General features: G+C 43.9%; 1 protein-coding gene across 1 annotated transcript; it reads right to left on the bottom strand.

Annotated features, from left to right (window-relative positions):
• Window positions 1-13,043: 13,043 nt before the first annotated feature.
• LOC311238109 (polypyrimidine tract-binding protein 2-like) lies at window positions 13,044-48,173 on the bottom strand. The gene is given in 15 exon segments (XM_084326097.1): window positions 13,044-14,825; window positions 19,469-19,498; window positions 19,500-19,544; window positions 19,780-19,996; window positions 25,830-25,922; window positions 26,534-26,567; window positions 33,398-33,513; window positions 37,597-37,813; window positions 37,997-38,107; window positions 38,206-38,361; window positions 39,395-39,535; window positions 40,507-40,679; window positions 42,850-42,919; window positions 47,072-47,096; window positions 48,072-48,173. Coding segments are annotated over 15 exon segments (1,566 nt in total). The 5' UTR covers window positions 48,080-48,173; the 3' UTR covers window positions 13,044-14,695.
• Between the last annotated feature and the right edge of the window lie 23,727 nt (window positions 48,174-71,900).

Below are 71,900 nucleotides of genomic sequence, written 5' to 3'. Positions count from 1 at the left end.
CCTTTCACTACCACACTACCAAAGGGTTAACCCTTTCACTGCGACAATACAGAAGTTTAACGCGTTCACTGCCACACGACAAATGGTTAACCCTTTCACAACCACACTACAGAATGTTAACCCTTTCACTACCACACTACAGATGACCATCTGTAGTGTGGTAGCAGTCGCGGACTGGGACCATAATTCCTACCGGGAATTTGACTCAGGCAGGCCAGGCCCATCCCCCCCCCCCCGTATCTTTTTTTATTTAACCTTTATTTAACCAGGCAGTCCCATTGAGATACAAGACCTAGCCAAGATGACAGCAATAACATTTGCAATATATCAGTATAAATGGCTTCAGCACCATGGACAGCGACGCTGTCACAAAACGGACCATACAAGTTGTATACACTACACCAAAGTGTAGAATAACTACTTTCCAAATAATGGATTGTCCAAATGTCGGGTTATAATACGAAAGTGTCCTTTATAGAAGTTTACCGGTGCACGTTCATTACATTTCTCAACTTCACTGGCGCTCTCTGTGATCTAGTACTCACCCTTGCGCTGCTGCCGTCAGTTCAACATAATGACGCGCTCCTTACATCTCGCGGCTTCAATATCAGCATCCAAATCATCCATCAGACTTATAGCTGTTCTATTTCACGGTCAGGTCTTCTTTAACTCCAAGCAGTACATCCAATAAAGTGATCAAGTGATATCCGGAGTTTCCATGTCAATTTCAATGTCCATCTGATTCAAAACTCGCGTAATAACACCTCTGATTGCGCCCTGCTTTCGTCTCATTCTTTCAATTTTAGTCCGACGTTCGTCTTCACCCATTCTAGAGATATCCAAAACGTTCATATCTCCGGGTTTCGGCAGTTGATCTCATCATGATTTAAATTAATAGGCTTGTTTGAGATTGGCGACTGTTGAGGCCTGCGCAGGCACACTGCATCGCACTGGGTTGTGAATAACAAGTTAACTCACTCCTGCCTGAACTTATATATGCGCAAATAGAAACATATATACTAACCTGGCCTGCTTCAGAGTTCAGTGGCCTGACTGCGGGCAACAAAATAATATAATATACAAATAAATAAAATAAAAAAACATTGCCAGTCTGCCAGGCCACCGGGAATACTCCCGGTGCGCCCGTTGGCCAGTCCGCTGGTGTGTGGTAGTGAAAAGGGTTAACCTTCTGCAGTGTGGTAGTAAAATGGTTTAAAGCAATCATAGCAGGCATATGTATAGCAGGCATATGAATTGGCAGACGTAGGTGAAGTTAGTCATGGAGATGGAAGCGCGTTTGATAGATAGCCTACATGCTTTTTATTTTACTATTTCTTTCACTATTTGGGCACTTTTACACAATTCCTGTGAGTCTATGGAACACCTTTGTAAGTTTTTTTTTTTATTTATTCATTGTTTTGTATTTCTATACTCAAAAACAGCATTTTTCTACCTCAAGATCTTAAGCCGTTTTGAGGCTGGGCTCCAACTAGTGCACTGCAACCCTTGCCCAGTGCCCGACGGGGCCCGGCCCGGCGGGTTCGGGCTGGGTAGGGGCTTTGTTTTTAATAAATAATTCGGGCTCGCGGCCGGGCTCCGGGCACCGCCGTTTTTTTTTTTTTTTTTCTTTTTTTTTTGCGTTTTTTTTTTTTTTTTTTTTTTTTTTTTTCATATAACTAGGGTTATATGATAACCTTCGTTTTAAGATTCGCTTTCTCTTTTGCGCCAGAGAAACATTTGGATGTAATTACTGCAGCGCGCAGGGAGAACTCAGGGGACAAGTTCAACTCTATTGGTTGTGTTGGAAATTGGAATATAGCCAGTTGGCGAACGTTTTAATTTGTTCTTGGGATGTATGTAGCCGGTTTTGTTAACGGTGTTCAACGCGTTGCTGACGTAGTGGTGAGTGATGTTTACTATTTGCTGTGTCGCGACTCGCTACTTGTTTTGTTGTGATTTTCATTACGTTGCTCTGCTCGAAATCTGATTTCTGTTTTCTGTTTGTTTGTTTGACTGAGTAGGCTATTGTGTGTCGTGTGTGTGTGTGTGTGTGTCAAAGAAGATTCTATAGCCTTCAATACGTTTTACGAGGCTGATGTGTGAGTCAGTCTATATAAGCGAGCACTGGGAGAGACGGCATTGCGAAACAGGCTATGTAAATGCTTCTTAGTTTTGTTTATTTATTACGTTCATATAAAACCGTGTTTCGAATATTTAAAACAAATACAAAAAAAAATATTTTAATAATAATAATAATAATAATAATAATAATTTTTTTCTGGTTTTCACGCGGGCTAGGGCTTAAAATATTATTTACAGTCGGGCTTATTTTCGGGCAGGGCCTGAAGTTCACGGGCTCGGGCAGGGCTCGGGCTTTATTTCAAGGCCCTTGCAGACCACTAGCTCCAACCACTGTGTGGCCTGGTGGCAACTGCCACACCAACTGCCACATTATTATGCAGCTGAGAAATCTCTGACATCACAGATATGCACATTTTCAGATGACTCAGTTCAGTGAGGGTGAATATTGTGAGAGGAGAATTTGAAGAATGCGCCAATATGAGAATTAGAGACATAGATCCTATTAATATAAGTCCACATAGCCAGGAAACAATGCTAAACACTGAAAAAGGCCATTTATAAGATAGTTCCCCTTTAAGGACTGTGTGAGTTAATTCCATGAGCTAGGGGAATCACAGTGAAATTCAGATTTACCCTGCTCCGAGAAAACTCAGGGGACCTTAAGGACCAGCCAGTCACTAAAACGGGTTCCATAGGTTCCAAAATTCCAAAATTGGATGGTTCTGATTTTTGGACCCCTAACCATATTTTTTACTTTGACCAATGTCAATGTTGATTGGCCGAGATAAGCAGAGAGTGAATGCCCATGGCCTCTACTGTCCACACCGCAGTGGCCTAAAACATCTCTATGCACTCAAGACAGTAGCACCCAAGTTTCAACACTGTTTGATGAACATTGTTACTCAGCTGAAAGAGTTGTACCCTTCCTGCTGTCTTGTTGTACAAAACTTGTCGCTTTGGATAAAAGCATCAGCTAAATTACAAAATGTAATGTAAAATGTAAAAATGTAATGGTCCTCACACTAGCTCCAGATAGCTAGCCATAAACCAATGCAAAGTCAATGGGGTCGAGCTCCGGTCTGTACAAGATGGCCAAGGCTCACTGAAATCTACTTGGGTGAGCACTGTGGAGTAAATGTCAGTGAGCCTCTTATACAGACAGGAGCTCGACCCCATTGACGTTGCATTGGTTTGTGGTTAACTAGCCGGAGGGAGTATGAGGAACAGCTTGGATTGTGCTGAGAAAGGATTGCACCATTCAACATCATCATTGTAAGAAATCATTGTTACAATGGGTTAAAAAAAATCTGAACTATCCCTTTAACACTTTGAGTGCCACGGACGTGTTTTGTTGTTAGTTCATGCCGCCAGTTGAGTGCCACCAATGCTATATAGCGTTTGTTTGTCGTATTTTTTTTTATTAGCGTTTTGAATTCATATTTCATTAATCGAGCCTCACGCTAGTGTTGCAGACTCTCTGAGCTCAATTGGGAAAATACCGCCCCCTATCGTCTCTCCCTGTGTAACTGCAACCCATTGGTTTAGACTGATGGGGGGGGGGGGGGGGGGGGGGGGTGTCCAGCCTCCTCATGTTACTTCTCCGGCGAGGCATCTGAAGAGACCCAAGTTGATCGCCGGCCCGGAAAACACGTGGAATACATATTTACAGTACCCAACGCTGAATCAATAAACGCGATCGATATTTGGAATGGCAATCAGGAATTGGAATAATCTTTTTGGATAACGTCTGATCTGAGGTAAGCAATTTATTTTACCAGTCTTGGGGTAATCGGATCTGTTTTGACCTATATATCAGTGTGTGCCCCATGTGTGTGTGTGTGTGTGTGTGTGTGTGTGTGTGTGTGTGTGTGTGTGTGTATGTGTGTGTGTGTGTGTGTGTGTGTGTGTGTGTGTGTGTGTGTGTGTGCTCGCTGATCAGGAAATGAGAGAATATATTTTTCCGATCGCTTATATAGCGTGCATAAGTACACATATACTATCGATAATCTAGCGTTTATTTGAAAACGATTCATTAATAGGCCGAAAAATTACAACGTTTTTTGTGTATGCCAGAATATTCCAGTAAAGGGCGTTTATCACGGAATCTATATATTTTCCTGAAAAACGAGGGCTTTTCAAAATGCTATAAAACGGAAATTAACCGATTAAAAAACAATCCGTCTCGACAATGTTGACTGCAAACAAGTCATTGATAAACGACGGGCAGATTAGACACATAGCCATAATTTAAGACAGAGATTATGCGTTCACAACGCTATCATTGAAGTGGGTGGTGGCATTCAACCATGCTTTACCATGTTAACAAGTGGCACTGATAGTGTTAATATGGAATTTGAGGAGTAAAATGTAAATTTTTACTTTAAAAGTCAATTGTAATAATAATTGCATTGCAATTGGTCTTGTAAATATTATGAATAGCAAAAGACTTGCATGTGCTTCCAGACAGACCTTGAGGTATTAGCTCAACGGTATTTAAGTGACTGGTTGAATTCTTCGTTGTAAATATTCTTAAGACTTTCAGTATCTTCGTTAGGGTGATGAATGCATGATATGCACGCCTTTAAATAAGACCTTAATGGAGTTAAGGTCAATACGATAAGTGACTGGTTGAAATCCTTGCTCTTGCAATCCTGACGAGGGGGGATAATGTCTTGTTGAAGCGGTTGTAATTTAATGCGACGGGTAAATGCTTTATATAGCTTTAAATAGACAAAGAGGTTTAAATAGAGGGAGAGGGCAATTAGCAGGAAAGATGAATGCGAGACGATATCCTCACTGAAAACTCAACACCACGTCATTGATGAAACAGCCATATGCAGCATCTACAATTGGCTGTGGAATAGCAATCAACTACTGCGATCCTTTCATATCAATTTCAAACCTTTATTTATACTCAAAGGGCAACTGAGGTTTCCCTCATTTACAGTTATGTCGGGTTTACATACAGTGATACGTCATCATAAATACAACATAGAAATCACAGCGTATAAAATCACAAGAAAAAGACAAGACGAGGGTAGACAAAAGCAAGGATAACAAATCAATTAAAACACGTATAACTTGATCGAAAGATTAGTGATCAAGGTCATAAACTCTGCAACAGAGGGGAGAATCTAGATTTCTAGGGATTGAGCTATGGGATTCCTAATATTCATAATAAAATGCAGAGTTACCCTTTTCCTAGCAAGATGGATTGTGCGGGCATGTTCTGAGAGGATCCAGCGGGGAGATGTTCAAGAAGGTGGTGATGGGGAAGGTGGATGGAAAGAGAGGAAGTGGAAGACCAAGAAGAGGCTGGGTAGACGACGTCTGTGATTGGAGCGGAGTGAGAGGCGGAGTCACAGAGTTGGAAAGAAGAAGTGGGGACAGAATGGGTTGGAGAGTGATAGGCAACCTTCGGAACGAAGAAGCCACCTAATGATGATGATGATTTCAATATTGTTCATTTATATTTTTATTATATATATTATAATTTTTTTATTAACATTTTCTCATTTTGACACTAGCTCACCCTTGTTGTCTGTGCATACCTTTTAAAAACCATACTTGAATGACATCCTGAGTTTAAAATGTCAAAAGACCCTGTCAACATTTAAAATGTAAAGAAAAACATTGGAAAGTGGTACCTCAAATCAAATAACCCTCCTCTACTTTCATTCACTTCCCACTCTGTTAATTTCCGAGCTCTTAGGTCTGCGTAATCTTCCACAGCTGATGACGGAAGTAACCATGGAGACCGCCATCTGGCCTCCTAGGTGTCTCAGGCTAACATACAGTACTGTAGCTTGGTGGCATAATTGACTGTAAAAGCACTTGGCCTTGCAACATTTGTCATGTGTTCAAATCCTGGCAGAGTAACACTATTCTTGCTTAAGCATTTTGTGTCATCAGGATTAAACAGTAGAACTTCTGTACACCCGAGTGTAGGTTGACGGGTGCGTAGGCGCAGCCGCGTGAACCCGACTCAGGGGTTGGGAAGAGGTTCACTCATAAAACGGTAGCAACCGTAGGAGGCACTTTATCTATTACAATCCCCCAAAAAAAACACCACGGACAGTCCAAAGCCTCCTTTTCCCAAACATAGTTGCGTTTTTAGTACACAATGGATTGTTTGTTCACCAGCTCTGTGTTTTTGTAACCACATGCTTCAAATTGTATAATAACTGAACTTGGCACACTATGATCAGGGTTGTTTCGCTGATTTTGCCAGGTGTAGGGCATTATATCGTCGTAGTGCATGCGTCAAGTTGATCAGAAACACACAAAAACACAGAGCTGGTTAACAAACAATTCATTATGGACTAAAAACTCAACTATGTTGGGGAAAAGGAGACGTTGGACTGTCCGTGGTGAGTCTTTGGAGAAGATTGGAATAGATGAAATGCCTCCAGGCAGGCTTATCAAATCAAATCAAATCAAATCAAATCAAATCCAATTTATTTGTAAAGCCTGCAATCACAAGTTAATGTCCCCATGGGCCGGACAAGTGTTCTTTACAAGTCAAGAAGAAACATCACAATAAATCAAGAACAAAAAAAACCACCATGAAATCCTAAATAAATGTCAAATAAATAAATGCAACACTCCCAGACATACCCCAGCAAAGGTAAGGAAAAACTCACTAAAAACCTTGCAATAGGAAAAAAGCACCACAGGCAATGTGGAGGAGAGAAACCTTAGAAGGGCCGTTCAAGGGGTAGTAGTGTTGCTATGGATGATCAATGGGTGGAGATTTTCTTTAGTGCTACTGCTACCGTTTTTTGAGTGAACTGCTTCCCAACTCTGTATAGTTTCTGTAGCAGTCGGGTTCACTCCTATGCACCTGTCGACCTAAACTCAGGTGTACAAAAGTTCTGTTTAATCCTTTTCCGACAAACAAAGGAACAAAGAACTCCTGCACAATGTCCTCTTCACTTGTAATTAAAACATATTTATTCAAAACTATGTTTCAGTACTTAAAAGACAAAGGAGAGACCATCTTAAATAGGTTGGATCCACATGGACCAATCAGACCAAATCAAGTATCACATGTCATCTAAATATGGCACCATATATGGCTTACAATATCATTACACAGAAAGTAATTTCATTAACACATTCTGCGCCATAAACGAGTTAACTTGTTATTGGCCGCCATGCGTTGAGCGCCAGAAACAAGTTAACTCGTTTTTTGGATCGTTATTTCGTTTATTCGCTATATCTATTCATAATTCATAGCTGCAGCTCTGGTATCCCCTTCAGAGCCTGTCTGAGCTGGCAGACGGTCAACACCGCCCTCTACTGCCAGGCGGAGCTATTGCATCTCATTGAAAATGGGCTGGTTTGTTTTAGGAGGCGATCTGAGCCGGGCAGGCAGGGTTTAAATACGCAGGCAAGCCAGTTCTATACAACGATGGCATCGAACAGTAACTCCATCTGCCCGTCATTGTGAAACGGTCGGTAGTGTGGTGCGGACCTCCACAAGCATTATTTGGAATTGCGATCAGATATTTGGATTATCTCTTTTGCATTACATCAGATACAAGGTAAGAATATTATATATAAATTTGATCGTTGATCTGACATTTATTTCTACCCCGATCACAGCTATCTGTGTGGACCGTGTATGGCTGTTTACCGTTGGGTAGGAGGAGGGGGGGGGGGGACGAGCGCCCCGCTACAACGGTAATTTCATGTATGGACGAGGAGACATACTAATGATAATCTATTTTTCTCGCCTTTTTCCTGGAATTACTGAAAAACACCCAAACCATACTCATATTCAAAATGGTATAAAACGGAAATGTACGGATGAAAAAACAATCTGTCTCGGGCATGTTGACTAGAAGCAATTCACTGAGACTCGACGGCGTTATTAGACCCATAGATATAATATAAGATATATTTTAAGCACTCGCAAATGTCAGTCTAAAACTATATCCATTGAATAAAGACCTGGCGATGAATGGGGTATCAGCGCCCCCTGCTGCTGGCGGTCAATGTGTTAAAGGTATAATCTGTAATTGTAACGCTCACCAACTCAGAAAAGGGTAAGAACCCTGTTGTGGAATATTCAAATGAGCCAAGACAGTAAGCTGTAGGAATTTAGATGAGTCAATTTGTATATAAAAATATATAGAACATAGTTTATTAATCTGTTTCCACAGAGCTCAGTTTACAATCAGACATGCTAACGTCTAGAAAGAGCTCTTGGTCCGACATACATTAAATACATAATCGAAATGACGTACATAAGATACCAGATATGACAGAAATGAAAACAAAGAATGTCTCTGTTGGCTTTGTTATGGCTTCACACTAGAACTGGAGAGGAAAAGACCTTGGACCTCTCATATCTCCTGGCCCTTTGGCTGAGTTTTAAGAGACACTGTTAAGACTGTCACCTAGTAGTGTCTTCTATACTAGTTGATCATATTAACTAGTCAAGGCTATCAGAGATAGAATATGTATTTTAACACAGATCTATATGACATGATAGTATTTCTATTACAACCCACAAGCACAACACAGAAACGATCAGGTACAAAGTAAACTTTCACAAGGTTTATTCCTAGTAACAGGCAGTGGGTCCGAACCAGGAGATCAACCAGAGCAGGTTAAACTTCCCCGACAGGGATCAGGCAGAGAATCAGAGTACAGGGAACGAGGCTGAAGTTCAAACGGGAAGGTTCAGGAATTGGGAATAAAGGGTTTGAAAGATTATCGTAATGCAAAAGACAATCTGACAGGGGGCAAGGGGAAATAGACTGGTCTAAATGCAGGGGAGGGGCAGAATCAGATGATGGGAAGGGCTGGGGTTACTGCAGGACAGGTGGGAGTGGCCGGGTGTAATTCTTACTAGCTATTAAATTCTAACATGAGGTCAGGATTTGCCATCAAAGGCTTTTCAAGCGGCCCGTGTGGTACATGAACTGAAGAGCAGATAACTGGTCCAACCCAGAGACTCAGAGTTGTGAGCACGCCCAGACTACAGGCACTAAAGAGTAGATGACCGGGTGCGGTATGCCCAAAGAGTTCTGAGCAGACCACACACACACACCTGAGAGTACAAGCCACTTGCAGAAACGGCACATTCTTGCCACATGGTGATTGATTGATTGATTGAAAACTTTATTAACAGATTGCAGAATGGGTACAATACATTACAGATGCATGATGGGTCAAATTAACTACTCAGTCTGGCCCACTTCACTTGATAAGAACTGGGCCTACATATTATTCATGCAACTTTCCCCTTATTTGTTATCATGTCAGGCTATTAGGATCCGAACGTAAACGGTAAAGTAATTAATCACAGTGAAAGTCAGTGGGCACCTTTTAATGGTGCAAAGAACAGAGATGCACCGGGGGGGGGGGGGGGGGGGGACGACATAAAAAATAACCTCTACACCCATCCTACCTTGAGCAGGGTGACGGAGGGTGGGATACAGATGTCCTGCCCCGTTGATGCATTGGCCAGACCGGCTATTGATCCGGCCGCCGCCCCCACCCACCTCCTCTGCCGCGATGCATCATGTCATCTTTGTTTATTGAGCCGGGGCCGACGCAACACAAACCGCTTTCCATTTAAGGGTTTTGCGAAAATAAAAAGCCCTTCGCGTTTCGGAGGAACGCGGCGCCGGGGTCCACTACTCCGTGATGGATCGGGCCCATCTGTTGTGGTCCCAGGGCCCCTGATGCCGGAGTCGTTGCGGGAGCGTCGTCTTCATCAGACTGAGCTAGACTGGGCGTCCATCATCGTACAGTCGTGCCGATGGGCCGAGTCCCTGATGGGGCAACTACTGGGTTACTACAACAATGCATAGGGAAACAACTTTGTCATTTGAGGTCATTTACAGCTGGTCACATATCGCTGCCGCTGCTCTATTTAAGCCTCCAAAGTACAAGACTTGAACCCATGGGCCGCTACACCATTACGGTAAATTGCAGCTTTGCTAGCTGCCTCATGTGGGTGCCATGACAACATTAAATTTAAATAAAGTCATTGTTGTAGGCAATCAATACCACAATAGGACCATCAATACATTTCAAATCAATGAAATTGGATATGCATAAGACCAAACCCAAGACTTTTGACAGGGTCAGCTAGTAGTATCGCTAAATTGACCAATTAATTCGCTAGAGGGTGCACTGCGGACCAATACAAATTAGATTAAAGGGGAACTATTTCTTTCACTATTTGGGCAATTTTACACAATTCCTGTGAGTCTATGGAACACATCTGTACTTTTTTTTTTAATATATACAAAATTCATTGTTTTGTATTTTTTATCAAGTACTTTGGTGCACCACTTTCTCCCCTTACAAAATCCCAGCTGTTTTTGGCTGGGCTCCGCCCATACTCGCAATGCGCTTTGAGTGACAGTCAACCCACCTGCACTGGCAGACAAGAGCGTCATTTTGTTTTCAATGGTGGAGGGGACACATTTGGGGGCGTGGTCAGTGGCGTTGTTTCAGTAAAAGCCAAGGTATTGCACGGCGGGAGGGTGGCTGTTACTTCCGGTGCTATGTATAGTTGTAAGGTCGCGGGGGGAGAAGGAAAACATGCAGGGGACATGTCCCCCCCATAATTACACCCCTGCTGGCAGATACCTTTGGGGGAGAGAGAGAGATAGAGGGAGAGAGAGGTAGAGACAGATGGAGAGATAGAGGGAGACAGAGAGCACAGAGCGTGTGTGTGCATGTCTGCTCGAGTCACGAGTGTGTGTAAAAACTAAAGCAGGGGGAGAGAGCTGAGGAGAGATCGCTCCGAGACTCGCAGCGTATGAGCCTCTCTCTCTCTCTCTATGTCTCTCCCTCTCTCTTTTGGGGAAGTGCAAGTGTCCGACAGGAAAACCGCTTCCGCATTATTTCCACTCGTTCCGTTTTGGTCATAACTTCAATGTTACACTAACTTCCTCGAATTGTTGATTGTGGGCGGTGGCTACAACCACAGAAGGAGCTGAGGTTACGCACATCACCATTCTTACACGTCACAGATTGACGTAAATTCAGAATGGCTTGGTTTAGTGGGGGAGGATCTTGTCTCAGCTGAACTGGAGGAATGCGGCTGAATGAGAATTTCACACCTAGTGTTGGTACAACCCCACATTGCTAGAAAATGCAAACCACCGGAAAAGGCCATTTATAAGATAGGGGACCTTTAAAATGAAAGGAACACGCCAACATAATGAGAAATGTGCCGTCTCCTCCAGTCAGATCAGATACGATGGCTAGCTTACCAATTTCCTGAGTTCAGTAGTAAGCGATCTGGCTACAAGCTAGCTTAGCACAAAATGAATGTAAGCGGATACGGACCACTAACTGTAGACCAAAAACTCCTCTCCCAGACCAAGACAGGCACTTAAAAGCTGCATTAACTGCTTTTGAAATGAGGACCATGTAGATTCAACCACGTCCCTAAACCTGGTCCGGTAAAGAGGGTCTCTCATTTAAGCTTTAGAAAATATATTCTAGAAGTCATGACTTTTAAGGTACAAACTAGAGCCACGTATTAGTCACTTTAGCTCTAGAAAGTTAATGAGTGAATCACTTCATAGCTTACAACAAAGGCGATATCCCTATCAAATCAGTATCCAATAAAGAACCCCCATGACGAATACACACATTTCTTGAAAATCAACCAGTCATAGTAACTCTTATACAATGTTATCACAGCAATGTGAGTTTACGTTGTTTTAACCCATTTACAGTGGAATTGAACTCTTACCCCATCGACTTGAACCTTGGAATAGGGAGGTGTAGTGGTTACGTCATTGCCGTTTTTCGTGTTCCACCCTGTCCAACCTAATGTATTTCCCCATTGCCAATTTCTAAATTGTCTCGTTTAAAAGAAATAAAGCATTAACATTTGCATGGTGTACCTTTCTGTGCTTATTCATCCACAATCTATAGCTCAACATGAAAATATTCGCAATTAATCATAAAAAAAAATCACTGAATTTTATTTCAACCAAAAATGCTTAAACAATAATGTTAGTGATAGAAGGGAACTCATTTTGTGCAAAAATACAAAGCTTTTCAATTTCCATGCGGCAGAATTGTTACAATAGCCGATAATCCATTTTCCCAATGATGAATCCCTATATGGGTGGAACAACCAGTGACGTCAAACTACACCTCCCTAGTCTTCCAGAGATGAAGGCAAAAATAGAAAATATACAAAACTAAAAGATATGACAACTGAAGCCATTTAAAGTAATTGATAGAGGAGCTTGAGAGAGCAAAGCAAGAGATCAGAGGGAGATTGTCAAGAGGGCGCAAGGAACACCCCCAAGAGACTGATTAGAAAAATAGGGAACTGCTTGAGAAGAGGAGTTAAGACATCAGAGATGATAGATTCCGTCAGCTGGCAGGGTGGGAAATGTGTCGAGACATTTTACTACTGTTCTGTGAATTTGTATTATCACAGAGGCCTCAGTTAGGCTCATTATACTTTTAATAAAGTATAGTCCAAAAATATTTGAGATTCTTTCCCACCCTGGGACTGAAAACAGGGTTCCTGCAGGTTTCCACAAGTTCAATTTTAGACCAGTTTGAATAGAATTTTAATACCCATTTCACGGCCATACTAACAAAGACAAAGGAAATGTTTTAATTTGTATTATTTGTAGCCTGGATATTTCCCCCAAACACAATACGGAGAACATAGAAGTAACTAATCAAATAAATTTTAAGATCCATCAAAATAATATTTAAGACTTAAATTCTGATTAAATTCAAGACTTTTCAGACCCTGCAGGAACCCTGTGAAAATGGCTTTTAGAAGTGAGCTGGAGAAGAGAACAGAGACAGAAAGAGAGACAGAAGAGATGAGCATAGAGCTACAGAAGTTTTATTGAGCATGCTACAGAGGTAATGTAGAGTACACATAGGAGAGAGAAAGAGAGACCGTTAGAAGGGAAAAACAAAAAAGCAGAAAACCACATCGAACCTCCACATGTTTAGAAAAAAATCATCTTTTAATTGTGCCGATTCCAAACTATACCGAATACCGAACATTTGAAGTTGTAAAAATGGAAATATAAAATATACATTAGGTTTTTTTCTATTTCAGAAGAATCTAGGTCTCTTGATGCATCGGTCAAGATATATTTTTTTACGTATCCCCACAGATGTCTTACTGAAGTATGAAAATTCACGCTGAAATTAACATACTACAGTGCTTGTCAAAAAAGATTTTAGAGTTTTAGGTAATTTTCTCTTTTTAAACAATGCAAGTTAAAAGGAACACTAAAGGCACATCAACTTTGGTCCAACCAATAGCCCCCTTGTCAGTAAACTGTCACATGACAATGACATCACAGTGGACTCAATCCTGCTAGCTGATTCCAAAGCATGCGCAACTTTTAATTTCCCCCCAGATTCTAAAGGAACTAGACATGCTTAGAAAAACCACTGTCACTTCCAAATCCAAGTACGACACCAAATGGCTATAGCAACAAGCAAGGTAAAAAAAAAAAAAAGAGAAAAAAAAACAGCTACAAAGAAATATTCAGCCACAAGCCACATTATAGTTAAGCTCAATGAGGTGGGCGGGGTCAGGGTTTGGGTGGAGGGGACTTATAATGAAGTTACTTGTGGAACAATGCAATCACAACTGCAGCGTCTTGTTTTTCTTCCCAAGAAGCTTTCTACAACATCACGGTCTTGCCAGACTATTAGCTAAAGATTGAATTGAAAGCAGCCGTTGCTTGTTCCTAAAAACAGGACTGGTGGAAATAATCTAAAACACTGCAACAGAAAGGCTACACATAGTCGGCGACGGAGATTCACAAACTGAAATTATGGTCATATAAAATGATAAAACTACTTGCATTCTAACAAATTCCCCAAAACTAAGGGAATACCAATGTGCCTTAAAAGCATAGTATGGGTACTTACTCATGTAAATGTCTACTTGTAGAAACAGCTGATATCGTCAGGTAAGGCACATAAGTATGCTGTCAACTAAAAATGCAATAAAACTGACTCCCGGTGTCCCATTAAACTCTCCTTCGTATGGGCGACAATGGTCGGGTACATACAAGTCTGCGGTAATAAGGTAAGTATGTTACAGTTACAGTGGGGCCAGGTGATGAGGGTTGGACAGGTACAGTTAGTGGGGCCAGGTGATGAGGGTTGGACAGGTACAGTTACAGTGGGGCCAGGTGATGAGGGTTGGACAGGTACAGTTACAGTGGGGCCAGGTGATGAGGGTTGGACAGGTACAGTTACAGTGGGGCCAGGTGATGAGGGTTGGACAGGTACAGTTAGTGGGGCCAGGTGATGAGGGTTGGACAGGTACAGTTACAGTGGGGGCCAGGTGATGAGGACATCTACAACGTACATTGGTACAACAAGGTTTCTTCAAAATAAAACTTGGGGTTGCAAGTCAAAAAGGTTTCAGTCTCTCTCCAGGAATGACAGGATCAACGACAACAAAAAAAAAACAATACACCAAAAAAGAAAAAAGTACTAAAAGGGATCAATCTATCAACCAATCAACGTGGTCCCCCTAGTGTTCAGAAACAGTCCATTATGGTTGTCGTCGGCCAGCGTCTCTGGAGGCGACGTCAGGGTGTTTTCGGGGGGGAATGGGGGGGGCAGGTTTCTAGATGGTGGACTTGGAGAAGGAGACCCTCAGGTGTTGATTGGCCCCCATGTTGTAGTTGTGGAGATCCATCAGGGCCTGGATGGCCTCCTCCACCGTCGACATCTGGAGGAGAGCCATCTTGTGATCCCTGGCGAATGGGGAAAAGAACGTTTTTTTAACCTTTTCACTGCCGCACTACCAACACGGTTAACCCTTTCACTGCGGCAACACACAGAAGGTTAACTTTTTCGCTGCCACACGACAGCCGGTTAAACCCTTTCACTGCCACACGACAGAAGGTTGTGTGATAGTCAAGGGTTAACCTTCTGTCGTGTGGCAGTGAAAGGGTTAAGACCGGGGCGAGATTTATTTTACGTTGCACAAATAGATCAATACAGTCCATATTAAGTGATGTTTCTTTTTCAAATGTAGCCAAGAGTAAAGAAGACCCTAATCCTATAAAAACAGCAGTCAAAAGTGTATATTTTCAGCGCTACGTTTGTTTAGCGTTGTGATACCCATGGTAACAGGGGAGGAAATTAGGCCACTTTACTCGCCAATTGCGAGTATTTTTTACGTTTGGCGAGTAATTCATGAAGAGCACTCGCCAGTCTGGCGAGTACTAGTAATTACAAAACAAAACAAAAAAATCATTCTGCAATCTGCTGATTCGCTCACTGGCACAAACCGAACTCTGACTCCCCCCTTGATTCCTCCCATTTGCGCCACATAATAATCAGACCATAACCAATGAACATCATCGTTGTACAGATGCGCTCTAAGCTCCTCCAATGAACACTCGTTTTCTAGAAGATGCCGCCCATCTAGGGGAAGTGGACAGACCACTGCGTGCGGCCCTACAGACTCCTGTCACCGGCTTGACAACGTAGACAAACTTACAAAAACACATGAGTGGATGAAAATAATTGCATGTAGAGTCGTCGCTTTCGGATATCGGTGCGGTCTGACATGGGGGCGAACAACAGCACGCGACGCGTCTCCTTCGAGTCGGATGAGAATGACAGCATTAGCCGGCTAGCTACCTAGCATGTAACAAGCTACCATAACGCGCATTCAACATAGTGGACGACTATACTGAGCGGCTTTGCTTAAATGCAGCCGAGTGACATTTTATTATTACCGGGTTTCCCAGCATATCACCACTCGCCCATATGCCGTTCACAACGGTGATGTTGTCATATTTGGCATTCAGAACACACCTGCTGAACCCCTAGCGTTGTCGATTCGGTTCCAATGTATTGTCATCTTACAGCACAAGTACAGTACAACCAGAATACATTTGGCATACAACCAGAGTGCAAATGTAACAAGTCAAGTTCAAGTTGTTTTATTTAGCTATTACATTACAGTGAAATGCTTGGTTCTTTCACTGCCCAACCCAGTATTGATTGATTGATTGAAAACTTTATTAACAGATTGCAGAATGGGTACAATACAGTACAGCTCAATACACACAATTGTTAAGGGGATGCAGATCAGAGAAGGACTTTAGTCTTGTTTACATCAGGGTCCCCCATTTCAGTCCTGTTTGCTTAATGCCTTGTCCACTTCTGATAGTTTTAATTCATTGATCTGTTGTCAATATCTGTACACTGACGTCAGATGTCTCTGTGTAGACACAGGCCGCCCCAAGAAACGGTCTCTGTGTAAACAGATGGGCCCCCTTTGAAACAGTCTAGACACAGGTGCATGATGATATCAGGAGCATGCACAAGCCTACACACACACCAGCACACACACTTTAACACACTCTGCGGACACATCACGCAGACACTAATGAGCACACATAGAGAGAGATACACACCCCCCCCCTTTTTTTGTTCAAGAGTGACACCTAGACATGCAAACTCATGTCTCTCAATTTAACACACACACAGGCACACATCACGCAGACACTAATGCACACACATAGAAAGAGATACACACCCCCCCCCCTTTTTTTGTTCGAGAGCGTAGAAAGTGCCAGCTAAACATGCAAACTCATGTCTCTCACTTTAACACACACACAAGCGCACATCACATAGACATCAATGCATAACACACCAAGAGACATACACAATACCATTCTGATAAGATCTTGTGTCCTCAAACTGTGACATGACGGCTATCAATCACCAAGGTAGAAAAGAGGTTGGCCTATGTACCATACTGTATAAAATATGTGGCTGTCTGTGGTCAAGTATCATTCTGCGGGTGTATTCGAGCAGATGGTCCGGATTGAAGAGCTGTCCTTCCTGTGTTCTCTGTGTACTTGAGATAAAAACCTTGGCGGCACCAGACTTCAGACTCAACTTGTCTCACTGCTTCATTCAATAAAAGAACTATAAGGGTATTTCCTAACACTTCCTCCACACTCCAATATGTTATGATGAATTGAAATGGGGGACCCTGATTTGAAACAAGACGAAAGTCTTTCTCTGGTCTGCATCCCCTTAACAATTGTATGTATTGAACTGTACTGTATTGTACCCATTCTGCAATCTGTAATAAACTTTTCAATCAATCAATCCCCTTCAACCCTGCTCCTGTCAAACCTGCTCTTTCCATTCCCTCCATCATGTCCCCCCTTTCTGATGAATATTTCCTGCAACTTAAGAGTCAGACACACATTCCTAGTAGTTGAGCTGTGATGAATGAAAACTTTATTTAACAGATTGCAGAATGGGTACAGTACAGTACGGCTCAATACATGCAATTGTTAAGGGGATGCAGACCAGAGAAAGACTTTCGTCTTGTTTACATCAGGGTCCCCCATTTTCAATTCATTTTCAATCATCATTCAGTATAACCTAGACCAGCCCAACCCAGCATCTTTCACTGCCCAGTTCAGCCCAACCCAGTCCAGAATAGTTCCCTCTTTCATGTTAATATGTGATTTAATGATGTAATATTTTGAAGAGTAGAGACAGTGTGATTAATTTACTATGATTGAAAATCAATTAGACGAAGACGTACAAAGAAGTAATTATCACAATTAGCGATTTTTTTTGTCTGGTAAAAAAATCTATTTGGCTGGTAAAAAAAATCAGATACCCGCCAGTTGGCTGGTAAGCCAAAAAGTTAGTTTCCTCCCCTGCATGGTAACCATGTTGCGATTTTAAGTGTTATATTATAAGCGAAATATAAAATGTCTGCATTGCACCGGAAAACGGATGATTAGACACGAGAACAACAACTCATAGAGCTGTGAATCACATCCAGATTTAACACTGATATTCAAATAGAGGAGATCTTGGCCTTTCAAATGATGTATCACCTTCCATATAAAGCCATTTATAGGCCTGGCATTTTATATTCTATATTCATATTGCATGTGTCCGGATGTCAAAATGCAGTACTGCATCTACAAAAAAAACTGTAAATGATCTGCCCTTTTTTCATTTGCTTAGCTTTTTCACTACACTTGATCTCAATAAGTAGCTGAATGAGCTCAGTGGCATATTTTAGCTTTTGGTCATTGTCAGCATGGTGTTATTCACCGTCTCAAATTAAATACAAATACAAATTATTTTATACTTTGGTACGTTACAATTTACAGCATAAAAAAAAATATAACGATTTCCTGATTCTGAATCAATCTTCATTTGAATGAGCGATTCATAATCCCTAAATCGATATAATAATAAAAAATAAATAAAAATAAAATAAAAAAAGTTTTTGTCCCCAAATTTAGTCGTTATGTCACTTACCTTGCTGGTCGCCTCGCGTCCAGATCTTGCGCAACTGGTTTGAATCTAAAAACATGGAACAAGTGAAAGCATCACTAAAGTTACTGCCAGGTGCAAAGGCAGATGTCTGGTTGCACTTTGGATTTAAAAAACACGACGACAGAAGAGCTGGACAAAAGCAAAGCAAATATCGCTGCTGGCGGAACAAAACCTTGCAACTCCAAAAACCCAACTTTTCAGCAGATGAAAAAAAAGAACACAGATTTGAGGGCAAATAGAGTTACGAGGTTTAGACAGATGATTGGTTTAATGCTTTCCCATTGTGTAGACTTTGTAAACCACACACATGGGAGGATGATCTACTGAGTTGATAAAAATAAAATAGAGTTACGAGGTTTTGTTCCGCCAGCAGCGATATGTAAGCTGTGCAAAGTAGAGGTGAAATATTGTGGAAATACAACAAATCTATGAAACAACTTACTGAGGACGTGACATAAGCAAAAGCCAATGTTCCAATAAAAAGTACATTCATGTAACTGCTTGAGTCAATTCAGCGCCAATCACGTAAAAAGTCGGGTTATCTCGCAACGGTTGAGCACCAAAACACGAGAAAAGTTTTTTTTTATTCTATACAGTCTCACGGACCTCTGTGTATCATTGGGACTCATTCTGAGCCCTCGAGATTGCAATGCTGGCCGAATCCTGCTAGGTGGCAGTATCGCCTACCCTTTGAAACCTTATTTCACACTTTATATGGTCCGGGCGGAGAAATGGGAAAATCAGTTTTGGGAAATCAGTGGCGATACCCAGCTTTAATTTCCCTGAGGTCAATAGATGTCCCTAGATACCAAGAACATGCAAATGGGCCTTGTAGTTGTGGAGCAATCTTCCATTTACTTAGGTATGTGTAGGCGAATTTTCTGAAATATGGCTATGGTAAAAGAAATCAAATTAAATATTTCCAAATGAGCATGATTTACTTTAGCAGTTGTTCAAAATGCTCATCTAAAATGTTTCCAAGACCAAAACCCTTCAAAATCTGTACAACTCTCTTTTATTAGACATTTTCAATCAGACACGAGCAGACGGACGATGAACTTACTGGAAAAACTTGAATGCTTTCACAGTGCCCCGCATTAGAGAACAGCAATCGCAGGTCTTCTTCAGTAACATCTTGTCTGTGAAATACAGGAAAGATACTTTCTAGCACAGTCTCTGGAGCGTAACAGTAAGAAGCATTTTGTATGAAAGTATTCTGTACTTCTGTATGACAACTATTAAAGAAACTTGAAACTATTAGCACTCTTGTAGATGCATGGACTCTGCATCAAATATCACGCAACAAGAAGATCAAGGTCAACAACAGCTCATGACCTGGGAAAACATTTCCTCAACCTTCCCTGCTGTACTCACGGGATGTTGGAGAGGTGGAGTGTGGCGGAGGGCGGGAAGATGTTCTGGAAGTTCTTGGAGCCAGGCTTCTTGAAGCGATGCAGCGGGGAGTTGGTGAAGTCCTTGGTGAGGCCCTGGTCGTCCAGGCCGTCGCGGGGCAGTGCCACAGTCTGGTGCTTAGACAGGGTTACCCGGATGATCTTACCATACATCTTCTGGCCATTAAGGTGGCTCATCGCTGCGAGTGTAGAGGAGGAAGTCATAGCTATTATTTTAATGGAACAACCGTGGATGCTTTTGGAACAGAACAGAAAAGAAAGAAAAACGCTGTTCACTGAAACTGTGGACTGCTGCCGTTAAGGTCATCATAATGCTGGTTGATTTGATTTTTGATTTTTATTTGGAAATTACAAACACATCAAAAACTAATTATCATGACCGGTTTGTTTTCCTGATGATATCACCTAAAAGTAGGGATGTCTTAAATACTTTGTTGTGGAAAATGTGTATATGGGGTGGACTAGTTTAATATAGGTCAACTAGCAGTGCTCAAAGACACTAGGGCGACAGTCCGGCTGATGTTCTTAAAACAACTTTAAGTATGGGACAGATAGACATTTCGAGTACATCACATCTTGTTCTTTTCTGCTTTAATCTTGTACATCACATCTTGTTCTCTCTTTCACACACACACACACACACTCTTTCACATTCACACACACACACACACACTCATTCTCTCTTTCACACACGCACACATACTCTTTCACATTCACACACACGCACACATCTCACTCACTCACTCACACACACACACACACTCATTTTCTCTTTCACTAATCTTGACTCCAGACTCCAGCTTTATCTCTCTTCGATGTTAAATCTATGTGTCATCTTAATGTACGTCAGGGTTAGAAATTAAAATTTTTTTTCAAGGGCTTTTTTTGCCCCCCTTAATTGATTTTCGGGGGCTTTTTTTTGTATTTCGGGGGCACAACATTTTTATAATGAAAATTAACATAAAGATTATAAAACATTGTTGACACTTTTTTTTACAGTCTTCGTCCCTATGTTTGATAACGTAATGTTAATGTCTCCATATATAGGGCTCTACGCTAACCTTTTTCCCAAGGAGCACATGTGCTCCTAAATAAAATGTTAATAAATTAAATTTAAATACAAATTTAGGAGCACACAGAAATTTAGGAGCAGAGTGACAATTGTTCAAGTAACACACACACACACACGATGTGTGACATGGCTTGGTTTCATGTTTTGAGGTACCTTCAATTATCTGTAAATAATACATACATACTCTATCTAAATAGATTAAATATGATTGTCCCTGAGGGCAAGTTGTGTTGTTGTCAGATCGATCAATGAAATACGTTGCGCGCTCAGCTGTGGAATGAAGGAAATGCACATCGGGATCATTTGGATGTTATTCTTTGGAGTTGTGTTACAAATGGAACGGTCTTTCCCCGCGGAACACAAGTTACTTAACGTTACACAGGTCGCGCTATGCAGATGCTTAGCTTGCTAACGTTAAGATAGCAGTGTAACTTAATGTTACACAGCACTATGCATGCTTGCTGAAAAGCAGAGCTCTCCGTCTGTCAGTCTGTGTTCGCACCTCAAGCACCCTTAACACGCAGCGGGCCCCGCCTCCCTCCCTCCCTCCCTCTTTGCATTCCACCCAAAAACTGAATTTCAGTCCAGTTTCTTAACTATTAACAGCGGAGCTGTTTTGTAATCTTCACTCTGCAAGTAAATGATTTTTCCGGTTCGCACACACACATATTATTAGGGCCAAATACGAGGGAAATGCTCGCACTGTAGAGCATATAATTATATATATAATTAGTAAACTGTCGGGGGCTTTTATTGCCCCCCTTAACTGATTTTCGAGGGCATTTGGTCAATTTTCGAGGGCATTTTGCCCCAAGCCCCCGTTAATTTCGAACCCTGATGTACGTCATGTCATATCTGATATAATATGTCACGTCATCATATCTGTCATGTTGGGGCAGGGCTGGGAAGGTATTATCTGGGGGGCACGGGGGTTGGGAGGTTAGAGTGTTTTTCTTCAGCTGTGGTGACCGTCTGCTGATCCATAGCTCTTCTGTTAAACCTTCTTTCCTTAAATAAATTGCTTGTTGAAACTGGAAATAACGTCTCCTGCTGTGTTAACGACTACTCAGCCACAACAACTTCAAAGCTTCGTTCGATGGGCATGGGATTCGAATATGAAAATAAAGGAAATGAACACGGCGATTATCCGTGCGCGGCTCGAATGGGCGTGCGTGTACGTATAATATTGATCATCTAGCGTTTATTTGAAAACGATTCATAAATAGGCCGACAAATATCAACGTTCTGGAATATTCCAGTAAAAGACGATTATCATAGAATGGCCCAGAATGGACTGTTTTTTTTACCTCAAAACGGGTGCTTTTCAAAATACTCTCAAACGGAAATGAAGCGATAAAAAACCAATCTGCCTTGACAGCACTAACTGGAAAAGGATTCTTTGATAAGCGACTGGCAGATTAGACATATAGCCATAATTTAAAACATAGATTAGGCAATATTAAGGTTAACATTGGCAGCGATTGTGTCATTCAAGCGCTAACTCTGGCGCCATCTGGTGGCACTGAAAGTGTTAACATTACATATCTCTTGTTGTGGAATTAACACAACATTATGCATACTTTTGACAATAAATAAAGGTTATAGAAATGTTTAAAAAAATAAAATAAAAAACGATAGATATTTTCCGATATCACATTTTAATGCCAATATTGGCCGATAATATCGGTAGGCCGATAATATCGGACATCCCTAATAAAAACATATGTCTACTCTAGCCATGTAATCTGATTTTCTGCCCTATGGCTGCTGAGCCATTTGCTCTTCCCATAATTTAGCCTTTACCTTTGTTTTACCTCTGGTAGGCAGAGGTAGTTCATTCCAAAGTACAACACCGGTGTAAAAAAAAAAAAGGAGCTTCTTGCTATCGTACTCCCAACTTTAGGAACACTGCAAGACATAATTCTAGCTCTGGTGTTATGATTGGGTAGCTCTGTTACCATAACCATGGTGCTGCCATGTTGAGGGATAAAAGGATTTAGCCAACCATTGTGACAGGGGACTAATCTAGGTATGAGATTGTAATCCATTTCCCCAATAAGCCCAAAATCGTCCAGTCCCATAGCACCCCCATCCTGTACATATAGGCACAGCTGTTTGTAGCATCATCAATTTGTAAGTAGGCCAAAACAGAAATATAGTAGGCACCGTTTTTGGTTCATGTGCCTGCCTTATCCTCTGAACACCACAGGATGGCGCCAAAGTAACACATAAGAAAAGTCAAAAGTAGTCATATCGTGATATTAACAATATGGCGTGATGACGTGTTGATGCATTTGCAATAGAAAAAACACCACTTGAATCGGCATGACATTTTTCAAGCACAGCTTTATCCCCAATGTTACCAACGCAAACAATTCCTACCATAGCATTAGGGCTGGGTGATATGCTATCATGATATTTCTCTTATTTTTAACAGTATGACAGTGCAAATTAATCATGGTGATTTTTCATTCAAAAGGGGTACATTTTAATAAAATAATGTCATCCCCAAGTCTGTGTAATACTGCTGTAAGGACATTTTTATATTCACTTAAAAAGATACATCTATCATTTTACGATTTGTATATATCGTTGATGACGGTATAGTAAATATCCATACCTTTGCATGGATCCATGACGGTATACACAGCCGGGAACCAGTAAAATCGCTACCACTATTAGAGGTGCAATCGGTAGAACTCATACCTTTGGGCCTGTAAAGTTAAATAGTCTACAGAACTGCAGTGCGACTTGAAACAAGAGTTCTTGAAGCTGCAGGTAACGCCCACCTTGTCTTCCCCTTGCCAATCAAACAGGAAGTCTCACCTGCATATGTAGCCTTATTTATCCATGTTGGTCCTCGAGCTGATTGTCGCTGACCTAGTTCCACAGCAACAAGCAAAGTTCTGTCCAGTTGCCATGGTGTTGCTTTATTCAAGCGACGGTTTGAAACGTTGGAAGGATATAGATGCAGTCAGCCAACAGTAATGTTGTCTTCGCACTACTAGCTTATTATTTTTCTTCAACCCCTCACTTCAACTACAGGCAGCTTGATGTAATCAAACAGCTGATTGGCTGATCACACTAAAGAGGGTCAACTCTTCATTTTGCCAGACATGTCTTCGGTAACTCATTGAAGTCAGTTTTATTAGGTGATACTATGTTGCAAGCTCTTGGCGAGTAGGTTTCTTTTAGTTATTGTTAAACAAAAATATTAAACAATATAGTTATTTATACTTTCACTAAAGATGCCAAGGAACACTATTCTATTCTATCTACTTTTATGTTTATATTTTGACTCACTATTTTGCACCAAAAATGTAAACAATGAATAGCTGTAGGGAAGAGAATGAGATATGGAGAATCGTAGATAGGTTTAATATTTCAATACACTACAAAACAATTACATTTAAAATTCTGTATTGAGATCCCAACACCCCTAATTGCTAGAATTAACACTTTGATTGCCATGGTTAAATTCATAATTTACCATCCCTAGCCAGCTCTATTTGTCTATGGAGAAGTTCCCCTTCTTTGCAGGGCTATAACTTTTTAAATTCTATTGCTAAATTGACATTATTATGGCCCATTCAATGTCCTATATGTATTGTTCAGGGTGTATCAATGTTATACTTTTTCATTCACATATTCATACTAAAATACGGTCTAAACTAAGTATGGTTTTATCGTTTTCTGCAGCTTTCTCCAGAACTTGATTTATAGCCCCAAATGCACTATATTGATGATCAAATACAGTTTGGTAGCGATCGGTGCCAGATGAAAAATTTCAACTGGAGGTACTTCTAGAAGTTACTACGTATCATCGGATATTGACCGGATGGGCGGGGGATCGTTTATAATTCAGTGGGCAACGTTATATCATTCGTCTAGTGTGGGTCATATGGTCATCAGAGCAGTTTATATGGAACACGTTAGAAAATAACGCTGGATCTTACCGTATGTTCCTCGCGCCGTTGGACGATCAGCTTGGAGTACAGTTTTCGATTATGGGATGTTGATATAGATGAACCATTTCCAGGTTGTATAATACTATATACGTCCAAATAACGTTGTTTATTGAGTTAGGGCGAGCGATTGATTATCCAGTGTGTTGAGATGGAGTCCGGCTACCGATCGCGACTGCCCGGACGAAATATGGACGAGCACTTCCTGTTTGGCGCTCTTGAACCAGATGGCGCTCTTGAACCGTTAGACAGTTGAGTGGAGCTCACCAGTACATCCCATGTCTCCGGAGGAGAAATATGATTTCGATCACAGATTTTTGAATTATTGATATCAAAGACGAGTTACGGCGTCTTCGGCAGAATGAGCATGGCTAGGAAAGACGTCCAAAGGCGTTTTCGGCGATTAAAGTGTTAACCAACACCATGGCTGGTTACTGGATGGAAATTTGCATTTTGCTGCAGAGATGGACAATCAGCTGTCAGGGACGCACCATGGGACTGTCCTTGATGGTCTTTTTAATCTTACGGTTTTAGCCACCCACATAAGACCACAAGCCATTTTTACAGATTACCGATGCGGGACAAAAAAGGAATTAGTCCACTGGGGGTGTTGATTTGCATAAAAGAGTGCAATTGAAAAAGGCACTGCGACGACTGAGCAACCGATTGGACATGCACTGACCGTCAGCCTAGTGTCCCATGAGCGAGTGAGTGAATGAGTCAGTGAACATCATTTACGACTGATAGCCCATGGAAGCGGGGGGGGGGGGGGGGGGGGCTTGGGTGGAGGACAAGAGGATCAACTCATAATGGGGATGGTTGGGTATGAAGGTAGCACCACGTCTGGCTCCACACACAAAAACACAGCCTGCCACAGAAATGGCAGTAAAGGGAGAGTGTCGTTGGCTTCAGGTTTCTTAGACACCTTATGCGTTTGGCAGCACAAGGAGGATTAAGTAAGTACAGCTGGCTCACCTAGCTGGGCCTGATTTCCATCTGCCATTTGGATCAGAGCGCTGTCCTTTTTGTTGTACAGGATTTTCACCCTCTGGACATCCCCGTACACCCCTGCATCAAGAGCCACAGCCAGGCAGGAGGAGAGGTGGTGAGGAGGAGGGAGAAAAAGCAGATAAGTCAGAAAAACATAGTTGGCACTAGAAAGGAGGCTATTTCAAGAGTTACAGATAGAGTAGAAGTATAGAAAGAGAATAGAGAGAGAGTTCACACAAGAACTTTAACAAAAAGACTATAGAATGAGAGGTGTAGAAAGGACAGGTAAGAGAGAGACCCTCTAAAAAGATAAGTTATCAAGCTGTGTGAGGTGGCTATAGAAAACTAAAAACGGCATGCAAAAATAATACATATTTAACCGTGCATTAACACAAATCACTATGGATCCACTGAGGTTAACACGATAAGCATGAACCCAAACCAATAAACGGGGGGGGCCTAAATGTATTACAAAACTAATCAACATATAAGCTACTAGGCTGAAACAAATATATATAAGCTGCCAATAATGATAATAATAATAAATGTCTCAAAGATAGAGAAAAAGATCAACAAGAATGAGAGGGTAGAGGAAAGAGATAGGAAAGGAAAGAAAAGAAAGAAAGAGATAGAAAGAGATAGAGAGAGAGAGAGAGTGAGAGTGAGAGAGAGAGCTAACGATAACATACCGAAGAGGGTAAACAGACTTTGGGGCGTAACCATCTTTAGAGGGAGAGAAGAGCAACAAGCAGCGTGAGACAGGTAGAGAGGTAGAAGAGTCGGAGCGGAGTAGAGAGCGGAGATGGACAGATCAATCCAGAGCGGAGGTAGGAGGAGGTATGGTGGTTTTTCCCCCCCGTAGAGTGATGGAGGTGGTGAGTCATGGAGAAGGAGAGGAGGCATGGGGAAGGAGGCATGGGGGAGGGGGCATGGGGGAGGAGGAGGAGGAGGATTTGGGGAGGTTAAGTTTGGGAGGAGGGTGGTAGGGGTTCCAGGGGACATTTTTGAGGAGGACAGAGGTTCAAAGCCCCAACACATGAAACAGTGGAAGTTGAAGATAGGGAGTGTGAGAGGTTTTTATGAGGAAGAGTAGGACAGAATAGGGGGGGGGAGAGAGAGAGAGAGAGAGAGAGAGAGAGAGAGAGAGAGAGAGAGAGAGAGAGAGAGAGAGAGAGAGAGAGAGAGAGAGAGAGAGGACAGAATAGGGGGAGAGAGAGAGAGAGAGAGAGAGAGAGAGAGAGAGAGAGAGAGAGAGAGAGAGAGAGGACAGAATAGGGGGGGGGAGGGAGGGAGAGAGAGAGAGAGAGAGAGAGAGAGAGAGGATGAACAGGAAGTGGGGATGGGATGGGAGGGAGGGAGAGAAGGGGGGAGCAAATGCAAATTGAAAACAAAAAGTGAGGGGGGGGGGGGAACAAATAAAAATACAGGTCAGTACACTGGAATAATGCAGGAAGTTTGGTCAGAGAAAATGAGCTTGTTGGATTCAATGTTTTTCTTTAGTCAAAGAACCAGCAAATAACGTGTGCCAAAATGTATTCACCCTAGACAAGCATGGAGAAGGGGGGGGGGGGGGGGGGGTCAAACATTCATGTCAAAAGAACCATAACAAAAAGCAGCAATATAAATAGAAAAAGGTCATAACCATGGGGGAGAAGAATAACATGCAGTATGGGAGCAGGGTCATAAATCTGAAGATCTGCCAATCTTTCAGTTGAGGAAGATGGTAGATGAAATGCTGAAGGGGGGGGGGGATTAGTTATAAAGAGGATCGTGCACTTCAAGAAATAAATTCATGCGAGGGTTGATGCGAAGGCCCGGCCCGGAGGACACGCTGGCGTTCACAGGTCAAAAAAGAGTGAGCAGCAGAGACCTAGAAGAGCACAGTATCTCAACATTTAGGAGTCTCCTTTTAATGGTTTAGATACTTAATGCTGCTCCCGCATGAAGCATTCATTCAGAGCCAGAGCTTGAGAGAAAAGACAGAGAGCAAGTAAGAGATACAGATGAGGGGGAGGGGGGGGGGGGGGGGGGGGGGGGGTTAAAGGTAGAATCTGTAATGTCGTTGAACATCTAGGCAAAAGATGACCACATGGTACTATGCTTTGTTTACAGCTTTGTTTTTGTCTGATGTTTGGGGCGGTTGCTACTGCTGGCCACACCTCAGACTCTGCCAAGAGGTATGAAGAAATTCACAGTATAATAAGTAGGGATGTACGATATTGATTTTTTGACACCGATACCGATAACCTTATGCTCCTCAAGCCGATAATTATTGTATTATAATATTTTTTTAACTGTATATATATATATATATATATATATTTTTTTATCAAAAAGATTTTTTCTTTTTTTAGTATTTATAAGCTCAGACGTCATCGGTACTGCTATCGGTACTCGAGAAATTATGGAGTTTTTTTTTTTAGGAATTTAAACGCCGCAAACTAATCTTGTTGGCCGTTGTCTATCTCGCCTGCCTCTGTGTCTCTCTGCCTGCGCGGGGAGCGGGCTGCCTGCCCTCTCCTCTCTTCTCCTCCCACACACACACACACACTCACTCACACGGGTGCTGCGCTGGAGTACAGACAGCTCTGCTCTCATAATGGCGGACAGAACGAAATGTTCAAAAGTCTGGGTCTATTTTACTAAAGTCGATGCTGACAACGCTCGTTGCCACAAGTGCAACAAGACATTTGCCAGTAATGTATAAGCGCTGGTACTTGTCAATGTGGCTGGCGGGGAGATAACGTTAGCTCCGAGTAGAGTAATGGCTGACAATCCGGAGGTAAATAAACGAACGAGAGCTTCTGATTGGTGGTAAGAAGAAGAGGTGGGTGCAAGCCGTGGGACGTAATTGGCAGATCGACTGTCTGTCTCCGAATGTAACGTGACTACGTCACAGCCAAGAAAGGGAGCGCTGGATTTATGAAAAACTCCCTGTTCCTAAACCACACGCTATCAGTTTTACCACAGTACTGGCAAAACGGGAGGAGGCTATAATAAAAACAAGCGCCTTTCATCCAAATCCACCCACACCGGATTTATTTTAACCAAAAAATGTATTATATGTTATCGGAGCTATCAATAACATTATCGAGTTTATCGGGATGACGTCATAATTGCTGATATCGGCCCGATAATTATCGGCCCGATAATTATCGTGCATCCCTAATAATAAGTTACTCAATTCCAACCAATACGTCAGATCGGTTGATGCACCGATTCAACTTTTTCAGTCCCGATACCGACCAATACCTGGGCTTTGAGTATCGGCCGATACAGAGTACAGATCCTATCCATTACTTTTAAAGAACAGTATAGACTTGGGCCATCTTTTTGGAGTCATTGGACAAATATGTTTCTCTATTATAGAGTTAACATGTAAAATTATTTGCAAATAAAGTCACTTTTGATTTCTGGCATGTTACACGCGTTTCTTGGATTTTAGTATCGTTCTCCAATACCAATATTCTATTTTAACCTGGTATCAGACCGGGAATATCAGAGAATAGTAGTGGTATATGTGCATCCCTGACATCAGACCAAAACAAAAAAGTAAACAAGCAGTAAACCAAGAGGGGCTATTTTGCCTAGAAGTGGCTGTTTGACTGCATTACAGATTCCACCTGTAAGATGAGAGAAATTGGAAACAATTGAAGTCAGTTTAAAGAGGGAGAGTGAAAGACAGCACGAGTCTTTTAGAGGTGAAGACGGGCGTAGATTTTTTTTCCCCAGAAAAGGCACACAGGTGAGAGATCAGAGAGTGATTTCATATGAGCCGAGGAGAGAAGAGAGCTTAGAGAGAAAAACAGAGAAGAGACAGAGTTAGCAGAGTTAAGACAGATACAGTTCGACATAAGAGGGAGGGAGAGAACACCTAGGGAGGGCTGGGGTGGGAGGGAGAGAACACCTAGGGAGGGCTGGGGTGGGAGGGAGAGAACACCTAGGGAGGGCTGGGGTGGGAGGGAGAGAACACCTAGGGAGGGCTGGGGTGGGAGGGAGAGAACACCTAGGGAGGGCTGGGGTGGGAGGGAGAGAACACCTAGGGAGGGCTGGGGTGGGAGGGAGGGAGAGAACATCTAGGGAGGGCGAGAACATCTAGGGAGACTTGGTGGGGTGAGAAGACGGAACATCCCCTTATGGGGATATAATGAGTTCTTAAAACCGGACTTAAAGAGAGGAGCTTGGACAAGCTTGAAGAAAAGGTTGCAGTCCGGGTCAGTTTCTTGTACATACAGCGTTTCCCGAACAATATCATCCTAGGACTGATAACAGTGAACTTCAGAAACTGATAATGATCTGCATGCGCTGTAGGGATGGGCACAGTTATTAGAATATTCAAAATTAAGTACCGGTAGGTATTTAGGGGGGGAATGTGGCACCCAAACTTTCATTTTGAAGGCAATAAATGCACTTTTATTTTTAAGGCAAAATCGCTATACCGAAAGTGAAACTGCTGCTATGCATCGTGCTGCTGCCCTGACAGGCTACGTGTTAATGTGAGGCAGGCAGCTACCGTACTTTTCGGACTATAAGCCGCAGCTTTTCCCCCCATTTTTCTACCCTGCGGCTTATATAACGGTGCGGCTTATATGTGACTCGACGTGACCAAACCCAAAAATGTACAAATCTAAATATTGCTTTTTTGACTGCATTGAAATGTTATTTATCTGTTCCCTTATTTGCTAAACTTAATACAACTTGTAAATGAGTTAATTCTTGTTATTTTTCCGACAGTATTGTGTCCCAATGCTAATTACATATGGTAATTAAACATTAAAACACCTGCGGCTTATATATGTACACATCATTCAATTTAGCTGCTGCGGCTTATATTCAGGTGCGGCTTATAGTGCGAAAAGTACGGTATATGGAGTTATTTTCCCTCTACAGGCTCCTGGATAGGTTTCAGATTAAAAGAGCTGCAATGGTAGGTTTACTTTGCAATTTAATGAAATATGCACTTGAGATTTGTTAATTTACCAGCTATGTTTGTGGTTGTGGCTAACATTAGTTACACAGAACAGTCTGCTAACAGTCTAAAGGAGTGCACAGAGCGAGAGAAAGCACAGGGGGGTACTTAGGATATCCGTTTAACAGTAATACATTTTTCCAATATAAAATCGAGTATTGATATGGCTTTAAATTCCCATCCCTAATGTGCACCGTTCCAGCAAACTCATCTGCTATTCAATTCGCTTTGCTTGAAGGGTGTCAGAACATATTTGTTCAAACAAATGCATGAGGACATTTCTCAACAGAAGGGTGTATGCATCACTTTGTCAGTTGTCACAGGTGGTGGAAATTGTCAATATAGCAACTAGGGGTGCATGAGTCAATCTCATGGTTAGAGTTTGATTCTTGGGGGTCACGATTCAATTCAAAACATGGATAGTTTTGATTCTAGATTGCCGTTTTGAGTCAAGTTTTCCATTTTACTGTGGTAGGCAATTTAATAGGCCTCAGATTTTTGGAATTAATGTGAATATTTTTTTAGCAGAGATAGAATCATTCTTATGTGAATTGATGATAGGATGATAAGATGATAGGATGACTCCAAAATGTGTTTAGAAAAAAATAAAACAGGTGACATTTTGAACCTCCACAGTTCAACAAGATTTGTCAAGACGTATGAATGGATATTGTGGGATATTTACCGTGGATGGTGTGCAAGTAGGACAGTGGTCTGCTACCATATCACTCGGGTCCCAATTCACAAAGCGTGCTGATTAACTACATGGACTAACCAGCTTTCCTGTCAAAATGTTCCGATTTACAAAAAAGGAATGTGCGCCACTGAGAAACGGGAATTAATTCACGGTGGTTTTGCGTGCGCATGGGTAGGCCTAACGTTAATGGGTTTGTTGATCAATCTTAATCATCTCCTGGTCCACGCTGACAAAGACACTGCCTCTTGTGTTTGTCAGTTACGTGATTGTGGCAAAACACAATGAACCCATCTCAAACCTTGCCCGCTTTTCTTGATCCTCCAATCACAAGTGTTGCTTTTTATGTCAGAGGAAGCAACACCACACGCACACACTACTGCTACCTCATGTACAAAATGTTTTTTTTTATTTCCAAAAAACTTTCAAAAGTAAAGTTATATTGTATAGAGTAAAGTTATATTGTATAGGATTATTTAAAGTCTATTTGTTGTATTGCACACTACTACGGTTGAGGAGCCAGGGAAACAAGCATCTCACGTTTTCGGAATGCATGTACATTTTAAAAGATGTGACAATAAAGGAATCTGAATCAGCTGTGATTGGAGGATCAAGAAAAAAGGGCAGGGTTTGACATTGCATGCATTTGGACAGTTTGTGTGAATGTAAACAAGGAAGCTCACAGAGCAGAGAAAACTAAGTAAGCTACACAGGCGTCACTAGTTACTAGAGGGAGAGCGACACAACAAAATGTCTCCTCACGAAGAATATTATTTGTATGGCATGGATATTCCGTTCGAGTCTGAATAGGTGGAAGCAGATAGTTGAGGCACAGAGAGAAAGTGAGGAAGGAGGATGGTTGCCAGAACATTCTAAGCGTAGCCAGGAGATGGTATAGTCCTTTAAAAGGTATTTTGATGATGTTTTACTTAATTTCTCATATATATATATATATATATACACGATCATTCCGAAAATAAATACAGCACATAGGAGTTTCCGTGTAGAGAGCAGGGGAGCCCATGGGCTAAATGTAATCCGTAGAAGGGACGGTCATTTTTATGATAAAAAAAATTCCACGGGCAGCAGTATACGGCCTCGATACGGAAACACTGTACGGAAAAAGCATACTATTTTTGCACTTCACCTTTCAAATGTGCTTTCCTGTTACCCTAGGACAGTTCAGTTTGGATTACTGAACATTACTACATTACATTCCCATGGAACAAGATTAGAGCTAGTGTCACCCCTTTGTCTGTGATATCAGACGGATGTCAAGCTCCATTAGCAAACGAAATGGAGGCAAGGATGATGAGAAAACCCAGGAGGACTTGGGAATATATAGACTATGTTCCTAGATTGAATACCATTCATAGTCAATGGAGCAGCTCCAGGCTGTAGCCTCCGTCTTGACGGACATTAATACAGTTTGGTTATTGGCTGTTCAACTAATTAACCATCAAGGGGACAGCTCCAAGCCGGTTATGACATCTGCAGTCGGGTCCTGCTGGGTTCTCGGGTTTAAATTACCTTTGAGAGAGAGTTTCACAATTATCGACTCAACTGTCTGAGGCCAAAAGGAATAGCCATATGAGAATTCACAAATTAAATAGCGTCGCCCCCTTTCAAAACAGCTCAATTTCACGGATCCAAATCCAGTCCGTGAATCAATTACCCTTGATGACAAAAAAATAAACAATATCACACTGTCGACCTTCAAGACATCGGACAAACAGACGACAATGGAGGATGACAATGACAGCACAAGGAGAACAATCAGCAATGACTGGTAGGAGGAGAGAGTTTAGGTTGAGGAGAAAGTGTAGGTTTGTAGTGCGTGTCCGATTAGAGTGTGTGTGTGTATACACAGCTTATGTGCGTCTCACTGACCTCCTCATTCAGGTTGCTGACCAGAAGGACCCCGCTGGAGCCCGACTGTCCGCCGAGGGCCACCCTCCCAGCGGCAGCAGCGGCGGCGGCTGCGGCGTTCAGGGGACTCAGGGCTCCTGGTGTGGGACAGATGGAGAAGAGTCATGGCATAAGGTGCAGCACACTTTTTGTTTGACTGTGTGTGTGTGTGTGTGTGTGTGTGTGTGTGTGTGTGTGTGTGTGTGTGTGTGTGTGTGTGTGTGTGTGTGTGTGTGTGTGTGGGCATCTTCATCTTTGTTCTCCTGACATGTTTCTCCATTCTGACTTTTCCGTCTGTCCTCATCCAGCTCTGTTCCCTTTCTAGGAATACTTTTATTTTAATTAATGTTCATGCTCCCCTTTTGCACATCTTCGTAAACAAACGACTGTTCTAGTGGTGCCTCTTTAGTGCTGCTCGTCTTTCCCCTGTACAGCCTTTGGTTTCTGTAACTTGTTGTAAGGGGTGGGGTCTGATAAGCATCTTTGCTGACATACTGTATGTCTCCATTCTGACCTCTTTTTTAGTTCAGTCATTTCACTACCTTTTCTCAGACACCTGCCACCGGTCTACATTGCATTTAATGATTAATTCAGCTGACATAGCAAATGCTAATGACCTCATTCAACCTAGGGCTGGGCGATATAACGATAAATATCGCGATATATTTTAATAATCGATATCGAATATCAAAATAAATAAAAAAATCGAAAAATCTTTTTTTTTTGTGACCTGCAACAGGGCAGTTTTAAAACCAGAGACAGTGGACAGACTCGTCTTTCTTGCCTGCAACTTAAAGTAATGGCTTTGCTTGTCCAAATGACAATACTGACCAAATTGAGATTTATTTTTCTCTTGTCCATTTATTTTGTTTGCTTTCTAATTTACAATACAGTTTGAAACCGTCTGTACACAGTAGGCTATGTGTGCTAGCAGAACTAGACTCCAGTCATGAGTCACAGTGCACAGTGCGGTGGTTTGTCCACCAAAAAAGCGCCAAAAGATCGAAAATAAACTAGCAGAGCCAGAACTGTTCAACTCCCCTGGAGCCACAGCCAGCAGAGAAGCCGGTTTACTTTTGCTTTTAAACCAGCTGCAGCCTGAGAACTGGAGTGTGAGGGGATGTAACACTAAAGATGGCGGCAATGACAAAGAATTGCTGCAAAATAAACATACCGGTACATACAAAAAAAAAAAGTTTTATAAATAGTTATAACAATTCGATAATTATCGATAGAGAAATATGATAACATTATCATATCGTTATCGCGATATGATTTTTTTCCATATCGCCCAGCCCTAATTCAACCCTTCCGATCCAATGTGACCCCAGAGCGGAAACAGACAAGACGTCCACTTTTTGATGTTGGCTTGCTGGTCCCCCAGCTACAAAACATTGATGTATGTCACTCGCCTAACATTACAGCTAATGCTAGCTAAAGACCTAATTCTACCAAGGATTAGCCAAATGTGCGCTGCGGTTGGTGGCTGCATTACACTGAAGGGTAGTATTTATTTTTTTACAATGTTGTCAATTCCTTTAGCTTTCCAACTGTACTTCCGGTCCATTATTTATGCAATGTTTGTGGACCGGAAACAGAATTCAATTTATTTACAGGGTTCATCAGGTATGGAGATAGTGTTTGGCCATAGCACTTGGACCGAGCAGAGTAGGCATGCGTTAAATTAAAAGTAAGGTTTAGGGCAGGGATCGGCAATAGGCGGCCCGCGGGCCGAAATGGGCCCGCCAGCAATAATTTCTGGCCCGTCAGGTTATTTTGAGAATGTTTATTTTACGCGCAGGAAATATTCACTCGTTGTGACGCCAGAGTGTCTTTTGAAGCTGTATCTATCTATTCATCATATCTATGGCTGTCACTATAGCCAATTGAAATGCTAGAAATGGTCACATGGACTGGGAGAACCAATGGAATTTCACTTTCACTTCCGCGTTTGGGATGCCGGCGAGCGAACGTTTGCAAAAACAAAACAAACGTCTTTGAATAACTTCTTTGCAATGCAACGGGGAAATATGATGAGCCAGAAGAGGAGCCTACAACCTATAAAGCTTATTTTAATAAACAGGTGTCATTCTTAAAATACAGGTTTATCGCAACAGGTAACTCTTGCAATAAGCAACCGGTGACTCTCGCTTGTTGACATGGCAACACGAGCAAGCAACTGTGTTCAAGTTGGGTGGGCATTCAACGCGAGTGGACATTTAACATGTTATTAACATGGATTTTGGAGGACCGAAGCAGAAACAATATCAAGTCCAGGGCAGGGCTGCCTGCATTATGCCGGTGAGTGTTTTAATAATAATAATAATACATTCGATGTATAATACACCCGCTGTGGTGCTTAAAATCAAATGCACCCTACTGATCTCGATTTATAATGCGAGCACCTGCATTAAAATCAAATTACTGATCTGTTCATGTGTAATGCACTGTCTGAGAGGCACTTTATAATAGAAAAAAGACAGTGCAAACATGTATATGTCGTTTTTTTTTTACAGTTAAAAAATGTTCACTTATCATTGGCCCGCCACACAATGGCTTGGGGAAAATTTGGCCCGTGGGCAAATCTAATTGGCGACCCCTGGTTTAGGGGGTTCGAAAATGTCTCCCTTAGCCACAGGGGATATTTTCAGCAGTACGTTTGTTTACCAATAGGTTCAAGTGTTAGTGAAATATGAGTTTTGGAAATCTATTCAGAAACTAGCGAATATCGACGGAAGGAAATGCGCACCGCCATTTTGTTTGTAGTCATATGAGAGGAGACCCAGGGCTTTCAATGGGCGATGGAATTTAAAAAAACGACACTACCCAGCTCAAGCCAGCTCCTGTCAATGATATGACTTGTGGATTTCCTTTTTTATTTATCTTATTTTTCAGGATTATCTACCACAAACCTGAACATTATTGGCATAAATTAGAACACAGTTAGTTTATCTACCTTTCTGTGAACGTCTAGCAAAAAACGGCGTTGCAATCTGATGAAAAATGGCAGAGCAATTTCCATTATAGAAAAGTAACTGTACAGCGGCTGGGTGGCGCAGCGGACTAAGCGCTCGTCACCAACGCGAGAGACACGTATCGAATACGGCTGTCAGCGTTGCCTCCAGCTTGGCCGGCCATCATACTGGCTCAATTGGCAGTCAGCGGGAGGGAAGCCGGTGGGTGGTAATATGGTCGTTGTAAACAGTGACTCCTACAGGTCGGTCAGGGCGCCTGCACAGCGAGGAAGGGAGATGGTGAGGGTTGTGTGAGCCTCCCACACGTTACACCTCACCAATGAGAGTCCGCGCTGGCAGGTGAAAAGAAGTGGCTGGCTGACTCTGCATGTATCGGAGGGGACATGTGATAGTATCTATCAACCCTCTCTAGAACGACCAGTGGGGGACACATGCAAGCAACGAGCAGGAAGGGGAGGGGGGAATTGGCATGACTAAATTGGGATGAGAGAAAAACAGGAGAAAAAGCGGATAAAAAAAAAAAAAAAAAAACTATACAGTAGATTTCATTCACGGTTTTTGCTGCACGCCTGGTGATACTAAATCCAGCCATTGGAAAGAGGAGATTTGGCCCGATCCATAGATATGCAACGTGGCTATAATAAAGGTAATTTATAGGCCTGATATTCTATATTCTATAATAATATTTCAAATTGCATGTGTCCGGATGGCATAATTCAGTACTGTATCTACAAAACCTTGTTTAATAATCTTCCCTTTATTAATTTGATTAGATTTGTAAATGTGATCTCAAGAAGGTGCTGAACGAGCTCAGTGGCAGTTTTTTTTACATCTGGACATTTTTAGCATGGTGTTATTCAGTCAAAGAATACAAAAAATAAAAAATATAAATCAACATTCTCCTTTGGTTAATTTACTCAAGCCTAGTAACAGACACAATATTTCTGACACTGGGAATACATTCCCTGAGATCCAGATGTCCCTAGATACCAAGAACATGCAAATGGACCTTGTAGAATTGGAGCAATCTTCCATTTACTTAGGTATTTTTAGGCAGATTTTCTGAAAATAGGGCTAGGGCTCAAGAGGTTAAGAGCACGGGGGGAAAAAAGGAAAAAAGGGCCGCAAGAGCCTCTTCAGCCCCAAGTGGAAGTAATAGATAAGATACGTGATAAACAAAGTAGGAAAAAAAAGAGAGGGATCTACCTGGGATCTTACCGAGCAGGGAGTTGGAGTCTTTGCTGTAGCCCGCGCCCATGCCCATGTTTGGGTCCATAGCGGGCTGGCCGTCTCCTGCCGGCAGGTCCGGTCGCGTGTAGTCGCGGCTCTTGTCATTGTTGTACTTAACGTTGAGGTTGACCAGCTTGGAGAAGTCGATGCGCAGAGTGCAGCACGAGTTGTAGATATTCTGACCGTCCAAGGCCTGGTAGGGAATGAGAGTAGAAACAGCCACTTTGGTCAAATGCACTCTTGGTTGGTCATTTTAACTCTACTATGTCATGGGCCTGAGACAACACACACAGGGTGAGATATTGATTGGGTGATCAATTGTAAAAATATAACATGGCTCTGGTAGAAGCTTCAGTCAAAGAAGATCATCTCTCACCAGTTTAGCCTGCTGGGCATTGACTGGGTCGCTGAACTGAAGTAGGGCCTGGAACTGATTGTTCTTGGTGAAGGTGATTATCTTCATGACCGTGCCAAACTTGGAAAAGATCTGGAGAGGGTGAGGCACAAATAAAACAAAACATTCAGACACAACAGGTTAACGGCTTCCAAAATGTGCCATGAGTCATGTCACCTAAGTAGGCCTACCTGTTGTAGTACATCCAGTGTGACGGGGTAGAACATGTTGTCGATGATTATGCGGAGCACAGGGCTGGAGGCTGCGTTTAGGGCCTCCTGAACGTCTGAGCTGGGGGAACCGCCGGAGTGGACAGCCGACACCGCTTGGAGCACGGCCTGAGTCCGCTGGAGGCATGGAGAACAGGCAGTGAAATGATCAGTGTCCAACATGGGGGGAGTCATGAGGAATTTTCTTCACCACGATAAACTTGATGAAAATATATCACAGGCATAACTAAACATATCCTAGAGACTATGTTCAGCTATGGAGTTGGAGCATAGTGTTCCATTGTACCAAACCGACAAATTCCTTAAAGTGAACATATTATGTATCCTTTAAACAAGTTGCTTGTATCTGTGGAACACACGTTATTATTATTTATTTTTTGCAAAGAAACAAGTCTAAATTTAATTTGAATTATTTATTTTCGAGCACCCAGTCCTTCCCTTGTATTGAACAGTTGTTGGTGAGTTTAGCACAGGTAAAATTTTACATAAATTATTTCCTTCCCTGCCTGACTACCCCACACAGTGCACACACACCCTTTATAAACTGGGCAGTTGTCATTAGGTAATTAGTAGGTAAGTAGTGTTCCTGGCTCTTAAAAGCAGTTAATTGATTAATCAAAGCTAATTAATTGCTTCTGTTCCCGTTGTGAAGTCATCGAGGGGAAGTGATTCTAAACAGCTTGTTTAGGATCGTTAATCTGAAGACGGCAAGGAGTACGAATGTAATTTCCCCCTCAGCACCCAAATACAATTTTAGACCGCCAAAACCATACAAAGACTAAACAAAACTCATTTTCCGTAATGTGCCCCCTTTAAAATTTGATTTATCCTATTCCCTTGTTGGTGAATGGCAGAGATAACACAACAATAAGGTCCGTTGTTGTGACTGCACTAAAAAGCCATCCAAACAATTATTATTATTATTATATATATATTTTTTTACAAGAGACGGTTTCAGGGTTGTTAATGGAACACACCCCTTTGTTGCATATTACAAACGTTGTCCTAACGGAAGGTCCGAAGACCTTCTTGCAAGGGAAAAAGCTGCTGTAGGCCTGAACTGTGTTTAAAGATTTATGTATCGGTTATGAATCCAAGTATTCCACTAGCTGACATAAACTAAGCAGCCTGTTGAGCCAGTTCCACATACCTGGTTGGCAGAGTCAGTCTTGAGCTCTTTGTGGTTGGAGTACTGGATGAAGACTGGGACGTTACGGACATGAGGGGTCATGGTGGTGTAGTAGTTGACCATGGTGACGGCTGCCTCCTCCGTACCCATCTCCAGGAACGCCTGGCGAAAGACAACGTTTGGATTTGTTGACACATGGAGCTATCAGGTGGGTTTTAATTAGTTCTGACTTTTTTACATTAGGATGTTCATCTCTTCACCAAGGATATACTAAACCCCCACCACCCCCCTACCTTATTTACCCAGAGCAGGTTTCAGCAAAGCCCTGATTCACTCAGTTACACACATTCACACCTGGGAGCTGCCCAGTACAACCACAGACAGCTGGCCACTGAGTAGGTCCACTCAAGGCCACTTCAAGGGTGGTACTGAAAGAGGAGAGAGCAATGTTCACTTCTCCCAGCCGGGGGATAGAACTGGCAACCTTCCAGCCACAAACCTGCATTTCTGATGTTTTTAGCCTCATGTTCCAAGAATGATCAGGAAAATGGAACAGCTGAGGAAACTACAAAACCCTTTGGCAAGCATGCTGCTCCAGAGAGGTGGAACACTCTAAATTGTAAAAAACTCTAAAGAGTTCTTGAGTGACATCAGGGCAACTAAAACTCAGCCGACTCAATGACAATGGCGCTGCTTAGTTAACAAAGCTTACAGAACTCCAGAGGAATCTTGGGGGAGGACAAATACCAAACATTGCATACTGCCCCCCTCAAAAGACAAGACAATAGCTCCATGGCCAGCTTTTGTATTTCATGCAAAGGCTTCTCTGCATGCTTGGGGTGGAAAAGATGCAGTTGGAAGATAGCACCATGGAATATCTCCAGAGAGATCACTTGGTGCAGACAAGAGTGTCTGATGCATGGGTACTGGGGTCTTGGCAGGTTGTGACTGGGAAAACATAACAAAATGTAGCATTGTCCTAAACAAATACCAAAGAAAACCTGTGGACTATTTATAACATTTCTCAAAATCAAGAGTGGTGCCGATCAAGATCACAGGTCCCACAATGACTCTTGTAAAGGATTCCGTGAAGCTTTATAAAGGCGGGTCTTGGGTCTCTTTCCTCCACTCACCTGGTTCTTTCCCTTCAGCGTGAGGATGTTGGTGACCTTGCCGAACGGCAGGCCCAGGGCAATGACCTCCGTCTCCGAGGCCTCGTTGGGCAGCTTCCTGATGTGGAGCACGCGGGACGGGGGGGCCTCCTCCACCCTCGGCTTCTTGCTTTCGCTGCCGTTCGAAGTCCCATCTGAAGAAATGTCGTTAACATCGATTAGCGGGATGAAGAGCATTTATTCATACAAATGATTAAACAAGTCTGGTTTAGTACAGTAGTGACGCGTCTTCATTTTCAGTTTGTGGAGCTACATTATCATTTTGAACAATTTGCTGGCAAAGTGCCCCATAGACCTAGGCCCATGGATGTGGTTATAGAATCAAGAGCTTGTTCGGTCATCTCCATATTGTCCAGTTTCCTTTGTGAGGCTTATTCTAGTCTTATCGTCCAGACAAACATTAAGATGCAGGGTGGTACACACTGCGGCTCCTCCGGCCGGGTGCACAAGGTTATCTAGATATTAAAACACCTCCCATCGAGGGGAGAGCTCCACTCGCAGCAGCCTGTTACTATCGATCCTTTTGATTTCTTTCTAAAAAAAAAGGGGGGGGGGCACTTCACCAAAAAAGCTATGGTGATTTATTTGAGATAATCTCACAAACGCATCCAAAAACTCAAAACTCGTTTGACCGTTATTGAGAGTGAATTGAATATGGCCACCAGTGATGTCATCATGGACATTGAATCTTGTGTTAATGACGGCACAATGAAATGATGTAGATGAAAAAAATACAGCAATACCTCATCTTATAGGGACTACCATATCATTGCATTGAGCTGTTATTTTAATACAACACAAGGATTCAATATAAGATAAGATATTGCTTTGTTGATCCCCTTTGGGAAATCCAGGCATCATAGCATAATGGGGGAGGGGAGGTACATGTATGGGCAGGGTAATAGAAGAAAGACATAAATATAGGCAATAAAATGTCATCTGAATATAAAATATGAGAGAAATAAACAGTAAACAAAAGTGCAGATAATAATAATACACTTTATTTGTATAGCACCTTTCATACAGAAACTGCAGCTCAAAGTGCTTCACAACAGAAAAAAGACAGGCATAAAATGAGCACATAAAGTGCAGATATATAAAATCAGTTTTTCACATTAGGATCTAACATCCCAACAGGCCACCTTGTTTATGGTTTGATTCAGTTTTAAATAGACAATAATAAAAAGAGTGAGATAAAATAGACAGAGTAAAATAGTGCAATAGTGAGGTGCAATAAAATAGTAGAATAGAATAGATAATAGGCTTGGGCGGTATGACGGTATACCAGGATAATTCTCAATACCGTGACGTCACATACTGCTATTACACTGACAGAGTTGATTGTAGTGCACAGCACGTGCCAGCAGAGGGCGGGCTAACTAACATGGCTATCGTTCTGAGAGCTAACGTCGGTACCAGGCTGGTGCTGGCTAACTAACGTGGCTATCGTTCTGAGAGCTAACGTCGGTACCAGGCTGGTGCTGGCTAACTAACGTGGCTATCGTTCTGAGAGCTAACGTCTGTACCAGGCTGGTGCTGGCTAACTAACGTGGCTATCGTTCTGAGAGCTAACGTCAGTACCAGGCTGGTGCTGGCTAACTAACGTGGCTATCGTTCTGAGAGCTAACGTCGGTACCAGGCTGGTGCTGGCTAACTAACGTGGCTATCGTTCTGTGATTTGTTTATTTGGTAACACGATTGCTAAGGAATTTAGGTTCGAGGTTGAAGAAAGTGCACTTTTAGGTTGAAAGAACGGCCCTAATGTCAACGTGTTTCAATATAAGAGTTATGTATGCATGTATGGTGATAATGAGTATATTGTTAGCCCCCCCCCCCCCATGAAAATGAAAGTCATACCGTCTGGGTATTATGTCAGCATGGTATGACGGTATGAAAAAAATGATACCGCCCAAGCCTAATAGATAATTAAATAAAATAGTTCTGGATTACTGTTCAACCGTTCAAAGTCGCCTTTACCTTCTTCTCTGTTTGGCATCCACAGTTTAAGTCTTCCCTCAACCTCCAGAGAAGGGTCTGTACGCCCTATCGGTCATAATATACATTACAATAAATATAGGCAATAGAAAAACAATTTGAATCTGAATGTATACTATGTGGTCATATTTCAAATAATTTACTCTGAATAACTCAAACACTGTTTAGGCTTTTTTTGAATGTGTGAAAAAAAATGCCACTGGGACTCAGCAGATCAAATGGCTTCATGCCAATTCCGTCATTCCCCCCCCTTCCGAATCGGGGGCACCCAGATAAGGGGGGGGGGAGGAGTGGTCGGAACGAACTCACCACTAATACTGCTCATGCCAGAGTTGGGACTGTTGTACATACTGCCTGAGAGCAGCTCGTCCGATCCTCTCTGGAAGGAGAGAGAGAAAGAGTGTGTCAGAGAAAACCGTGAAATAAAAAGAGGGGATAGTCCCATTTCCATTTACCAGACAGCCACCCTCAAATACAACAATGAAATAGAGCTCTCAAAAGACAGTTTAAAGAAACAAAAAGGGGGCTGGCGGGGGTATAAAACGCTTGACGAGTGGCCACAGCTCGTCCCTCCCTGGCGTGGGTTTAATCTCGCCGAATCTAAGGTGTCAAGACGTGTCATTTCATCCCAGGCTGCTCCGGGTCCCTGAGGGCCCCGTAGAGCCGGGCGGCGCTGACGCGCTCCCCTCCGCTCTTAAACCTGACTGATGGGAATGGCGAGGGAGCTGGTCGGGGGACCATTACACACACAACTTCTTAATAGCTTTATACCAGGACTCTTTTTCTCTCTCCTGCTTCCATTTTCTGTCTGTGAGTGAATTTGAACCAATTGTTCCTCTGTCACTAACATTCTTTATGGGTACGATAAACTAGACGTTGCGGGTCCCTGTAGAGCGACAGACTACAAATAAATTGAGGGGTAATAAAGTTGTCTTTGACTTGGGCCAGAATATGAACACTCCCTGCCTAAGCTGGGCAAATGTTTCCCCCCGCAACAGCTGGCAACTTTTTCTAGTTTGCTTCGACATGAAATATTGATGAAATAAACAGGGTAGCAAAGACCAATCTTATAAGAGAAATCAGGGTTTTATGACCGGTCCGTTTTCCCCTTCGAGAAAGACTAACTTTGTTTTGTGCAGACGGAAATGCAGCTGGTACTCACAAATCAGGTTAGGTGCCCTGAACCGGAGGCATTTACACAAGGAAACAAGTTTGTTTGGTAATGAGTCTCGACATAAGCCTTTCCCCATTTCATTACAGCCATTCTAATGCCATAAGGGCCAGAAACATAAATATAGTTTAACGAAATCAGATTGTTCTGGACCCAAATACAAGGCTATAACGTCTCAAAACAAAAGGACATTTAATATGAGAAAGCCTGAGCTTTATGGCAGGCTATTCACCGTATGTTTCTAGGCAACAGGGATGCTGCCAGCTTGCCAATTCAGTCTTTCAACTTCCTATGAGCTTGTCACATATCATCTAGAAAGGGACATTACTACATTAGCATTTAACCTCGCCTAAAAGTACATACCCAAGTAAATGGAAGATTGCTCCACTTCTACAAGGTCCATTTGCATGTTATTGGTATCTAGGGACATCTATGGACCTCATGGAATGTATTCCCAGTGTCCGAAATATTGTGTCTGTTACTATGCTTGAGTAAATTGTAATGAACCAAAGGAGAATATAAAATATATATTTTTTAGGGATGCACCGAATATTCGGCCACCGAAAAGTATCGGCCGAAAATGGTTAAAAAGGCATTTTCGGCCGAAAGGGTTTTAGCACCGAAAATATATCACCAAATGTCAAAGAACAGGGTTACGTAACGTTCGTAACCTAAAGTGTTGTTGTGATGACGTAATCAAAACGCGGCTACAGACTTTGCGCAACATATAATGTGAGCAGCTTGGCAGCTCTTCCTGCGTTCTGCAGCCTGTGATAACTAACTCCTCTTGGGAGTCACGCTGTTTCTATGTAAACTCCGCAAGCAACGCATCCAATAAATGCGTCTTTAACATGCTTTATATCCTCGCCATTACTATATGCCCGTCGCGGTTAAAACCTTTTAAACTAACGTTAGCGTTAAGCTAGCTAACAACGCTTCCGGTCCTCTTTCACTCGTAAGCTACGTCATCCCCCGCTAAGAGTCACAGGAGATGTAGTAAATACAACAGTCCTTCCATAATTCCATGAATTATGACAGTAGCCACTACAGTAACATCATTAAGTATGCTATAAGCTATTATCCCTCTTGTGTGTGTGTCTTTATGCAGATCTTTATGCAGTTTTAAAGAACCTTGGCTTTGTTCTGAATGCACTTTGTTGTAGTTATCCTACAGAGAAAAGAAAATGCACTTGACTTTAATGCACATTTTGTTGTATGCAAAGAGAAAATGAAAATGTTTAAATTGTACAATCTTTCAGCAGTCAGTCTGGAATTAATGTATGCATTCAAAAGTGCTGAATAAATGTTTTATGGGCCCATAATAGTGATTATTCATATTATTTAGAAAATTTAAGTTTTGCCATAATCGTGTCTTTTGCCATAATCAGGTAGCTGAAAAAAAATAATACATTATATATATATTTATATTAATCATTTTCGGCCTTTCGCCAACCGTTTTTCGGTATCTGTTTCGGCCAAGAATTTCCCATTCGGTGCATCCCTAATATTTTTTCCCCCATCTTTGACGGCGAATAACACCATGCTAACATTGACCAGGCGTGAAAAATTCATTCAGTACCTTCTTGAGATCAAGTGTACTAAAAATCGAAGCAAATTAATAAAGGGCAGATGATTTACAGTGGGTTTTGTAGATACAGTATTGAATTTTGCCATCCGGACACACGCCATTTGAAATATGAATATAGAATATCAGGCCTATAAATTACCGTATTATGGCCAAGTCATACATCTATGGATCGGGCCAAATCTCTTTCCAATGGCAGAGTTAAATGTGGATTTAGTATCACCAGGCGCCCATTACACGGCAGCAAAGACCGTGAATGAAATTTACTTTTGTATAATGTCCATAGCTCCGGCATTTTTTACCGGATTGCAACACCGTTTTTCTAGACGTTCACAGAAAGGTAAATAACCAATATCCGGTGTATTTGATGGTAATAACATTCAGGTTTGTTCGACCCGTGAGATAATCATGAAAATCACGACAAATTTTTTTCTCATGTCTGGCGGCTGCAGATTTGACAGCAGCTGGTGCGAGTAGTGTAGTTTTAGGAAATGTCGACGTTCATCGAAAGCCCTGGGCCTCCTCTTTCTTGGGACTATAACGTTTTCATGGCGGTGTCATTTCCTTGCGTCTAAATCATCTGGCTTCCTATGCAGTGCGCAGAGATTTTTTATAAGCCCTTATTACGCTAATAACATTTGGTAAACAAATGTTGACTGCTGTTTTGATTAGGGTTAGGGTCTTCTTGGTTACATTTGAAAAAGAAACGCAACATTACTTAATACGGACTGTATTGATCAATTTATGATGTGAAATCAATCTCGGCGCGGTACCGAATCGGGCTTAGTTTAATTATGAATGAAAACGTTCTTGTTCCATTTCTTTATAGGTGTATTTGTATAGAGATAATGAGCCAGCTAAATAGTATCTACACTACCTAGCATTTTTATCACGAAGTTCAGCTGCAGGAAATAGAGGCAACTGCAGAAGTGGGCGTGGCTTATAAGGTGAATACCCTTATGAATCCAGCTTATACCCAGGGTGTAGCAATAAGCTACATAATTGGTCTGCAACACTATCAAACTCTAGGCCTGCGTTCAGATTTAGCTCATTTCCAAATGAAATTGACTACTAAAATTTCTAAATTATTTCAAATCAATGGGTCAATTGCTACACCTGTTTTACTAAACCAAGAGACGGAAGAAGAGAGAGTACCTTACTCTAATACACATTAAAACATTTATCTAATGTTGTACCAAGTGTCTAAATATATTGGGAGATGAGGCTCGCATCTGCCTCATCAAGCTCTCAAAGGAAGGCAAGTAGAAGGGATTTGAGAAAACGAGCCTGTTTAGGCCAAAAACAGCTACTCCAAAACAGCAGCCGTTTTAGATCCACCCTCATATTCAAAAGGAATAGAATGAAATGAGGGGTGAACAGATTTCTACTTTCCATCAATAGTTCCACAACCACATAAATAATTAAGTAAAAATGTGCAGCAAGTTACATATATTAATCCCCAACTGATTTAATTGACACATGTGATTATGCAGAGAATACTTTTAAATGTAGAGCTTGCCAGAGTTGTGCAGTTGTTATTTTAAACATGTTTAGGAATAAATAACTAATTTAGCATGGGAAAGAGCATGCTAGAAGAACGATTCGACTAGCAATGTCTGGGTCCACTGACTCCACTCAGACCAAGCCAACAGGTTAATGGACTTCCTAGTAGGGGTCAGCCCTAATTTACCCCCCCCCCCCCCCAAAAGAAATTAAGTGCAAATAATAATAAAGGTCGACATGGTAGAGAGGGGTCAAGTGGATCTGAAGCTCACCTTCACTCCCACTGCAACATCACTGCTGAAAGAGAAAGAGAAAACATCTAAACCACTGGAGGACAAACAAAGAGGCTAAACATAATGGGATGTGTACGTTTACGAATAAAATTACCACAAATAATAATGCAATAGACTAATCAATCAATTAATAGTACATATGCTCATAACACCTTACTTTGTGTAATCAACCATTGTGTTAGTTAGGCCAATCCTTAATTGGTAGTCGTCCCCATCATGATTCAATTGATCTCAGATTTGGGTGTGGAATCCATAAAAGCATATTATTAGGTCAGCAAGGTATCGATTAAGCCTCAACGCAGCAGCTAGATTGAATGGCGGCGTTTTAGCCTAGCTATATTCACATGAATCAATGACCATCACACCCAAACATTAATGTAACGTTACGTTAACGTGTTATTGAAATCCGAAGCTCTTTCATAAAGCACGTACCGGTCATAGTTAATACAATCCATTGACGTTAAATGACACCAAGAGACGCCATTAGCATCACCAGCTCCACACAGTACAGAGCCGATGCTAACTACGAGCTAACAGCTAACGTTACAACAAAAGAAGATGCGGCCCCCCGAGCTAGCATTACACAAGCTAGCCACGCTAGCTGCTGAGCTAACGCTAGTCTGTTGGTAAAAAACGACAATAGCAAGACACATACGCGACAATTGTGCGGTTTATTCGGTTAATCAAGTTCATTAAGCACAGCATCGTTAAACAGAAGACATTTTTTGTTCGAAAACGAAACCATATTAACGTTGAAAAACAAAAACGGTGATTGTGTTCACGATGTTCCAGCAGCTAACGTCCACTTCCTCAATGGAAGCATGCTGCTGCGTGGCTATGGAAACCTTTGTGTCGTTGATGGAGGCAAGGTCCTCCTTAGTTAGCCTTTCTAAAGTCATATTCTCCTTTAATATACTACATCCTAATAACCACAAACGTTACGTCTAAGGGTGTCGGAACATCGTTGAGTAAAACATACCCGTCCATGTCTGTAGAATGTTTCACAGCGCCTCTTGTTTCGGTCCGGTTGGTTCAGTCTCGCCAGCAGCAACACAGTGAGCAAAATGGAGGTGAGCGGTAGTTACGAGACGAGACAATAGCGGAAATGGCCGAAAATTACCGAAGCATTTGAATGATGCACACTCTTCTTTGTGGTTAAAGGGGAACACCACTCAAATTACAAATTCGAATATGTTATTTCCCATCATGGCCCTAAGACAGTTAAATCAATATTCGTGAACACGAGCTACTCTCTCCCCAAAGGCAGAAACCAGAGAAGTAAGAATCAAACTTGTGATGAGATAAGATATTCCTTTATTGATCCCCTTGGGCCTTGGGGAAATGTGGGTGTGAATGAATTAATTAATTAATTAATGAAAACTTTATTTAACAGATTGCAGAATGGGTACAATACAGTACGGCTCAATACAGTAATACACACAATTGTTAAGGGGATGCAGACCAGAGAAAGACGTTTGTCCTGTTTACATCAGGGTCCCCCATTTTCAATTAATATCGACATTTATGACATACATAACATACATGACATTTATGGCATAGCGACATACAGGTATTTAGTACTGTGTCATATAGCAGCATGGGGATTGATTGATTGAAATTTGTATTAACAGATTGCAGAATGGGTACAATACAGTACAGCTCAATACACACAAGGGGATGCAGACCAGAGAAAGACTTTCGTCTTGTTTACATCAGGGTCCCCCATTTTCAATTCATCATAACATATATGACATATGTGAATGAATGAATGAATGAAAACTTTATTTAACAGATTGCAGAATGGGTACAATACAGTACGGCTCAATACATACAATTGTTAAGGGGATGCAGACCTGAGAAAGACGTTTGTCTTGTTTCCATCAGGGTCCCCCATTTTCAATTCATATAGACATTTATGACATACATAACATACATGACATTTATGGCATAGGGACATATAGGTATTTAGTACTGATACATTTGTGACATAGGCGGTATTCAAATATACAGTACTGTTACCCCTAGATCCTGACAGAGTATATACATATGATGGGGAGGGGACTGTACATTAGGAGGGGGTGGGTGGGTGGGAGGGGAATATACATACGGCGGGGAGGGAATATATACATGCGGTGGGGAGGAGACTGTCTATTAGGAGGTGGTGGGGGTTTTGGGCATTTACGGTGGCCAGTTTCGAATTGCAGCCTCCCGTAGGTGCTCTTTAAGGGCGGTTTTGAATGTGGGCAGGGATTCACATTCCTTTACAGCTTTGGGTAGGGCGTTCCACATTGTTGTGGCATAATTGCGAAACGTGTTTAGTCCCTTGTTTGAGCCGAATCTGGGTTTAACATGATTTGTTGAGCTTCCTCTGGTGTAGTGGTTGTGGTATTCACTGACCTTTGGGAAGTATTTTGACATGTACATGGGCACCCCGGTCGTATAGTGTATCTTGTAGACCAGGCCCATTGCAAGTTGCTGTACTCTGTCGTCTACTCTAAGCCATCCTAGGTTGGCAAAGTGGGCAGGGGTGAGGTGGGTTCTGGGGTTCAGGTCAAGTAGTAGTCTGACCAGTTTGTTTTGTGATGTTTGTAATTTTGTTTTAAGCGCCTTTGAGGTGCTTTGGTACCATGAGGTGCACGCATAGTCATAGTACCCTTGAATGAGTGCTCCTGCCAGAGTCCTCAGGGTATTCTTGTTTACCAGAGAGGAGATCCGGTACAAGAATCTAGTTCGTTGGTTGACTTTTTTTATTACATTGGATGCCATTTTGTCACAGGAAAGATTTGCCTCTAGGATGGAACCCAGGTAGGTAATTTCGTCTTTCCTTGTGACAATATTGTCACCCACTGTAACTGAGAAGCCGTCGGTCTTGCTGAGTTTGTTATTTGAACCGAAGAGAATGGACTCTGTTTTGCCCATGTGTAATGATAGTTTGTTATCAGCGAGCCATATGCAGATTTTGCCTAGTTCCGTGCTGAGGGTTTTTTCAACCTGCAATTTGTTCTTGTCAGAGACCAGCAGAGGCAACTCGCCCCTGTCACGAATTCGACCATGCCTTGAGTGGGAGTCGAACCCCAGGCGTCCGCACTGCGGGCGACATCACAAACCGCTGCGCCAAGAAAGGAATTCCCTTCTAAGCGCTCAGTTTGGATGCCTCTGGGGAGTGAGTTTTACACCCGTTACACATACATGACATACAGTTAGACAGTACTGTTACATTTTGACATTTATGACATACCAGAGTACAAAAATAGTCTAAAAAGAGAGTATATACATTTGAAGGGGGAATAAACTGTACATTGGAGGAGGTGGGGGGGTTGGGTAGGTGGGGTGGGGGGGGGGGGGGGGGGGGACACACTGTACATTGGAGGGGGGGGGGGGGGGGGGGGGTTGGGTAGGCAGGGACTGTACATTGCAGGGGGTTGGGTTTGGACATTTACAGGGGCCAGTTTCTCCCGTAGGTGCTCTTTGAGAGTGGTTTTGAAAGTGGGTAGTGATTCGCATTCCTTTACAGCTGTGGGTAGTTAAAATAAATAAAAATATTACTATATGTTGAAATAATTTACCACTTTTTCTTTCATAAATCTTTTATTCAACTTCAGCCCTGATCATAACACCACATATTCATTTTATAATTCTAACCCTTTAAATGCCAGTGTGTGTGATGGCATATAATTGCAATATCAAATGCAAAGTAGATTTTTCTGGGGGGGATTATTACAGGCTAGCATGTGTCAATGATTAGCAACAATACTGATTTTGATGGATTTTTTGTTTTTTGTAAGGGTCCCGCCTCCACCAATCACATGCAGCTGCCTTTGTGTGTGTGAGCAAGAGAGAGAGAGAGAGATATAGTTATATATCGTATAGCATCGCGTCCCGCTCTGAGCCTTACGAGATACTCATATCTCCTGTGATACCTAATGTATCTCCCACGAACAAAAACACATGCACCCCACCTGTATGGGGCCCCGCCCCTTATGGTGGCCACCGCCCATATAACCATGACCCTGGTCATGAAACACCCTTCCTCTATTTTCGTCCCAGCGTGTTGGATGCGTGCACCATACGAGCTAGCGGAATGAAAAGATTAAGGAAGATTAATAATGTTGGAAGCTTACCGGAGGTTGCTGGCCCCTGGCATCTTCGACGCATGTTTTCGGCGACACGACGGGCCTGTGATGTTCCTCGTTTGATGACTGCACATCGAGGTTCAGCTGTACAAGGCTGGCTGTCGGGCCAGCTTGTACTCAGGTAGGCCCTGTGTCTTCAGGCATGGGTATTAGTGTTAGTAATGCTGGTTTGTGTTGTTAACACAACCTTGTTGTGTGTTGGCGCCAGGGGCAAGATGGTTTGGTGAACGTTCTCTGCAGGGAACGGTTTCCAAGCTGTCTTGGGCGTGCTGCTAAAACATCTAAAGCTATGCTAACATGCTATCGCTACTGCCGCATGCTATCACTACTGCTAATTGCTATGCTGTTTTAATGTCTCCGCCGTGAGATGTTGTCACTCTCCCGCCTCTTGCCCGGTTCATCAATGAAGGTCGGTCGGTAGCTGTTGTGGGGTTTTGAGTTCTATTTACCTTTTTCGGGTAAATGGGTTGACAACGGGGTAGGTCGTGGCTAGGTTCTAGCCAGGTATTACCTTGTGTTCCGGCGGGGTTTGTTGAACGGTGTTCCCATCTGGGTTGGCGTCGGGTAGTGGGGCTATGGGTCCAGCCGACATGGTAAACATGTTGCGTGTCTGTGCACAGGCAATTGTTGTCTTGGGTTCCACATTGCCTGGCGTTAGGCTGCAGTAGTATAAGGGCAGGGCCGCTTGGGAGAAATGTGAGGCCCTGTGCGTTTTTAGACGCGAGGCCCCCCATCTCCTGGGGCGGCCCTGTGTAGGGGGCTATTGTTTCATTTTGTCACTCTGCTATGAGAAGGTCTGTCTTGCTACAGCTTTCTCTCCTCTCGAACCATTCATACTGACGGTCAATCGGTATACTGGGGGAGTAGTGCGGGGGGGGGCTTTGTTTACCTTTTTTGGTAAATGGGCTAAACTAGGGCTGGTGTTCTGTTGTGAATATTTTGAATGAAGACGGGTCTGGTCCGTCTCCCCTTAACTTTGTGTGTATGGGTTTGCTCATTCTACAGTTTTGTGGTTTAGCTCTTTTATTCATTTAACCTTTTCATGGTGCACACCACAGTGGAGGGTGCTGTTTGAAATCACCACTGGTGCTCCATGTTAACGTCAGTCCTTTGTTTTTGATATATTGAAACAATGCCCCGCCCGGCCGACACCTTGGGTGGGTCGGCCTGGCGAGTGGCTGGTGGGCTGTTAAGGCTTGTACCGCCACGGTATGGAATTGGCAACGATTAGAACTGTGTTCGAATTGGTGTTTTTTCTATTAAAAAAAAATGGTGTCTGGTGGAGGGGCCTTGGGGCCAGCCGACGTCGACACATCGCGCGAGGTTGTTGACGTTATTAGCTTTGACCCAGCCGCAAGCTATAACCGCTCAGGGTTCCCCTCTCCGCAGGGGATTTTGGTCTTCTGCTGGAGCGCGGGCGGTATTGTCCTAGGCCCTACACCGCCTCACACCGCGCAGCCAGAAGAAGAGAGAGCACGGCCTCGTCAGCGGCGATGACGGGGCCCTCGACAGGCGGCCATGTTTCCCCCGCCAGTGGTGCCCTGGTTGGAGAATCGACAGGGTATCGCGAGGCCGACAGTCTTGGCGGCCGAGGGATCGGCCATTTTGGGTGATTTCGGTGTTGGTAAACCACTCCGTCGTCATTTTGCCGCGAGCAGCCCGCTCCCCGCTCAGTCCTCTCTCTGGTATCCCCAGGAGCGGGGCTCTGAGTGTTCTCCTTTGGCTGCGGGCCGCGAACCTTCTTGAAGCGTATGCGGCCCCATTCTTCGCTTCTCATGGAGACAGGGGCTGACACCCAGTTGATGGCTGAGCCTGGGTCTGTCCGTGAGAATGTTGTGCTGTCAAGCGGCTCCCACACCTTGAACTGTGTTGGTTGAGCCTGGTGTTACGTCTGTCAACTTAAGTGTTGTCAGCAGGGGGGCTCGAAACCTTTTGAGGCACACAGTGCGGGCTTCCCCGGCCTCGCCTTCGCCAGGCCAGGTATCATGTTGGTGCTCCCACTCCTGGAATATTGGCAAGTGGTCGCAGCTCACATGGTTTGGGGTGGTAGTGATATCACTGCAGGGCTACGGTGTGTAGGAACCCATGGGGGCCTTACACCTTGCATGTCCGGCTGCAGAACAACTCCTTCAGCATGTTCTGGAGGGGTGTTCAGTGGGGGGGCTTTTTTGATCGGAAGCCCCCCGTATCAGACAGGCCCTTTTCTGTCGGGGTTCCCCCTTGGGTGCGATTGCCTCGTGGGTGGTGTCAGGGTCAGGTGTTCCGACACGGAACGCGCTCCTCGCACGATTCCAGGGTTGTCTTCGCACAGCGGGGGGGACCGGGCCAACTATCTACAGTTCCTGGCGGACCTGCGCCACGTGACGGCGGGTGCGTTGGGAGTGTCGTCACATATGACTACGGCAGTACCATATGTCGAGGTAGATGGAGAGAATGGTGAGGCGGGGACTTGTGTTTACACAACCCCACCCGTTTTCAGGTTTGGTACAGACCCTGTTGTCGGGGTCTCCAGCAGGGACAGCTCTGGTCGACGAGATCCAATCTCTGTGGACGAAGCAAGCCATCGTCGTGGCGTTCTCCTCCCGGTGTTCTCTGCCCGGGAAGTCGGGAGGGAGGGGTGTAAGACCCAGGCTGGACCTGTCCCATGGGAAGGTTCAGCATTTTTTGGATCGTCTCCTACCTGTTGATCACTGTCAGGTGGGGGTCTGGTTCTCCTCCATAGACCTGTAGGATGCGTATGCGCATCCCCGATCTTCCATCCTAGGGCTTACCTACGCTTCCTTTGCAGGGTTAGCGTATGAGTACCAGAGGCTGCCGTTCGGTTTTCTCTGGCTCCCCGCATCTTCACCAAGTGCGTGGAGGCCGCACTGGGGCCTCTGCGTCATCCGGGGTTACGGAGTGTTCTGCCCTGATGACGTTCTGGTCCTTCGCGGTCAAGGTGGATCGTCGGGTCTCGTACCAGGCAGGTCTCTACCAGCCTGGGGTTGCTGTAGACTGGATGTAGAGTATTCCTCTTCCCAGTCAACGGTTGGAGGGCTATGGGCATCCATCTCAGAGCGTGTTGTCAACACGCTCGGGAGGTTCCGTCCTAGGACGGTTACGGCGCTGTCTCACGTCGCGTTTTCACCGACGCCTCCCTCGCTGGTGATGCGTCGGGCCAACGCAGTAGGGGGCAGCTGGCAAACCATGCTGCCCGGTCTGCGCTACGTTCAATGTGTTGGTGTTGAAAGCGGTCCTTCTGGTCCACAAATGGTGTTGATCAGGACGGACGATACGACGTCAGTGTCGTGTATCGACAGACAGGGAGGAGTACGCTCCCCCTGTCTGCACCAGGCGGCGGGCGGCTGGCTATGGGCGTCCTCCATCTGCGCGGCCTAAGGGCTCCCCACATCCCCGGCAGGGAGAATGTGGGTGCAGGTGTACTGTCGCGGGGCGGCCCTCATCCTGACGGGTGAGGATTGCGTCTGGACATGGCCAGGCAGGTCTGGGACCAATGCCGTGCCGCCAGGGATTCTTCCCCATACATCTGTTAGGTCAGTTGTTGGGACGGGTACGTTGAGGGGCGCAGGTTCTTGATCCTGATGGTGTTACCATCTGGAATGCGCATGCTCCCTCCACTGTCGCGCTTACGCGGGCAGATGACGTATGTTCCAAGTGTGGTGTAAGGCGGGGGGCCAGGACTCAGTCTCCTGCCCCCTGGTTGCTGTCCTTAGTTACCTCCAGTCTCTCCTTGATAGACTGTCGGCTTCGACGGTGAGGGTATATGCAGCAGCTATATCCTCCTATCATGAGGGGTTTGAGGGGATGTCTTGTTCAGCCACCCTCTTGTGAAGCGTTTCATGCTTGGCGCTCGACGCGTTAAGCCGGTGCAACGCTCCTTGGCTCCGACTTGGGATCTTCAATTGGTCCTCGGTCGGTTGTCCTTGGCCCCGTTTGAGCCGCTCGAGCGGGCGCCGTTGGGACAGCTGTCCTTCAGGACCGCGTTCCTTCTGGCTGTCACTTCCGCTAAACGCGTAGGTGAGCTCTGTGCTCTCTCGGTACGTCCAGAGTGCCTGTTTTTTCGGACCGATTGCGGTGTCACTCTGCGACCTAATCCTGCTTTCGTGCCTAAGAATATCCGGAGTTCCTTCCGCTCCCGGGATATTGTGGTTCAGGCGTTTCGTCCTCCTCCTCACACTGGTGAGTTAGATGCGGGCCTTCACCTGTCATGTCCAGTCCGTGCTTGGGGATTTACCTCAGCCGTACTCAGGATTTCAGGGTTACCGACCAGCTTTTTGTCTGTTACGGTGGGGCTCGTGCTGGTAAGGCACTGTCGGAGCAGCGCCTGTCCCATTGGTTGTGCGAGGGTGTTACCCTCTGCTACACGCTGGCTGGGCAGGATCCCCCTGGGGGCGTCAGGGCGCACTCCACTCGTGGGGTGGCTGCCTCTGCCGCTCTCCTGGGTGGGGCCTCGGTGGAGGCCATCTGTGCTGCAGCTTCATGGTCCTCCCCGGGCTCCTTTGTAAGGTTTTTCCTCATGGACATGACCCGGGGTTCTGTCTCCCAGGCGGTTCTGGGGTCTGTGGCCTTTCCTGCTTCCCGTCCTTTGGTCGGGTAGCAGGAGTGTATGGGTATGGGCCGCAGTGTGTTGAGTCACACGTGGTTCCGCCTGTACGGTGTGTTCAAGGGGTTCTGGCTCCCTCTTGTTCGCATTCAGGTGGAGTTGACTGCGCCCCCCCTTCGTTAGGGAGGATGGGGTGACAGGGCTCCCCGCACCCCTTGATGTGGGCTTACGGGTCCTCAGGGGGTACATCTGTCGGGTCTCGCGCCCGCTCTTCCCCATTATCTCGTAAGGCTCAGAGCGGGACGCGATACTATACGATATATAACGATAGGTTATGTAGATAACCTAGTTATATTAGTATAGGCTAAGCGTCCCGCTCTGCGCGCCCTGAGTTCCCTCTTGAGGGATCTTTTCCTGGGACGGGTTTTGGCGAGGAAGGGTGTTTCATGACCAGGGTCATGGTTATATGGGCGGTGGCCACCATAAGGGGCGGGGCCCCATACAGGTGGGGTGCATGTGTTTTTGTTCGTGGGAGATACATTAGGTATCACAGGAGATATGAGTATCTCGTAAGGCTCAGAGCGGGACGCTTAGCCTATACTAATATAACTAGGTTATCTACATAACCTATCGTTATCCAACTTGTGTGAGTTGTAGTGATCTCCTGGTTATTCTCCACCTAGGTTATCTAACTATTGCGCCGCTGCAACTAGAAACACTGGCCTGGCCTGCTTCTAAGTTCAGTGGCCTGACTGCAGTAAAAAAAAAAAAAAAAAAAAAAGTATTATTATAATTTCTTTTTGGAAATCTTTTTTATTTTTATTTTTTTTTCATCATCTGGCGACCCCCCCACGGCAGCTCGCAACCCCCACTTTGGGAACCCCTGCTCTAGAGTAGACGATACGTTTAACGTGGCTACACGGATCCACTGAAACGGATATTTAAAAAAAAAAATCTCCACTGTAAAATGCGTTATCGGAAACCTCCATTTTCTTTTCCGAAAAGGCAGAGCAGCTCCCTCATAGCGGGGTGGGAGGGGTTCTCCAGGATAGCGGCCAGCTTCCTATCCTCCTCTCTGCCACCACCTCCAGTTTGGCCAGCTCGACTCCCACCACAGAGCTTGTTCTAGTTGATGAGCTAGTTGATGACACCTAGTTTGTTGACGTCATCAACATAAAGTCTGGAGCAGCTCCATTGACAATGGATGGGAGACTGATTTTGTGGACCCACAGAACAGAACGTTTGTTTTCTTTTTTATATACAAATGAGCTTTATTCTATAGTATCACAATGGAGAATGTAGATTCCTCCTGAGCAACATCAGGATCCACCCCTTCCTGACAAAAGAAGCCACCCAACTCCTCGTCCAATTAACAGTCATCTCTCGCCTCGACTACTGCAATGCACTCCTCGCTGGTCTGCCAACCTCTGCCACCAAGCCTCTTCAACTCATTCAGAATGCAGCCGCCCGCCTGATCTCCAACCTGATCTCCAACCTACCAAAGTCAGCCCATGTTACCCCACTTCTTAGACCTGCACTGGCTCCCCATCGCCGCACGAATACGCCTCAAGGTCCTCGACCTGGCATATCGCGCAGCGAAAGGAATGCCTCCCGCCTACCTCCGATCAATGGTCTCTAACTACACACCCTCAAGACCCTTCTGCTTTGCATCTTCTGGCTGCCTCAGACCCACTCCTATCCGAGCTCCGAGAGGGTCATCAAAGAGAAGCTGCTTATTCTCGGTCCTTGCTCCACAATGGTGGAACAAACTCCCCACCACAGTTGGGACAGCCGAAACCCAAACATGTTTCACCGTTGTCTAAAGACACATTTCTTCAATCAATATCTGTCCTCTACTGTCATGCACTCTTCCTATATACTAACATACACTGTAGCACTCAAGTTTGAAGTTGAACACTTTGATGAACATTGTTACTCAGCTGATAGAGTTATACCCTTCCTGCTGACTTGTCATACAAAATGTGTAAGTCGCTTTGGATCAAATCATCAGCTAAATGACAAAATGTAAATGTAAATTAGATAAGAATGGAACAACACGTTGACTGTAGGGCTGGGCGATATGGCCAAAAATGATATCGCGATAACGATATCGATAACAATATCATATCACTCGATAAAAAATAAATAAATAATTTTTTTTAATTAAACAACAGATGTATGTTTATTTTGCAGCAATTCTTTGTTGTTGCCGCCATATTTAGTGTTACATCCCCTCACACTCCAGTTCTCAGGCTGCAGCTGGTTTGAAAGCGAAAGTAAACCGGCTTCTCTGCTGGCTGTGGCTTTGAACAGTTCTGGCTCTGCTAGTTTCTTTTCTATCTTTTGGGGCTTTTTTGGTGGACAAACCACCGCACATGTGCACCGTGACTCATGACTAGACTAGCTCTGCTAGCACACATAGCCTACTGTGTACAGACGGTTTCAAACTGTATTTTAAATTAGAAAGCAAACAAAATAAATGGACAAGAGAAAAATAAATCTCAATTTGGTCAGTATTGTCATTTGGACAAGCAAAGCCATTACTTTAAGTTGCAGGCAAGAAAGACAAGTCTGTCCACTGTCTCTGGTTTTAAAACTGCCCTGTTGCAGGTAAAAAAAATCGCTATCCCCCCCCCCCCCCCCCCCCCGCTATGACCGTTATTTAAAAAAAATATTGCCTGTTAACATGACCAAACTATGTGTTAACAGACATTTTAATGTTGTGTAGACACAACACTCTCAAATGGCCTTCCACACAGAGTGTTGTTCTTCCACGGCCAGAGGCAGCCTGCTGTGATGTGAATAATGAATAATAATGTTAAACCACTGTGCGCCAAGTTATAAATGACCGCCACAGCGGCATGGCTATTTCTAGGGAATGCACTTTGTGTTGCATGTTGATTATAAATGAATGAATCATTGCATTTATATAACTCTGTTCTAGACAATCAATCGCTTTTCACAATGTCCCCTACCACAAATGTGTAGCACCCAGTCTTGGGCTACACAGGCTCAATGGTTACCATACACTAGCACCAGTGTACACAACACACTCACAATAACTGAAGGGCTCAGGAGACGAGGATTGATATCAGCGAATTAAGGAGAGGGATGATTAGGTGGCCTTGATGTCAAATATCTTGTGCATATGGCCAGGAACGTCACAGACCCCCCTACTCCTTATGGTAGGGTTGTGTGCTTTCGCCCACAGGACCTCAGAGAGGCCAGACATTTTTAGTTTAGCATGGTGGCTCTGATAACGGTTAAAGCACTATCAAAACAACACCTGTCACATTGGTTATTTGATTATTATACCCTGGCTGGACAGGGTCCCTCGCAGGGGTCAGAGGGCACTCCACTCGTGGGGTGGTGGCTTTTTCTGCTGCAGTGTCTTGGTCCCCTCCATTTATTAGATGGAGGTGGAGGTGGCACTCCATTTATTAAAAAGCGAAGCAGCGCCTCTACCTACCACCTAAGACAGCTAAGGAAGTTCAGAGTATCAGGGAAGATACTCCAGTCCTTCTACTCTGGGGCTGTGGAGAGCAACCTGACTGGTAATATCACTTCCTAGTTTGGCAACGGCATTGCCCAGGACCGGAAGGCTCAGTCTGCAGAGAGTAGTTCTCTCAGCAGAGAGTACTACGGGTATTGCACTACCACCCCTGCAGGACTTATACACCAGGAGGTGCAGATCCAGAGCCTGTAGGATTATGAAGCACCCTCATGACCCCAACAACATGGCATACCGTGCGGCAAAGGGAACCGCTCCTGCCTATCTCCGGTCAATGGTCTCTAACTACACACCCTCAAGACTCCTACGCTCTGCATCTTCTGGCCGTCTCAGACCCACTCCTATCCGAGCTCCGGGAGGGTCATCAAGGAGAACCTGCATTTTCTCAGTCCTTGCCCCACAATGGTGGAATGAACTACCCACCCCAGTTAGGACAGCCGAAACCCTTCCAATATTTCGCCGTCGACTAAAGACGCACTTCTTCAACCATTATCTGAACAAATTAAAAAATAAATCAAACCCTAACTAACCTTGCTCCTACTGTCATACACTTGTCCTAATAAACTAATCTACACTGTAGCACTCAACACTTTGATGAACATTGTTACTCAGCTGATAGAGTTGTGCCCTTCCTGATGACGTCGTACAGAACTTGTAAGTCACTTTGGATAAAAGCGTCAGATAAATGACTAAATGTAAATGTATGTAAATGTTTAAACTGCTGCGGTCAGGCAAGCACCTCCGCATCCATGCAGCAAAAACAGAGAGACTTTAGACTCAGCTTCTTCCCCCAGGCCATCAGAACACTCAACACTGATCTCTCCACACACAAGCACACATGAACACACACACACACACACACACACACACACACACACACACACACACACACACACACACACACACACACACACACACACACACACACACACACACACACACACACACACACACACACTACAATATTGTCACAAGGAAAGATGAAATTACATACCTGGCTGGGGTCCATCCTAGAGGCAAATCTTTCTTGTGACAAAATGGCAAACAATGTAATAAAAAAAGTCAATCAACGAACAAGATTCTTGTACCGGATCTCCTCTCTGGTATTTTAGAATTGATTGATTGATTGATTGATTGATTGATTGATTGATTGATTGATTGAAAACTTTATTAACAGATTGCAGAATGGTTACAGTACAGCTCAATACACACAATTGTTAAGGGGATGCAGACCAGAGAAAGACTTTCGTCTTTTTTACATCAGGGTCCCCCATTTTCAATTAATCAGGACATATATGACATACATGACATACAGATAGACAGTACTGCTACATCTATACATTTATGACATACCAGATTTGCAAATACAGTACTGTTTGTGATACAAAAAGAGTCCAGAAAAGGGAGTAGGCCTATATACATTTGACGTAAAAACTGTACATTGGAGGAGGTTGGGTGGGGTTGGGTGGGTAGGAGGGGTTGGGGAGGGGGAAACACTGTACAACTGTACAAGCAAAACTGTACATTGGAATATTGACAACCATACTAGGTAATTTACTGTACATTGGAGGGGGTTGGGGGGGGGGGGGGAAACACTGTACAAACAAGCAAAACTATTGGAATATTGACAACCATACTAGGTAAATTACTGTACATTGGAGGGGGTTGGGTTAGGACATTTACAGGGGCCAGTTTCGAATTGCAGTCTCCCGTAGGTGTTCTTTGAGAGTGGTTTTGAAAGTGGGTAGTGATTCACATTCCTTTACAGCTTTAGGTAGGGCGTTCCACATTGATGTGGCATAATTGCGAAACGTGTTTAGTCCCTTGTTTGAGCCGAATCTGGGTTTGACATGATTTGTGGAGCTCCCTCTGGTGTTGTGATTGTGGTATTCACTGACCTTTGGGAAGTATTTTGACATGTACATGGGTACCTTGGTCGGGTAGTGTATCTTGTAGACCAGGCCCATTGCAAGTTGCTGTACTCTGTTGTCTACTCTAAGCCATCCTAGGTTGTCAAAGTGGGCAGGGGTAAGGTGGGTTCTAGGAGTAAGGTCAAGCAGTAGTCTGACCAGTTTGTTTTGAGATGTTTGTAATTTTGTTTTTAGCGCCTTTGAGGTGCTTTGGTACCATGAGGTGCAAGCATAGTCGTAGTATCCTTGAATGAGTGCTGAGAACACCCTGAAGACTCTAGTAGGAGCACTCATTCAAGGGTACTACAACTATGCTTGCACCTCATGGTACCAAAGCACCTCAAAGGCACATATTAACAGCATAGCCAACAATAATGGCATGATCAACCCGCTCCCAGGCAATTACTATCTCTGATATGTCCACCCTGGCATGTGTGTGTGTGTGGGTGCGGTGGCATTGGCAGGACTCCCTATTTTCAGGGCTGGTTGTTTATAAACCTCAAGTCAAGTCAAGTCAAGAGTTTTATTTGTCACTGCATACAAGCATACAGTGAAATGCGGGAGGTCATGCCCGCGGCGATTGTGCAATAATACAAGTGTTACAAAGGATCAGATTAAACCGAATATATATATTTATTTATTGATATATATTGCATAGTATTTGTATATCGTTTGATATCCCTTGTATATTCCTTGTACATATACACGGAATATCCCTTTAGTCCAGCCCATAATAGTTCATTCTCCTGTTGGACAGCGGTCCACCGGTGCCAGGGACCGGCCCCCGGAGCCAAGTTCAAAGTCACCGACACGACATGTCTGTACTTGCCCCGGCCCTGCCCAGGGATACGGCGACAGAAATGAGAGTGGCACTATTTGTGCACCGTGCGTATAAATACGGCGCAGGTGAATGTAGAAGCCCCTTAGCCCCTTACCTCCGTACCCTTCGTCCTTTTAGTATGTTACCCACTAAGTGAAGCCTCACCCACGATACAACGTGCGGTGAAGTATGGCCTGTTTGGCCTCAGAATAGAGCATCGAGACCGCGTGCGAATTAGTAACTGAATTGTCAGAGTTTGGCGCTATACCGTCGAGTGCGACATATTTCTATTGAGTCTTTAATAGTCTATTTGTGTATAGTGTATCGTGCGGTTAGAATTCTATAGTGACCAGCATCTCCAACGCTTTCTCGTATTAGCTAGAGTTCTTATCCAGGCTGGGCCGACCGCATGGCGCTTTCACCCGAGGAGACCTAGGCGAGAACCGTATGGACATGTACACTGGATTAATCTACCCGACGACTACATAGCCCTTTGCGGCTGGAATATATTTGCTTTGGTCCTATGATTTATGGAGCGGATAATCGCCGACGCCTGCACGTGTTGGATTTACCCCGAGAGGAGTCAAGTCGAGTCGGCGCTCAGAGAGCCTGAGGCCGCCTAGCTTTCTTCACTGTAGAGCTACAGTCTACCAGAGAACCAAGCTGTATTCGTCTGTGGATCAAGAGACTACTGCACCGGCTTCTGTACCTGAAGTCTCCCTAGTCATCGTTGACCAGACGTCCTACTACCGACAGATCTTCTACCCCCTTGCTGGCTTACAACCAGTGGGAACCCCTTCCAGTATCTCCCGCTATTACTAGTGTACCATAGATATAATTCCCTAAGATTCAGGTTGTATAATTACCTCCTGCGTAACCAGAGAATGGACATTCGTTATTGATTTGCCTACGCTTACTCCTTTGCCTTACAAGTGCATTCAAAGAATAATGTAAAGTATCCTATGTACCTTTTGCTCCATTAAATACTTGATTAATACCTTTGACTGGAACCGATTTCATTGTGGGAAGTGTTCATCATATTCATATATCGTGTACTGTATGGCCAGTAATTAAAGTACATAAAGCGGTAGTGGTTTAATGATACCATACTTATCAATACAGTCAGGGAATTGTACCCCTCAGTTACAACAAGTAATAAGAATAGGAATGAGAATAAGACATTTGTGCAATAATACAAGTAATAAGAATAAGACATAACAGGTATAATGTACATAAAGTTTACAAAAAGCATGGTAAGACATGCTAAGGTCCTGCAATACAATGTTAGCTACGGATGAGGCACTGGGTCTTATGTACACTACTATACAATGCTATACTATACAATCTACAGTTATACTATATATCCTTATGCTATCTTGCTATATCCATCTATTTACTATACAAGAACCACTCACGTTATTTTACATTTTTTAAAGGGACCTTTTCATTATGTAAAGTGACCGTTGAGTGTGAGCGTGTGCAGCATGTGTGTGTGTGTGTGTGTGTGTGTGTGTGTGTGTGTGTGTGTTCATGCTAAAGTGACTGTTAGTGTGAGAGCATATACAGTGTGTGTGTTGTGTGTGTGCTCATGTGTGCTTGTGTGTGGAGAGTTCAGTGTTCAAGACTCTGATGGCCTGGCGGAAGAATCTGAGCCGAAGTCTCTCTGTCCTAGTTGTTGGTGTGCGCAGGCATTTGCCTGACCGCAGCAGCTTGAACAGGCTGTTGTTGGGGTGATGAGGGTCTTTCATTATTCTACAGGCTCTGGATTTGCACCTCTTGTTATATAAGACCTGCAGGCTGCAGGGGTGGTAGTGCAATACCTGTAGTACGCTCAGCTGACGATAGCCTTCTTGTCCTGTGCCTTGCTGTTTCCATACCAGGCAGTGATGTTTCCAGTCAAGATGCTCTCTACAGCTCCGGAGTAGAAGGACTGGAGTATCTTCCCCGATACTCTGAACTTCCTTAACTGTCTCAGGTGGCAGAGGCGCTGCTTTGCCTTCTTTACGACTGAGTCTATGTGTGTTGTCCATGTCAGGTCTTCTGAGATGTGGACCCCCAGGTACTTAAAGCTGCTCACCCTGTCCACGGTGGCCCTGTTTATCCACAGTGGTGTGTGTCCCCTGCTGTGTTCTCCTAAAATCCACGATCAGCTCCTTGGTTTTACCAATGTTCAGGGGCAGGCTGTTGTCCTGACACCAGCGTGCCAGTGCATCAACCTCCTCCCGGAGGCCTTCTCGTTGTCGTCAGAGATCAGCCCCACCACCACTGTGTCGTCCGCAAACTTCACTATGGAGTTGGAGCTGAACTTGGCCACACAGTCATGTGTGTATAGTGAGTACAGCAGGGGGCTCAGAACACAGCCCTGGGGGGACCCGATACTCAGGGTGATGGTGTTGGAGGTCTGACCCCCCACCCTGACTGCCTGAGGCCTCTCACTCAGAAAGTCCAGTATCCAGGCGCTCAGAGCGGAGCTCAGACCCAGCTCGATCAGCTTGTCCACCAGTCTGGTGGGGATGGGTTGAACGCTGAGCTATAGTCAATGAACAACAGTCTCACATAGCCCCCCTTCTGGCAGTCTAGGTGAGAGAGGGTACTGTGTAGTACCTGAGAGACCGCATCGTCAGTGGACCTGTTTGGCCTGTATGCAAATTGCAAAGGGTCCATATCACTGGGTAGGGAGGCACAAATGTAATCCTTAACCAGCCTCTCAAAACATTTCATGACCACAGAGGTGAGTGCCACCGGTCTGTAGTCATTAAGACCTGCTGGGGAGGATTTCTTTGGTACCGGGATTATAGTGGAGACCTTGAAGCAGGCAGGGACCACGGACTCAGCCAGGGATAGATTAAATATGGTGGTGAACACTGGGGCTAGCTGGTTGGCACAGGACTTAAGTATCCGTCCTGTTATCCCATCTGGGCCAGCTGCTTTTCTGGTGTTCACCCGCATAAAACCTAACCTTACTATAAAGGGATAGTTCCGGTTTTTGGACATTAAATTGCATGAAATACTAGTGTAGTGTATGCAAAGTTATTAGCTTACTTACAGAGTTCCGTAGTCAGAGTTCTGGCTGGTTTCAAGTTAACCAGGAAGCAAATCGGCGTCCCGAAAACCAAAGTTGTAATCCACACCACAACATGCAGGCAAAAGTGTTACCCATTTCCCACACAAAATCACAGTCCTCCAGCGTTTCTGATGCTGCTATCACTGAGCACTATTGTTTCTTGAAAAAGGCCAGTGTAGGCTATTATTACTATAAGATAAGATATTCCTTTATTGATCCCCTTGGGGAAATTCAGGCATCATAGCAGCATGGGGGAAGGGGGGGGGGGGGGGGGGTACAGGTAGTAAAAACAACACAAGCAGTGTAAACAAATAGGTCAATATAATTTACTATCTAACTAACTGAAAAATATATTCACAGTATTCACAGTGTCACATAAGGTGCAGTATGCATAAGGTAGTGTTATAATTTACTATCTACTGAAATATACATTATTCACAGTATCACAGTATCCACTGAAGTATACATTATTCACAATATCACAGTATCCACATAAGGTGCAGTATGCCTAAGGTAGTGTTATTGTCCTCCTTGGGTTCCTATTTGTCCTATGTCAATGTCTGGCAGCAGTCGCTGCCCCCTGTTGTGGAGCCTGGAGGCCGCTAGACGCTGCCCACTGTTGTGGAGCCTGATGGCCGCTGGTATGAAGGACTGTCCGAGGCGGTTAGTTGAGTGTCGGGGGGGTATGAGTCTGTGGCTGTACGAGCTTCTCATCTTGACTAGCTCGTCGTAGAGGGGGTGGTAGGGGTTCTCCATGATGGCAGCCAGCTTCCTTCTCATCCCCCTATCTGCCATCACCTCTAGTCTAGGTAGCTCGACTCCCACCACGGAGCTAGCCTTCCTCACCAGCTTGTTGAGCTTGTTGGTGTCCCTTGAGTTGATGTAGCCTCCCCAGCATGCCACAGCATAGAAGAGGACGCTGGCCACTACAGACTGGTAAAATGACTGCAGCAGTCTATTGCACACGTTGAAGGACCTGAGTCTCCTCAGGAAGAACAGCCTGCTCTGTCCCTTCCTGTAGAGGGCCTCTGTGTTATCCGACCAGTCCAGTTTATTGTTCAGGTGTACCCCAAGGAACTTATATGAGTCCACCACCTCCACCTCCACCCCTCGGATGGTGATGGGAATCGGGGGGGGGGCCTCTTCTTGCCCCTTCGGAAGTCCACCACCAGCTCCTTGGTCTTACTGGTGTTGAGTTGGAGGTGGTTGCTGTCACTCCACAAGATAAAGCAGGGCTCGCAACTCATTCGTAGTTCCAAGGTGTTTTATTTGACAAAAAAGGCAGATGCGACGTTTCGACCCTTCTGTCGCATCTGCCTTTTTTGTCAAATAAAACACCTTGGAACTACGAATGAGTTGCGAGCCCTGCTTTATCTTATGTATTACTGTTTTTACAGTTTGGCTCAGCACCAACAAACGGAGGATGTGCGTTATTTATTTTTTCTGCTGTCACTCCACCCCACAAAGCTCTCCACCAGGGCTCTGTACTCCTCCTCATCATCGTCGGTGATGTAGCTTACGATGGAGGAGTCGTCTGAGAACTTCTGCAGGTGGCACCCGCTTGAGTTGCGGCAGAAGTCTGAGGTATAGAGGGTGAAGAGGAAGGGTGACAGCACAGTTCCTTGGGGGGCGCCGGTGTTGCTCACCAGTACGTCAGACTGACTGTCCTTTAGTCTGACATACTGCGGTCTCTCAGTGAGGTAGTCCTTGATCCTGGCCACCAAGCCGGAGCCATACATACAACGTGGCCTATCGGCTGTTTTAAAATGCTGGACCGCGGTTTTGTGTTGGAAATAGGGATGCGCCGATTTTATCTGAGAATTTTCCCAGGTACTAAAATCTGATACCAAGAAACACATCTAACATGCCAGAAATCAACGCAAAGTGACTTGTTTTGCTGCATTTATTACATGTTAACTCTCTCTCTAATGGATAAAATGGATTATATATATATCAATACTCTTTGTCCAATGACCCCAAAATGATGGTCCAAGTCTACAGTATACTGTTCATTAAAAGTAATGGATCGTGTATTGTTACAATACCCAAAGCCAAGATATCGGTATTGTTATGCAGGACTGAAAAAGCTGGATCGGTTCATCCCTAGTTGGAAATCGGTAACACTTTGCCTGCATTTTGGGGTGTGGATTAATACTTCTTTGAGTTTTGTGACCCACAAATCCCTGTTTGCTGCCTGCCTACAGTTTCCCGGGTCACTCGGAACCCGGACCAGAACTTCGACCATGGGACTCGGTAAGCGAGTGTTGCGTTCCTCATATCAACACTGGTTGCACGCACGCTAATGACGCCACATGCACGTGCGCTCCCGGGCGCGTGCTCCCGCTCATAAATGTTCCCTCGCTTAAACACAGACTAAAGACAGTACCTAATTGCCACTACGAATGGAATGTAACACATTTCATTCACAAGTTCTGTGTGAATGTATCTGAGAACGTATATTTAACACACCTGACGACCGGCGCTATTGATATGCAAAGTGCCCAGGTGGGTACTTAGCGAGTTGGCGAGTGCAGCACATTCCTGTGTGCACGCGCGTGCCGTGCACATCCGTGTGTGTGCGTGCACGCGCTTCTGCTCACAAAACTTTGGTTGCACAGCGTGCAACCCCATCCCATGAGCAACGCATGACTGTCGCCAGTATGCTAATAGTAATTGCATCAACTACACCACTGGCAAGTATTTCATACAACTTAATATCCAAAGAACTATCCCTTTAACCTTACTGAAGGCCTCACACCTAACCTATTTCTTTGTTATCGCTACATCCCGCGAACCACCCAAATCGAAATGCCGTGGAAAAAAAGGAAACCACAGGCACACGAATAGGGACTAATTTCCCATACCAAGGGTGAGAGAAGAGGAAAAGAAGAAAAAACAGACTAGTTTATGCATATGATTAATCTTGACAGACATACGTCATGCTCCTGGGCTCCTGACAACGTCACGCCCTGGGTGAAATTAACGCCTAACTGCTTATCTTAAAGGACCTGGGATTTAATTAAAAATGACATTTCCCCAAACACTCACTAGTGCCTTCCGAGGCTGCCGTGTTGAAATTAGCTGATGAGGGGCCCTCTGAGAAAAAGGGAAATAAGCAAACTGTCAAACGCTCAGCAAATCACTGGCGTTTATCAGCCCCGCTCGCTGCTCGGGAAATAACAGTGGACTGACGTCCTGCCCGGGCTCCTCACCGCAGCGGGGATATAAGTCATATTGTTATTAACGAGGGCGGGGACAAAAACAACCCTGTCAGTTGTGATATGAAAACAAACAATGCGGTTGGGCTAAGTAGGGGATGAAGAGGCTGAAGCGAGCCCTTTTAGTTGTGGCGCAGACCTGTTTTCCCCAATGAAACGAGGCCTTTTAGTTGTGGTGCAGACCTGTTTTCCAGAGGCATTTTAGTTGTGGTGCAGACCTGTTTCCCCCCAATGATAGAGGCCTCTGGATTATCTCTTTCGGAGTTAGGTTGTTTTTACTGAACGGACAAGAACAGTACTAAATACCTGTATGTCCCTATGCCATAAATGTCATGTATGTTGTGTATGTCATAAATGTCAATATGAATTGAAAATGGGGGACCCTGATGTAAACAAGACAAACATCTTTCTCTGGTCTGCATCCCCTTAACAATTGTGTGTATTGAGCCGTACTGTATTGCAATCTGTTAAAGTTTTCATTCATCCAACATTTCTGGACGATGGACATGGCTACTGCAGATAGTTGGGACGCATGTTGTTGCTGTCACTGTGTCGGCAATGCATGGACTGCATATTGCCCTGCGCTCACACTTAAAGGTACAATGTGTAATGCCATCAAACAGTGATCTCTAAGAAAAAGAGCCCCACTTGGTATTGCACCTTGTGTCCATTTTATTTTGTCTTAGTCTGATGTATGGGTCTGAGTTGAGTGGGTATAGGGGGAGGGGTTGCTACTGCTGGCCTCGCCTCTGCCAAGAGAGGTCTGGAGAAATTCACATAAGTTACTTAACGCCGACCTGCACTTCGACCAGAACAAAATGTAAACGAAGTGCTATACAAAGAGGGGCTCTTTTTCATTGAGGTCGCCGTTTGGCCGCATTACCTTGACCATCACTACCTTTAACCCTTTCACTGCCACACGACAAATGGTTAACCCTTTCACAACCACACTACAGAAGGCTTGCATGGTCCTTTGTGTGTTGGGTTGGTTCCCAGCCCCGGCCTAGACCCATGAAACCCATTGACAAGCCATTGTTGGTTTGTTTGTTTGTTTGTTTATTTATTTTAAAAGAACACACAAACATTATGGGAAATCTGCTTACCATCTTCTCCAGAGTCAGACAAGAAGATAGACACGAATTTCCTCTCTGTGCTTTCAGTAGAAGGCTATACTGGCTGCAACCTAGCCTAGCTTAGCACAAATGAATGGAAGCAGATATGGACCAGCTAGCCTAGCTGTTGGCCAAGAACACCTCTCCCTGAGTTTTAAGCTTGGCTAGTGGTCCATATCCGCTTCTTTTCATTAGTGCTAGGCTAGCTTGCAGCCAGATAGCTTTCTACTGAACGCATGCGAGGAAATTGGTATCTATCTTGGTGTCTGACTCTGGAGAAGACGGTAAGCCCATTTCCCATAATGTTTTAGGTCCGGTAAAATACGACAATGTGATCAGTACAAAAACATGTTTTAGGTTTGGTAAAATAGACATAGAATAGACATTACCTTAGCCAGAAGGTACTCCAAAAAGAATAATCCCAGTGATCCCATCGCGATCGCAATTACTCGTGTATATGTGTATACTCGTGTATACGGGAAACGATAGGTTTGAGGCGAGAAAATCTCTGAGCGATTGCTCTGCAAGAACTTCTCCCCCTCAGAGGGAATCAGGGGACAGACAGGAATCAGGACAGACACTCCCCACACTAAACTATCCCAGTTCAAAAGGTAGGCGATACTGCCACCTGGCGAGATTCGATCGTCATTGCAATTCCAACGTAGGCACACGTGCCGAGTGTTTAGAACGGGGATCAAAGGAAAAATATCAAAGTATCAAAACCCGAGACAAGTGGGGTTTGGCGCTCAACGGTTGGCGACGAAACCCGACTTTTCTCGGGTTTGGTGGGCAAAGAGTTAATTGACTACACTTAAACGTAAAAACAAGAGTATAGCAAAACACGGGAAAAACACAAAAAACAACACCTCTCAGCAACCGCTGTAAGAGGGGGAAACATACACGAGCATCAACAAGGAATACTAACAAGGAAACACTTACTCTAACAAGAAAATGGACAGGGTAACAAATGCAGTGGAAACTATATGACATGACATCCAGGAAGCATACAGGGACGAGGGGAGGCAGAGCAGGGGAGAATAGTCCATGAACCGGTGGGGAGAATAGTCCATGAACAGGTGGGGAGAATAGTCCAGTAACGGGCGGAACGTTACAGAGGGGGCTATCTTGAGTATTAAATTGCCTTTTTTAACTCCGAGAAGAAGATTTTCCTTGCAGACAAAAACAACCCATTGGCAGAGAAATGTGCTGATAATGAGCTGGATTAAGAAACTCTGTTAGTGGAACTTCGGAGAGAGAGCGCGGACAATTTGGACAACTGGATCAAATATCCGTTCATTACGCATGACGCAGCAGGCCACTGTCTGAGCAGGAAGCACTCAATGGTCTTTCGTGTGATGAGCTATTGAAAGTCAAGTTCACTGGACAGGCCCTCGCAAAGTTCTGGATATCTGTCCGGAACGAGTACCCGGTGTTGTGTAATGCTGCGCTGAGAAAGCTTGTCCCCTTCGCATCAACATACCTCTGTGAGCCCGGATTTTCAGAGTAGAAGCGGATCAAATCAAATCAAATCAAATTTATTTATAGGGCCCGACAACACACGTTAATGTCCCCATGGGCCGTACAGATCTTCTTTAAACAAGTCAAGAAGAAAACATAACAATAAGTCAAGAACAGAACAAGAACACCATAAGGTGCAAACATTTTTAGATGGATGCAAATAAATGAAAGAATGCAAGCACTCCCAGACATACCCCACGCGAAGGTAAGGAAAAACTCACTAAAACCTAACAATAGGGAAAAAAGCTCCACAGGCAGTGTGGAGGAGAGAAACCTTAGAAGGGCCATTCAAGGGGGGATCTCCTCCAAAGCGCACGTGAACGCATTTTCTTTTCATGTTCTCATGTTCTGGCAACATATTTTGGCTAAATATGCCTTGTTTTATAAATGTGTATACAGAAACAATTCCGTTGCTTTTGTTGATAATATTCATTAATTTCATTGATAACATAGTGCTGTAAAATGTTTCTAATAAATATGCATGATCAAGTTCAACAACGTGTGCTTTTATTTTGATATTCCTTATTTCCACGTTGAAATTACGCGATACATTAACTCATTGGGCGCCAATAACGAGTATACTCGTGTTTCGCCGGCAACACTTGAGTGCCAATAACAAGTATACTAGTTTTTGGATCCTTTGATCTTTTTCCTTTGATCCCCGTTCTAAACACTCAGCCGGAGCTCCCTGGCTCATCTGCCTACGTTGGAATTGCAATGACGATCGAATCTCGCCAGGTGGCAGTATCGCCTACCTTATGCATGAGCCAGCTACCTTATGCATGAGCCAGCTATTAGTGTGTTAGTGGGCATTGTCTGTGATTTTAATGTGCATGTGTGTTGTTCTGACAACCCTTTGGCAAAGGACTTTTTAAACACCATCGACTGTTTTAATCTGGTCCAATCCGTGTCTGGCCCCACGCATGAACGTGGGCACACACTTGATCTGGTTTTATCGTATGGTTTACCTGTTTTTAAT

This window comes from Notolepis coatsorum, assembly GCF_963971535.1.
Source record: "Notolepis coatsorum genome assembly, chromosome: 12".
In the NCBI taxonomy this organism is placed as follows: Eukaryota; Metazoa; Chordata; class Actinopteri; order Aulopiformes; family Paralepididae; genus Notolepis; species Notolepis coatsorum.
This window is presented reverse-complemented; position numbering and strand designations above follow the sequence as displayed.